At 42.4% G+C, this 72089-nt stretch overlaps 1 long non-coding RNA gene across 1 annotated transcript; it reads left to right on the top strand.

Annotated features, from left to right (window-relative positions):
* The first annotated feature begins 29474 nt into the window (after positions 1 to 29474).
* On the top strand, positions 29475 to 29924 carry LOC131246019 (uncharacterized). Its single transcript, XR_009171100.1, has 2 exons — positions 29475 to 29544; positions 29598 to 29924. It is a non-coding gene; the product is annotated as an uncharacterized LOC131246019 (long non-coding RNA).
* The last annotated feature ends 42165 nt before the right edge of the window (positions 29925 to 72089 follow it).

A 72089-nucleotide genomic window follows, 5' to 3' on the forward strand; every position in this document is an offset into this window, starting at 1 on the left:
CTGCCATAGAATCCGTGACGACAGAAGTTAAGAAACTAGATAATGGCTCTCATCTGGGCTCGGCGATGAACTAGAATACTGGCAAGCCTAGAATGTGAAACGTGACTGTCCTCATGGCACAGTCCAAGATGACACAATACTCCACAAGCCAGTCACAAAACGACGAGCCCTCATTGTCTCATCACTGGTGATATGAGGAGCAAATCTAGGCAAGGCCAAGAAATGGGCCTCATATTGAGACACCGATAAATCACCCTGAACTAGGGTCTCAAAATCAATCGCCCTCTGAATTTGAACATGCTCGGGGAAGAATTTATGGTCGAAACGGACCACAAATTCCTCCCAGGTCCAAACAAACTGAGGCCCAACCATCCTAGATACGGACGACCACTAATAACGGATCTCACCCTGAAGAAGGTAGGTCGCAAGGGAAACTCTCTGATCTGCAGGACACTGCACAGTGTCGAAAATCCTCGCGATCTCAGTGCACCATGCCTCAGCGGTAAAAGGGTCAGGGTCACCATTAAACCTTGGGGGATCATGTTGCCGGAACTCGAGATAACGCGCTCGCACGGGGTAAGTCAGACTGCCCAAGAACCTCGGCGGTAGGGCTGACGGGTTTGCAACGCGGTAGCGACAAGCTGCTGAAAATGCTCGGCACCTACTGGCATTATCGAGAAAACAGGAGCGGCACTCGCCTTGGGCCGAGGTACGGGTGCGGCTGGCAGAGCAGGAGCCTCTATAACCGGAACAACAGTTTGAGGACGGGGAATTGGCGGGGGAACTGGAGCAACTAAAGGAACGGGCGCTACAGGCTCAACCGGAGGAACAGGCTGAATCAGGACCTCGAGAATCAGATCCTCTATGACGAGAGAGGGATGCGCTCGAGTAGAACGGATATCTCGAGTGCCTCGTCTACGGGCACCATGACCACGGGCGCCACGACCACATGTGCCACGATCACGGGTGCCGCGTCTAGGCAACATCGTTTATAAAATAACGACGACGCAAGGAATCAAGATAATTATAGGCTCAATACGGAGCGAAAAGATAGATATCGGGACATTACTTGTCCTACGCTTTCAGCAGACATGTGATGTTATCCTGAGTTATTCCAGAATTACTAACTTGGCTCTGATACCAATTCCTGTCACGCCCCAGACTCAGTAACCGGACTCACAAGGAACCCGATAGTCGATTCTGGCTACAACAGCCTCCATAGCACCCCATTCGCGGCTCATGAGGCAGGTTCCGATCCTAGGATCTTACAAGGAGGATTTTCATAACAGTATAATCATTTTCAATGCGAGCATACCCAAGATCACAACAAGTATATCTGGGAATAACAAAGGTACACATAACAAAATCCATTATGAATTTGAGCTTTTACAAGTTTTCATAAGGTCCAAAAGGACATACATAAGATAATAGAAGAAGGAAAGAAAAGTCTGAAACACCAAGGTCCTCAAGCTCAGCTCTAATCCAAGCTCTGCCGCTATGACGCCTGCCTAGGGTCTCTTGCATGCATCAATCGTACATAATCTTATAGAAGCTTAGAGGGTGGTGAAAGTGTATGATAATAGTGCGCAGGAGAATAATAGGATGTACAAGAACGGAAACATGCTCAATGTCAATATCACCAGCCTTACCAAGGCTTGTCACGAATACGATGCAATGTGTATTGGGCGCCTTACCAAAGCGATGCATAAAGGGGCTTATACAGCCGATGTGAATGCGATGCAAAGTGATGCCAGTGCTCATATCCAATCGGCATATCAACTACATTTCAATCATAAGGAAATCATCGGGGTCCATTACACTGCTGGATGACTGCCGCTCTATAAACCCCGCACAATCAAATGAGCGTAAGAGACCTCACTACCCACCGTGGACAGCCAATCACTAGTAAGGCCTGACGGTAGCGGACCCATTTACGAGCTGGTCAGACTTAACCTAACAATGCCTCCTTACATTAGGCGAGTAAGGCCACACCCTTACCCAACAGACTACATGACAGTGGGAGTCACGACCTAACGGTATAAGGCCCTCGTGTGCTTATAGTTACCACTCGGTCATGACGTTGGGGTAGATCCTTGGTACCATGGAAGTTTTAGAAATTTTACCTATGGGCATCCTATGCACCCGGTATGCTTAAGTAAATTTTCAGTGTCCACTCATATGACCATCTACGAATGTCCTTTTGGATGCAAGGCCCTGGTGAAGCAAGGGCGGTGTCATCATGAAATGTGATGCCAATGCATGAATCACACATACAGATCATGCACAAGCTTCAAGCACCTAATGTGCACAAGGGGAGAAACTTCATCCCTCTATGACCACCACACAATGCAATCAATTCACACAGATGATGCATATGGGTCACAATGATGTAAGTGTGCTACCTATAGAATATATTCCTCCTTCGCAAGGAGGGACAAGGTATAGATACATAGACAGGTACTCTAAGTGAAGTCCTCTAGTTAGGGCCCAATGCTTTAAGCTTAAAGGGTTATAAACCCAAGGAAGAAGCAGTCCTAATCAAGGGCCCAAGGTGGGCCTTCAACCAGCTATAAGAAACTTATGGACCTACCTTAAGGGCACCAAGGAGGACATCTAACCTCAACTGGGTCCCAAAAGATAGCCCGCCACATACACGTACATCAGGCAAAGCCCAAGGCCTAAACAATCCATGGTCTGGTAAGCCATACACTAAGCCCAATAATTAGGCAACATGGTGGGCCCTTAAACAAGGTTTGGGCCTAACCATAAAGATCATGAGTCTACTCATTGTGGTGGGCCAAATGGGCTGCCCATTATTCCAACATATGGGTGATTCTTATATTTAAAGCAAGTAAGTTGGGCCTCACATCTCGGCCCAAGTATGGATTTATTTTAATGGGCAAGCAAGGGCCCAACTACTTGAATATTTTGGCCCATAAAACCCATCACAATGACAAGATAAATATAGGCCCTAGGGGTCTAATGGGCCTATCAAAAGTTTCAAGATAATGGGCCTAGGAAAACCCAACAAATAACTAAGAAGAATAGTCTAATAAAAACCCAATTGGAATGGGCCTTAAGTATGCACTAATTAAGACCAAAATTTAATAAAAAATAGGGCAAGATAATTGTAGCAATATCTCCAAATTTGGTGGACCATGCTGCCCCAAAACATCCATTTATGGGTAGCAACCATGGGCCTATTGCTGAAATTTCAGCCCTTCCATAGTCTGGCATTGCTGGAAATTCAAAAATTAATTAAATTATGTTTATTTTTGTTCCTGGTGACCCATACATGTCACAGGGGGGTTCACCAAATGAAGGGAGTTGATTTAACAAATAAATCAGATGGGCCATGCTGCTGGATTAGACGTCTAGCAGCAGCCCAATGGCTGGGCGTCCCATTTGTAGGCAGCTCTATGGGCCTGCATATCTAGCCCCAAAAACTCATCCAATGGGCCCTAATTGAATGCTACTGAAGGGGAAGATAATCAAGTCCCCTATGGACCCCACATGGATGAAGGGTGGGATATAAAATACATTAAGGTGGGCCCACAAAGTCGCCTGGACGGCTAGCCAAGGCTGGATGCCCCAGCCTGGGTGTCCCAGCCTAGTGGGCCACTCCAGGCCGCACCACAGTCGGTACAGGGGCCTAATGGCCTGAAAATTCACAGGGTGGTACTTCCATGGGTGAGCCAGATCTTCATAAAATTTTAAGATTTTTGGATAATAAAAAGTATTTTAATTAATTTAAAGAAAACAATCTGTCCAGAAAATCTATCTGACCAGGACGTCCCAACATGGTGGGCAGGTCCAGCCCTTGTCATGCTGTGCACAGGGGTCTGTTGGCCCTAAAACTTGGTAGGTGGGTCCTACCATGGGTGGGCCACCTCTCTATAACTTTTCATGATTTTTAGATACTCTATTTTAATTAAATTCGGAATTACAATCTATCTAGGGTGAAATGTTGCTGGATATAACTATCCCTATGTTTGGGACCACATGGAGTGGGCCTAGACCCACCCAAACCCTTAAAAATTTAGGGGAAAAGGTGGCCCTACATCTGGACAATAAGTGGGGTCTATTGGGGTGGCCCACTCTGTAAGACCCGTGTCCTAGTCCATACTGTTCCGTTAGTTTCCGCGGTCCTTTCGGTCGAATTCTGGCAACCTTCGCATCGTATCTGACATTTGTGCGCGATCCTAAGCCGGGTCCCACACACCGACGTCGGCTCGATCCAAAACTTGTATCATAGCGACCGCGTCGTTGCCGCGGTTCTAACGCCACGACTCGCACACCGAACCGATACCCAGGCCTGGAGATATAGGCCAGCATTTGTTTCGAAGAAACGCCGCATGTTACGAATATCGAGAAAATCTCCACGATATGTCCCATCAATCAATCAATCAATCAATGTCAAGTACAACCATACCCCAAGTACAACACCCATCCCTCCTTTTCCATAAGTCAACACTCTCTCTCCCCTCACCATTCCTCCTTTACCAATATTTCAACTCAACCCATACCTCTCCTTACAACCACCACATCACCCATCCCCTTTAATATATTTTTTTTTCTCTTTTTCCCTCATTCTATCTCTGCTCTTCCAAGCCCATACGTCCAACCTTCCCAAGCAATTCCAAGAGCAACAAGTGTGGCCCATTTTCCCACCCCCTCATCTCTCATCCCCACAATAGAAACTCCATCATCCACCGTTAAAAGTCAAGCATAGGAGCTTACAAGCCTAAGGGAGCAAGGAGGAGACCGATAGGTGGGTGATCTACCATTGTTTTCGATTTTAAGGGCCACTTGTTGTGGGACTCACATGATGTATGCATTATACAAGCGAAGGCCCATTAGTGGCGGGGTCCCTCCCCCTTCACGTCTCTCTCTCTCTAGCTATTATGATGGGAGTGGGCCCCACAAGTGTGTGTTATAGATGTCCATCAAACGGTGTGGCCTATCCTGTTACAGGTTGTGGTCCACACCATCTATTATTTGGGAATGTGGAGATCCCCACACTAGACTAAGGGTATATGTCATATTATATTATATATATATGTATATATATATGTATACATATAGGTGGGCCACGTCCAAGTGGGACCCACCACAATGCTTGTGCCACATGTAGACCGTCCAGCGTCTCTGGACGCTGGACGTGGTGTGGTAAACAGAGAAGTGTGAACTGACGCTGGTGCACAAGCCAGCTTTAAAAAAATAATAATAATAAAATAATATATTTTTTTGGGGCACTCATGTAGGCCCCACCTGGATGTATGTATAAAATCCAAGCCATCCATCCTCTTCCTCTGATCATTTTAGGCGTTGAATCGAAAAATGAGGTTGATCTGGTTTCCTGGCGGGCTATGGTATAGGAAACAGTGTTCCTACCTTTGATTTACTCCCTGATGCTCCTGTATATAAAAAACAGCCCAATATTGGACTTTATGGGATTGTATCGAGCTACAGGGACCAATGGCTGGGTCGGATCGGACTGATGTGGGCCCTACCATGGAAAATCTGCAGAAAAACTATTTTCTTTTTAAAAAAAACAAGACAAAGGAGGGGGCAGCGCTGACACTGTTGCTGCAGCTGCCTGCGGACGCTAACGGACAACGGTTGGGCTGGCCCTCACGACCCCAATTGTGGGCCCCACTGTGATGCATTTCGAACATCAACGCCGTGCATTGGGTGGGCCCTTAGAGCAGTGGCCCCCTACCAAAAATCAGCTGTATACGGAACTCAGGTGGGCCACGCCATTTAAAATCATGTGAAGACATGCCTAAACATACAAAAACACTTGGTGGGGCCTACCTGAAATCTGGATGCGGCTGAAACTTGGTCTGAACCCTCAGTTAAGTGGGACACACGTAATGGGTGGACTGGATTTGTGAGCCACAATACAGTGGGCCCCCAGGTCCACGTGACCTTATAAATAGGTTGAATGGTAAATAAATATTACGGTGGGCCCCCTCCCTGACCGTGGGCCCCATGGCAAATAAACATTACAGTGGGCCCCAGTCCCACCCCAGGTCCACGTGGCTGGAAAATAAACATCACCGTGGGCCCCCTGGTCCACATGACTATATGAATAATTTGGATAACATGAACATCACAGTGGGCCCTACCTTGGTCCACGTGACCTTATGAATAGATTGGATTGCAAATAAACATTCCAGTGGGCCCCAGTCCAGTGGGCCCTACCCTGGTCCACGTGGCCTTGTGAACAGATTGGATGTAAATAAACATTACAGTAGGGCCAAGTTGGGTGGAAAATAAACATTACAATGGGCCCAGGTTGGGTGGAAAATAAACATTACTGTGGGCCCCAGGTCTGAGTGACCTTGTTAATGGGATGGATGGAAAATAAACATTATGGTAGGCCCCACTTGGGACCCACTTAAGTATGCATTGTAATCCACACCCTCCATTAGTGTGGGCCCCACCATGATGCATGTGTGTCATCCAAATCGTCTAATTATTTTGGAAAATATTTTAAGGCCATGTGATAAGGCCCATCTTGGTATGTTTGTGGGCTGTCCGTTGAGGCCCACCTTGATACATACAAGGCCCACCTTGATTTGTATAAGGCCCATATTATGAGGCTCATTGTGATGTATGCAAGGCCCATGTGACTAGGCCCATGTTGATGCATTCGTGGCCCATCATTGAGGCCCACCTTGATGTATATATACGAGACCCATGTATGAGGCCCATTTGATATACTGGAGGCCCATGGGTCAAGGCTTAATAGGACGTACATAAGGCCCATTGTAGTATGGTTTCACCATGGTATATGTGTTGATAGCGGGCTACACCTTGGGAGCAATGATGGTTTGATGTCCACATTGTAAGGATGATGTTGGTTAAATGTCCGCATTGTCACTCTCTCCTTAGGGCCCATTAATAGGCCCATACCTGTAATATGTAGGTCGTCTGGGCCCATCTTCATTTTGATCAGAGCCCATCACCACGTAACATGTATAGTATAGATCCATGATTCATGATCATACGCATCATATGTATGCTTGATATGAGAAGTGACTGATCATAGCATATGCCTTCGGGCAGATCGTTTATGGGCTCCCTGACAGGTGGAGTTGCCCCACATGAGCGCTCGGTAGCGCGGGATTATTGCATGTCTGATAACATAATTCATGCACTTGCATTAGTGTGATTGTGATTTCTGTATGTCCTAGTGACATCAGGGCCATAGCTTCCACAGACACATCATGGGTGGCTGGATTGGATACCAAAAATATTGTTACTAAGCATCGGGGAGCCATAGATGTCCCTGGGTGAAAATTCTTAAACTCGATGGTATCAAAGGATGACTCCAACGTCGAGACCGAGTGGATTTATGAGCGCACGAGGGCCGAATACCAGGAGGTCGCATCTCCCACTGTGTTGTGGTCGGTTGGAAAGGGGTGTGGCCTTACTCGTCCGAGGGTAGGGGGCAATACTAGGTTGAGTTTGACCAGCTCGTGAATGGGTCCGCTATCGACGAGCCGAATAGGTATTTACAGACTATTAGCCAGGCGGATAGTGAGGTTTCTTACGCTCACTTGGACTGTGCGGCTAGGAGAGTGATAGTGCCATTTGGAGTGTATTGAACCCCGGTGATTATCCAGAATGAGAACTGTACTGATATATGATGAGGATTGGCATGCTTGAGTTGCATCCCGCATTGCATGGTCGTGTTATGGCCGATAGCATACATATCTTGCACTGCATAGCCTTGGTACGACTAATTGCATTCATGTACCCCTCACCATGATTCCGCATTACTCTGACCTTGCATTCTGAGCACGCTTATATTACGCACACACTTACACCATCCTCTAAGCTTTCTATAAGCTTATGCACGATTGATGTATGCAGGTGACGTCGGGACGCAGCCGTAGCTTAGTAGCAGAAGGAGCGTGCAAGCGAGCTTTTGGAGTTTCGGTCATCATCATTATCTTTTATTTCCTTTCAGATGCATTGTACTCAAAAGTTTTTGATCATAGTGGATTTTGTGATGGTGTTCTTATGGTTATTGTTCGTGGGTTATGCTTATGGTTATGCTCATTACAATTAAACTAATGATTTGAAATCCTCCTTATAGTATCCCAGGATTGGAACCTAGTGTATGGGTTCCGGGAGCCGAGAATGGGGTTCTACGGAGGTTGTTGATGCCAGATTCGGCGAACGGGAATTTTATGGGCCCAGTTTCTGAGTTTGGGGCGTGATAGAAGTTGGTATCAAAGCATAACTTGGGAATAACCGAGAACAACATCACATGTTAGCTATGAGTTTAAGGCGGTTAGGTTTCGAGTGCGAAACTTTCCGATTGAGTTCCCTAAGAACCCCATCCTAGCCTTCTAATAGGCGTAGTTGGACTCGTTAAAATACAATGGTCGTATGACAACACACTCCTCTTGGGTAGACATCATAAACTCATTGGATTAACTCAAGGCAGTTAAACCCTTCAAGAGCTACCTGCTCTAATACTAATTAAAATTGCGTAGAATAGGATACCACGACATGTGGAAGCTTGGTAGAGCTAAGGAATGAAGGCTATATCCTAGAGGGGAGGGGGTGATTAAGACCAAATAAAATTTGTCAATTAAAACTCAGTTGCTTAAACTAATAAGCCACTTTAAACTAAGTTAAGCAATTTAATACCAAGGCTTCCAAGTCAATAGTGAGTCTAATCACATGGACTATAAAGGATATGCCAATTACACAACTAGTCTAAATATCATACTGAGCTTGTGTGTGCATTACAAGTTGAGTGCTTAGCCTATAATCTAATTCAAGCATTTAAATAATTTAACTTAATCAAACACAAGCAAGAATAAAATGTACGCAATTCATAATCGCTAAGATAAGCATGTATAGTGGTTTGAATTCCCTACTCCACTCCCGATGGATACACTTTCCCCGAGTGTACTGGTATTCATTATTGGAGGTTTTAAATTAGGTTCATGTAACACCCTGTATTTTCCCGCACTCGAGTGTTACGATATAATCAAAGTTAGAATAAATGCAAGCCTAGCTTAAGCAAGCATTCATGTGCATTCTAGCCTAAATTCGACCGTTGAAAACAACTCCCATCCACATATCGAGCTATCCATCCATTATCATTCAAGATAGACCATCACATCATTAGTGGAACCTATTTTTAGCTTTCAAATGTCATGTATAGACAAATATAACCGACCACCTCAGATTTAGAACTCTAAATCACGAAATCCACCGTTCATTTAACGCCATCCCGTGGGAGGGTTTGACACTTAATCACAACACATGGCCACCTGAATATTGATCTACTTCATCCCTTGGGTAGGGACCCAACTTGAGATGGGGAACCTATTGGTCGAGGTGGATCAAATTTGGAAATCCATCTGAATGACGGACTATTGGGAATCACAAATTGATCACGAACTTAGTATGACTCATCTAAATTATGGGTCTACCTCATTGTAACGCCCTGAAATTCGGGGGTTGAGCATAACTCAGCTCCCGAGTTTCAAAACATCACTTATGCAACATATTGAATGATGGATGTATGTTGTCTGTATGAGTGCATAAAACATGGAATAGATTAAGCCAAACTGCAAACATGATTCAGGGATAAGTGAAGAACGCAAGCGGAAGACTTAAAGAAATAAATGTGTACATGTGTAAATCTCTGAAATACATATACATACCAGGTCATACTTACAAGTGTTACTATCAAAAGTACAAGACATTAAATTACATCATCTATTCCCAAAAAGAAATCCCAGAATCTCATGCATCAGAACAAGGCTCACTAGAACCCGCCTGAAAACTGCATGAAAGAAAATGCAGCCTCATCATCCTTGAACTCCGGCTCTGCCTCAGGGGTCGCATCAATATCTGCATCTAAGATAGAGTCTGGTGGGTGTTTAAACACCGTCCCAGAACGTGGGAGTGAGTGATCAACTTAGTGGAACAATAAAGCAAAGGTTAACATGTTATCAATTCAATCAAGCAGTAATGATAAAGCAGAACAATCAAACATGTCCTAAGTACTCTTGTTAGTGCAAGGATGTATGTAGAATGATGCGTGCCCTCGCACGTACACCCTCAGCGTCTTCATCTTACATTACGCATGATATCACCTCATAGTGCTCCACCTCTTCCAGGCACATGCAAATGCGGTGCATGAACATGATTACCAAGTTGTTATTAGTCCTTTTCATACAGCAGGATTGGGAAGCTAAGGTACCTTCCTCATATCACCATCCAAACAGTGATCCATTCTAGGGTTGTCAGTCCTAGACATCTCATACGATCATATGCTTTCAAGTAGTTACAAAGGGCTCGTCACCAATCAATGCACGCTTATCATACCTTCATTACTATAATAAGGCTCGTCACCTCAATACGGTATCCAAGTATGCTTGAGGTCACTACAAAGGGCTCGTTACCAATCAATGTAGGCCGACAGCACGAATATAGTGTCCCATACGACCATAATCGGCTCACGAGTTTGGTTGCTCACTGGTCACTACGGGGAGGCTCATCACCCCAGCGTAGGCCAACAGCTCGACCACAGTGTCCCATACCACCATGTCCGGCTCATGAGTCTTAGCGGATCAAGGTACCATGGTTAATAGGATTTCATCGGTAAGTTTGGTACCCTAGATTCAAACAATAGCGTCCATACATAGTGAACATACATCGGACAATCGGGTTACTTGACGAGCTCGAATAGCACGAGCGCACGTTGGGTTGCACGACATAGAGTGCGCAAACACTCTGTGTGGCCAAACCATTGCCGACAACTCTAATACGACTCGGGTTCGTCAAATCACGTCCTGTGGCGAAAGCAGCCTTAGCCACAATCTTAAGGCCGATTACCGATTTCCTGGACTAATTTATAGTCCCACACACATTCCACTACAACATAGAATAGTAATGGAACAACAACTCAAATCATGTGGTACGTAAGCATTTGAAGAATATCAACTTAACATGGATTTACACATAAGCAATGCTTGAAGTTAAACAACAAAGGATGTGACTTGCATGTAGGAAATCATACACATCAATAGGAGTGTTGAGAATCGCTTCTCAACGCCCACAATTAGGTTAACATATCACCCTTTAGACCATTTAGACATTTCTACAAACACTTAGAATACATAGCACAACATACACGACGTATGTTGGAATACACACATTTGGACAATTCCTTTTGCCAAGGAGTTGACACACGTACATCTTGCATAATTACACGACAAATAATCATGGCAAACACAGGTTCATATTGTATACGTATACGGTACTGTCTACATATACATAGAATACACAAATCTCAATATAACACATGCATATCAGGAACGCAAAATAAACATAACATTTAGCATGTGAAATCTCATCCATAACAAGAATAAACCATTCACTGGCATTGAAAGCCTTGAAAACCATAACCTATATGATCAAAGTCCGCACCTTAAGCCAGAAAAGAGCACCGAACTGATTCAGACGATATGTCTTCGTCAACGGGGACTGGATAACCTAAGGCAAGAATAGAAATGAGCTACAACAACACATAAACTATTCTAAGCTCTAAAACAAATTAGGGTTAGGTTAACTTACCCAAGGATGAACTTAGAATCGCTGGAATAACGATTCAAAAGTGGAGGTTTAAGGATGTAGAGTAACAGGAAAGAATCCAAGGATGATTCACCAACTTCTCTCTCACTTTCTCTCTCTTTTCCCCTCTCTTCCTTAGCTAGGGTTAGGAAATTCGTATGGAAAAGAGAGTTAGGGTTTTAAGGTCTATATATAGGCCTAACATTGATGAAAATAATCCCAGGGCCAAGGTATACTTAGGTTATAACCAAAACAGGCCTTTCTCGATCCAACGGAGCACTTTCGGTGGGCCTTTTTCCACGAGAGGTCGGACTTAAGCTCACTGACCATGGATCTAGGTCAGACTGAGTTTTTGTACCGATCGGATCTTCAGATCAGCCGTGGCGGACCGCACTCGATTCAACGGTCACCGAAACTCGATCAGGACTAGGGGTGCACACGGGTCGGTTTGGTCCGGTTCTGGGGTAAAACCGGAACCGAATCGTTCCTAACGGTTCTGAGATTTTTGGAACCGGAACCGAACCATTAGCACACTAGAACCGAACCAGAACGGGACCGTGAAAACCGGTTCGGTTCCGGATCGGTTCCACGGTTCTGGCTTTTTAAAAAATTTAACAAAAGAAGAAAAAAAGGTGAAAAAAAAATCCCCTACAGTCCCTTTGCAATTTTCTCAGTGTGGCCCACTCCACATTCAAATCGTCGATCTGTACTGTCCATTGTGTACAGAAAGGAGATTTAACCCTTGACAATGTGGCATTCTGAAACCATGCAGGCTGTTGTAGAATTATGACCGTTGAACATGAAATGGACAGCGGAGTAGATAAGCTCATGGGCCATGCTGATTTTGCTCCAAAAGCACTCTATTCCTGATGGTTTTTCGTCCTCAATCTCATGAACGGAGTAGATTTTCCAAAAGACTTCAGTAAGTGGGCCACCAAATTTCACAGAGTCGACGTACGTCAACTCTGTTGAAAACAGAGCTTCCATCCTTTTGTTGTGGGCCACCATCATACAGGGAGAGATGGATCTGAACCGTTCATCAGGTAGAGGGGGTAGAATCCATTAAAACCATGTTGAGCTTTCTTAGCCGTGTACATCCTCGTGATCTCTACAACGATCGAAAGAAGGCCGTCTGACTGCTTTTAAGGCTTGATTATTCAGGTGGGCCATATCATCATATGATTAAAGCTCACCATTCACGGTCTAAATTCCAAGAGGAAGACAATGGACGGTGTGGATCTGAGCCACGGTTCAACGGATCGGGTCCACGGTTCGGTTAACGGTTTGGTTCGGTTTTGCGTGCCCTTGAACCGAAACCGAACCGTATCCAACGGTTATGGAAATTTTGGAACCGGAACCGGAACCGGTGCTGTCTAGAACCGGACCGATCCAACGGTTCCGGTCCGGTTCCACGGTTCTACCGGTTAAATGTGCACCCCTAATCAGGACCACAAGCACTATGACCTGCCTGGGCCATCTTCCCTGATCAGAGGGTGAAATTGGGTCAGAATCCAACGGTCAGATTGTTTAAAATCATCGCACAAGCGACACGACTCAGATTTCATAAAAGCATATTTAATTTCTCATCGTTCTCACACTCTTCACTCCGGACTCAATCAAATCGACCCAGAACATCATATGGACTTGATTTTTGAGGTGATGGTCAAGTCCAACATGGTGACCACAATTGCCTTAGATCATCGCTATCGGACTTTCGATGCACGGTCCAGGTCCGATCCAAAACTTCTAAAAATTTCCAAGAGCAACTGGATTTAGGGATGAATCCCAGATTTCAGAGTAACATAGCGCTAGCTATTCTACAGGTTTTGAGTCATGCAGATCAAATTTAAAGTGATTGATGCAAATTTCACAAGCAATCGAGTTTAGCACTAAGTAACCCACAAATAACTTCTAAGGAAAATAAAGGTAGTACTCGGGTCTTGGCACAAAATTTTTCAGGTCATTACACTCATCTATTACTTGGACAGTCAATGCCAGCGATCAGTGCAGATCCCACAAATTGAATCTATGGACCCCACTCTAGGACCATAATACATCTTCATTGATCAGGTTGAAGATCTGATCCATCCATTAGGCCCATAACATATCATTAGACGATATTCACTAAGTGATTGGGAGCATTGATGGTAAAAAATTGAAAGAATCTAGTCGTTAGAATTCCGACCACTTGATCATCACACCTAAGTTATCAGGCCACTAACTCAACAGTTGAATCTCATTTAAGTAGGCCCTAGGACCCTTATAACCGTGGATGATCAGATTGAATACAATCTGACCATCATATTAGAGGAAATAAACACTTACAGACCGCAACTCCCTTGATATGGCCCACTCGAGCCTTGGATCTACTTCATCCTTTGTTAGATGCCCATTTTGGACCAGAGGAACCTGATGGATGGAGTGGATTTCACCTGAACACCACCGTGAACCCCACCTTAACTGAACGTGCACAAAGTGCACGTGCACCCGTAGTGCACGTGCACCCGCAGTGCACTGGGCCGCTAGCACGGTCAATCCGAGTGTTGACCCGATGAATCTCCAAAACAGAGATTTTTCTCTTTCCCGCCCGACCACGTTTGAACAAGCAACCCATCCTCATTGATCTTGGCCCACCTCTAACCACTGTCTTAGTGATCCAAGGCATCCATCTTGACTGGACGACGATCCGACTGGACCCACATCGATCGGGAAAATCCATGTAGACACGCATGCACTTAGGAAGAGGCCAGACGATAGCGTGTGTCGATCTCCCTCCAATGAAGAAGGATCAGATGACTGCCACGTCAGCGATCCGAGACGTTGACTCATTTTAATGTCAACCGACCAAGGGGAGTCTCTCTCGACACTTCCTGCAACGCCAAAAAACGGTGGACAACCAGCTAAGAGGCGGAAAAGGCGTGGAAAACCTTTCCACTTCGGGCAATCACATTGGCATGATCTGAACCTCTCCCTGAGTGTCGTGGACTCATCTCGGCCGTCCCTGTTAGGGCGACAATGACTTTATTCGATTGAGACTCTTTATCTGCGAGAATAAGGTTGCAACCAAATTTCTCGTGAGATGTTATCAGATCGTGGTTGCTAATGGAATAAGTGGGGCCCGCAGTGATCAGGGGCCCCATTTGATCCATCCAAACATACTGGAGGCTTCGTCATTGGAGGCTTCATCTTCTTCTCCGTTGAGCCGACAAACCCACCACAATGGAATGGGTTCTTAGCTCGATCAAAAATGCTTTTCCAAAGGGTCCCACTGTCAGGAATCCATCCCTCGTGATGGATGGACCTCATGCATCCAGAAAACTAAGGTGGACACATGAATGCAACCACCGATCTTAGCCGTTGGATGGACCATACAAGTACTCCTCTCAGCTATAAAAGGGATAGCGTGTGTCTCGGGATTCACACCCAGGGCAGAGAGAGGAGAGGAAAGGAAAGGAATGGGTGTAGGTAGAGAGAGAGAGAGAGAGAGAGAGAGAGAGAGAGAGAGAGCTAGCTTGTGTGAGACTCGATGTTGCACTACACTGAGTTGGCCCGGTTTGCTTGAATCGGACTGAGTCAGGCAACCCAGAGGCTCTATGAGAGACAATGAGAGAAGAGAAAGGAGAGTTAGAAAGAGAGAGAGGGAGTGGGTGAGCGCCATTCCGCACCAGCTCGCCCGCTCCGCTGGTGTGACTACTCGGGTTGCTGAGTCGAGCTTTGGGGTCGGGGCCATGGTCAGTTCAGACCTAGTGCTGGTTTAATCAGTGTGAGCTTTGTGGAGGCCCATAGAGAGGAGGAGGTGACGAAGGAGAGAGGAAAGCATGTGTCGTTCGCTGCACTAACCCCACTGGAACCGAGTCGAGGACTTGCTCGAACCCAGTCGAAAGGGGGTTTAAGCTGGTTGGACTCGTCGGGAATGAAGAGAAAGAAGGAAGAGAACAGAGGAGAAGAAATGAGAGAAAGGAAGAGTGGACTCGGGTGCTTCCACAGCTGTTGCAACAGCTAGTGCGGTCTTCAGCCCGAGTTAACTCTGCCGGCCATCGAGTTATGACTGAACTGCATTTCTCAGCAACACCAATGAGCAACAGATCTGACCCGGTGTCATTTGGCTCTCTGGCAGTTCTACAACTGAATGCAATGCGTGGGCCATTAGCTCCCCAGATCTGAAATTTGGACATAATGAATGGGGCCCCATCTAGCCAGCTGCTCCCATTTGAGTTGACTCATCAGGACACTCGATAGTTGGAGATGCCAGAGATTCACAAACCTCAATTCAGCAACACCCCAAAGATTGTTAGAATCTAGTGCAACTTAGCTTAATGCCAAGTTAGGTCAAGTCTCGCAGAGTAAGGTATGTCCAACTAACTAGGTGAGCTTTCATAAATCTGTTAAATGAAGAAATAGAGCTATAGGATTGTTATCACAATCATGGTGGTAGGATCCCATTTCAAATGTGCCTAGATGCCTAGGGTAATGCAAATTGACTTAGTGAGTCACCAAAATTTTAATTAATGTAAGGCCTGAGTCATGTGTTATATCGTTACCTCAGTTGTAAATTTATAGGGCCATCACATTGCCAAACCAAGCCCATTGGGTTGAAACAAACCGAATAAAGCTGGAGTGACCCTAATAGTATGCAATCTGGCAGTAATGAATAAGGGACTGAGTCGACTCAGTTCGAACTCAAAACGAGTTTCGTTCAAGTCATGAGGTGAAGTTCACCTCAAGCCACATTAAATTTCATAGAGTGGAGCGGCCAAACCGACTAATGTAAGTCAACTCTTCTCCCTAAAATAGATTGTTTTGAGTCATTGCTATTATTAGTATTACAATGATAATTGCGATTATTTAAGTAGGATTAACCATTAGTAGATTATCCATGCTAATAGTAGTTATTACAAATAAAATTACTGTTAGTAAATATTAGTAATTTATTTATCATCCTTAGGTACAATCATTAATAGTAGATCATATCATTTACCACATTGCAATGATTATTAATGTCGCATAGCTAATCTTAATCATATATAATTGTACTTCAACTAACATTCAAATATTAAAATCTAAGCCTAGAATTAAATCTTAGGACAAAATCCTAAATCTAAGTTATCCAAACCCTAAGTTATGATCCTAACAATAGGAAGCATATAAACTCGAATTTGACCATTCAAGTTGGTTCACTTCTTTCATCGGGTTGGGTTCTATTGTTGATGGGTTTATTGATAGGTTCCTTTTACGGTTGATATTACTATTGTGAGTCACTATTAGTATTATTATTCATTGTGAGTTGCTAGTAAATAATGTAATTTAATATTAGCCACTGTAATATTCTTAAAATTAATAACTAATGCATTTTATTAAATTTATTCATCCATAATTCCCATTAACAATATCATTAATGGCCACGCAAATTAGAGTCCAAATTCCATAATCAAAACCTAGAATCTAAATATAAGACTAAACTCTAGGATAAAACCCTAAGTTCTACGTCAGAACCCTAAAAACAAGTAATCCAACCCTACGTTATATTAATCTTGACCATAAACACTTTGTAGAAACCTTATTTCACGTACAACTTCACAATTTATGGTAAGATTTAATTCTAAGGGTGCACGCACTTCTTAATGACATCAGTTGGCGATTCAAAGTATAAGGTGATGATTTCTTCCCCTTGAGCTTTCTATTTTTCCATTAGCTTAAGTAATAGTTTTTATTTTAATTTCGATTGATAATCGATATCTTTATTTTGTAATCACATGTGTTAATTGTTGAAATTGAATTGCTAGATTACATGCTTAATATTCATCTTGCATATTTTCTTGTGCTTGCGGATTACTTGTGGATTGCTTATGGAACTTAAACTGGTATATCAGTGGGAAACTTTCACTTATAAATGTACACCCATAGTTAGGATGTAACTCGATTGATTGTGATTGTAATGGACCTTCGACCTAGTGGTTATTGAATGGTGGTTTAAATTGAATATTGATGTGGGCCTGTCATCCATGGGTTGTTGCATCTAAGTGGTTTTTTTTTTCTTTTAAAGATGATCTTTTATTGCATAGTTTTATATATATATATATATATATATATATATATATATATATATATATATATATATATTTGCCCTATGTGGCTTAGTTTTGATATTTGCCCTATGTGACTTTGTTTTGGTATTTTTTCTATTTGGTTCGATGTTTTATTTTGTACAACCATACGATGGCAAGTCCCATATGTTGAATATGATTGACCACTAGTCGATGGGTTCCATTAAATATCCTAAGTTGGGAAAACCACATGAGCCGGGGATGGTGGTCACGGGACATTATGCCTTAGTTGTCGGCCTATGCTGGGTGATGAACCCCCTATAGTGACATTTGAGTTTGCTTAAATTAGCTGGTTGTAATTGGAATAATAATAGTTTAGCTAATCATGCATTCATAACATATTGGCGTTGACGAGTGACTAATTCTGGATGCTTTAGCATGTGCCCTTAGGCTTAGTGAGGTATCGTTTCCCTAGCTCCCAGACCATTGACTATCGACCTACTATTGACGATGATGGGTGGCTAATTTTGTATGTTATAACACGTGCCCTTAGGCTTAGTGAGGTATTGTTTCGTTCGCTCTCAGACCATCGACTATCGACCTATTTTGATGACTTGACACCATGCTGTACGAGATATGCTACGCTGGTGACCAGTCTAATGCATGAGTGACGAGCCCAAGTCCGACTGAATGAGCATCCCCAAGTCAATGTGTATTCACACATCCATGCATTTAAAAAGATTGTCTCATGTATTGTTTTGATTGCGTTATTGTTTTTAAATATGCTTAACTAATGCGGCGATGTGTAATCTTGAGGGGACTTCACACTAAGCTAGTCACTCATTCATCGAATATATAACCGTACAGGTAGAGCAGGTGGCCTAGATGATATTCGTGTTCATATTGATGAGGAGCAGGGTACCATTGTCGAAGATGCATGATTATATTGCCAAGAGTTGCTATGTGATTTTACAGCTCGAGATTTGTTATCGTTTACTTATTTCACATGCGACGTTATTTCATTTTGTAATTGTAAACATTAGGACATTGGTTTGTATAAGTCATTATAGGCAACCTCATGTATATTCTAAATGTAAATGAGAATTTTCTTTTATGTTGATTTGTCCATCATACGCTAAAATACTAACTCTGAAAGATAGATAAAATTATATATATATATATATATATATATATATATATATATAAAGAGAGAGAGAGAGAGAGAGAGAGAGAGAGAGAGAGAGAGAGAGAGAGAGAATTTGGCTCTCTATAGGTTAATACTTGGATTTTTGGGAAACGAGTCATATACTCGGGTCCTGAAAACACGGGGCGTTACAGTTCACCTCTAATCTTTATAGCCCTACAGAAGGACCTAACGTACACTCTTGCCAGAGGCACCTGTAAGAGTCTTTAGTTGGCTTTCTATAGGCTAACTAACAACCTCGTTCCTAGTCTAATGACCTACGTTTACTTTTGTCGGAGGCTCCCATAGAGACTAACATCTACACACCCATGTCTAGTGAATTAGACCCTACATAAGAGCCTAGGTCCTACATAAAAACTTATCGAGTTTGCATTACAAACTCTTACCCTTAATCCTATACAAGGAAAGAGAGTATGGACTCGTTAATTGATACTTATCGCATTGAGCCGCTTTTATGTGCCATCTCAGATTGCTTGATTGCTACTCTCCTGTGCTTCAATCGGCTCTCCTTTTGCTCAACCGATCGTTGATGTTGATGCTTTACTAATGCTTCAGCTCCAAGATCAATCATCTTGCATGCAATTGCTCCATTGATGTGACAAAGGTGATGAGGCATTGGTAGAATCTCCTACACTTAATGGGATAGTTGAAATCCTAAGGGATTCACTTAGAAGGGTCTTTTAGAGAATTTAGACAGATAATATACCAAGAAGATTGTGTCTAATATGTAGAAAATAGTAGAGTTCTAGTTCATCTTCTCATAGGAGGTTGAAATCCTCGTTAGAGTTTTAAAGCTCATGAAGATGACTTGAAACTCATGGGATTAGAGGTCTACGATATTAATGTGGAATAGCCTAACATTTTATTACACTAAAAACCCCTTTCTTTGCCCAAGAACCGAATGCCATTTTATAAGAATCTGATTTGTAACGGCTATAAAATGGCTAGTTAATGGGTCTGTCGATAGGATCAAAAGGCCCTTTGATGGGATCGAACAGTTCATCAATCCCATCGAGAAAATTTGGAATTATATTTTTTGGGTTGTTGGACTCATTCTTCAATCGAATCGAGTGATCATTCGATTCCATTGAGTCCCTTCGACAGCCTGTCTATGGGATCAAGGACCACTTGAAAACTCCAGTTTTGGACATATGATTTCATAGTAGATTAACACATCTTCTGGCCTTTCTTATCATATTCCAATTAGTCTCCTAAGGCTAAGGGATGATTAAACAAGTTTTACCTAATAAGCTATGATCAATTAGAGGTTCAATGGTTATTTCAATAATCCTCTTATATCTTCAGTCTTTAGCTTCTAAGGGTTCAACCAAACTACATGACACATGGACTCATGTAATTGACAAACAAGGTGCACACATAAGTGCACTAACAGTCTAGTGTGCTGTAACACCCCAAAACCTGGCATCCGAGTACGAAGGCTCAAATCTCAAGTCCTTGGGTATTAAAACTAAAATGAAAATCAGCTTGATTTTTATTTTAAAATTGCACCATCACTTGGATCGACGATAAGGGTCAGTCGGACTGACGAGCAACTGTTGGTTGGACTAACAGGAACCGACCCAAACCGACAATCTAATATGGTCCATCTCTGTTTCGTTTCGAATGCGTAGGCTGAAGGCACATAGTTAAGGTTTTCCATCTAAGGGGTGGTATAGGTGACACAATTGCGGGTTGTTCGGGGTGGTAAGGTTGTGTCTCATGGATAACTAGGTAGTAGGACTACGTTTCTAGTATACAACTGGGTGGAAACCCGGTTACTTATGATCCCAGGCACAGCTTCCAAATCTAGTTCGGTACCTTAGAATTTTTCTGAGGGTGGATGTACAAAATTTTCTATTTGAGGAGTTCAAGCCAACATAGAAGGGCTGTTTTTGAATCTGATACACCAACTTCTTATTTGGTCGAGCAATCAGTACATTGGTATCAGTTCTTAATCCTAGTAAATTCTGATTTGCTGCTTGATCAGAGCAGTAAGTGTATCGGCAATCGCCAGAATTTTAAACTCAATTCAAACCATATACATTTTGTACATCTGTGGTCCCGACCTTTCCAAACCTCAAGAAATATCATATGGTTCTCTCTCTCTCTCTCTCTCTCTCTCTCTCTCTCTCTCTCTTTCTCTCTCTCGTTTTCACGACACGATGCCCTAAGTCTCATAATTCAACCTAAAGGATGAATATTCCTCAAGGGGTAATGGCTCCTCCTCTATGTGTTTCTACCTTTTAAACTAAGAGGGATTGGTGTATTTGACCTATGAAAGGTCCTACGGTGGTTCAACAAGAGGTTCCTCATCCAGGAGGATGACATGACACATCTAAACAGAAATTGTTTAAGCCGAAGGGTTAGGCTTCACAGGTATCGCGGTGGACACCTTCCTACTCTCAACCTAAGGATAGAGTTCGGACTCACTAACTGCCCTAACGAATGCTCAAGGGAGCATTCAGATTTAGTCTAACCCTAGCCTGACTGGCAATGATTTTTCATAGAGCCTAAGTTTCCTTCTTACATTCAAAGGGTCATCCTAAAACCTCTAATGGGAACCTTAGGGTTGAATTCCTACAATTTTAAAAATTTCCCAATCCTAGGGTTTCCCTATTCGGGGTGAATCCCTTCATTTTCTACATCCCAACATTTGGTTTTGGGTTTGGATAAGCCTCATTCCTAAGGCCCTAGTTATCTCAATAGTCCACTCCGATACCAAGTTGTAATGCCCCAAAACCCGGCATCCAAGTACAAAGTCTTAGATCTGGAGTCCTAAGGTGTTAATACTAAAATGGTCGAATGCATTGGCATTGATACTAACAATGTCCCAGTTTCCTCCACTTGAGAACAATGCTCTAGCTATGAAAACCCGAGTTTCTCTTGGGAATGCCGCATGTAGGAAAAATCTCCCATGTACTTAGTCGAATTAACATTCATCCCATATACAAAAATAAATCAAAGTAGCGTGCAATGAATATAGGAATCAAAGATAACTGAAGATAACTGTAACTATAACAATAAAGTCAACATCCCGAGAAGATATAAAAGTATATCATCTAAAATGGGTCCCATAGCTAGGGACTGGAACATCCACAATAATGAAATGTATGAATACAAAAATACAAAATGGCAATACAAAATAAATTTATTGGCGGACATTGAAGCTCAACTGCTATAGTAAAACTCAGCTATCTCCCCAAAACTCTTATCAGGACATCATTGGCTAAATCTCGCCACAAACAACCATGCTCAACCTGTACGGTTGGGTACAATTTTACAAATAAATGATGAGTGGTTGACTCTGTAATAAGTCTCATTAAGATTACACAATTGAAATATTAATCGAGTATAGTTTCAAGAAAACATATAAATAATTATAGTTTATAATGCGTCTTATTTTAATGCATGGATGCATGAAAATGTTCATTGCACTAGGGATACACATCCAGGCTGACCAAATACAAGTGAATGAATCTTTCAAACAGTCAACCCATTCACACATTAACAAGAAATTGGGTCTTTCAAATAGTCGACCCAACTTTCAACAAGATACCGGGTCTTTCAGACAGTCAACTTGTTCCCTTAGTAACAAGATGCTCGATCTTTCAAACAGTCGACCCAACCCCCATTTAAGGGGTTGTTCGAAACAAGGTACATCGCGTCCATAACATCTAGATTTACCACTCGATAATACTCGTGTGCCATGAGTGCATGATTAACCCAACCTTTATTAATCAAATTTGCAAACATCCATTTAATAAGCCTATGCAACTAGTGGCCAACCTCAATTCAACAAGTAGGCTTTACCATCCCATATATATAAATCTAACAATGGGTTCCTCCCAGCAAAAGCCAGCAATGCAAGCCAATAAGGTACAAACGGGATTCCACCCAAATGAAGCCAACAAGGGTATACTAATTCACAAGGACGGTAAGCTTACAACCAATTTAATCCATTCCTAAATGGCCAATAGTTCAAGGTACAACCATATATGCGTTCAATTCATACAATCCACATTTCTCATCATTCCCACTAGGGGATTTCATTAAAGCATATTATGATATATGTTCATGAAGTTCATACTAAGTGAGCGAATATTCAAGTGATTTGGAGCATGTTAAAGAGTGCGCGTGTGAATCAATCTACACGAGTGCTAAGCATATCACATGAGTATATACATGATTCTAAACATGTTATGGATCCTAGCAAATTATCCCTAATTCAATACATGTGAATAGATTACATGGATTATCATATAATTCAAGGTAATTTGACATGTTCATTTAATGGTTGAGACTATCAGTAGATTACAAATGTCAAAGGAAAGCTTGAAGGGCATATCATCACCCTTAGGGTTAGGATTTCTTAGCTCCACCACTTTCACTTTGGGTGCGACTAATATGAAACGGTTCCTAGGGCTCAAAAATTAGGGAAAACTCAAGATATAACATCAATTACGGGTATACACACACACACACACACACACACACACACACACACACACTAATTTCTCCCAAATTAGGGTTTAAATCGGGGATTTTGAAAGTGTTTACTCACCTTGAGGTTTAATGATCGCTAGGGCGGTGGGATTCAACACGAATCCAAGGCTCTAGCGATGTTATGCTTTGCACACGACTTCTGCTTGAAGCCAGGCATTGCTACTCAACGGGTAGGGCTCCAAGATCTAAGTTACGACAAGAAACTACCAGCCAAGGGTGATCTAAGAGAGCCAACGCGATCCGAAGTGACGAGATCCGGCTCCGATCTCCCACTCACACTCAATCTCTACGGATTTCAAACATGAGCACGTGCACATGCAGACGTGTGCGGTTATACACTTATTTGAAAAATCTCCAAGTAACACCCGAGGACATCCAATACCCGAGTATAGAGGGTTGTTATATGTGCATTCTGACCGGAGTCCTCTGATTTTATCTTCTACTGAGCTCGCTGCCTCATTACTTATTGATCTATGCTTCTAGTTCTTGGCCTCCTCCCTTCCTTGCGAGCCTTTAGGCTTTTTGGTATATATATTTTTTTGCCCTAGTGTGGAGTTATTTACTTTTTCTTTCTTAGCACGGGGTGTTGGTTCTTACTCTAGTCATTGGCCTAGTGTGTAGGCTCTTTCTTTTTCCTTGATCCTGGGGTGCTTTTATCTTTTTCTTTATTTATTTTTTTTCTTTTTTCGTCCATGCTGGGGTGTGTTTTTTCTTCTCCCGCCCTTGGTCTCTTATAAATTTTATGCCACTAGCCCTTTGGGATTAATAAAATCTGCTTATCTTCTAAAACAAACCCATTGAATCCAAGGTTATGATAGTTTATTGGAATCCCAGGGAGACCACGTACACAGTGTCCAGATCGAAGGTCATAGTGCAGTGTAGACGTGTCCGGATCCACGCAATTGGATTCTCTACTACTATTACTTCCCCAAACATAGCATCATGCATCACATCTTTCCTGCCAAAGTTGTCCCCGATATATATATATATATATATATATATATATATATATATATATATATATATATATATATATATCGTTTGTCGTCTCAATTTAAATAGGCCCATGGATAAACATTCCCATCATTTCCTATCTCACTGTAACTCGGATCATCAATTGAACCCAGCTGTGTTCCTACATTTCACCACGCCCCACAACAATGGAGTCAAAATGGACGTAGATTTTTCTTGAGCCAACTACATTCCATTATTATTATTATTTTTTTCAAAATGGTACCTTATTAATGGATATAATTATCATCTAATACCTTCTGCAATGGTGTGCAAGCAAATTGGTTGGTGGCTTGGGTGGGCTCCACCATAATCTTTATGTAAAATCCACCCCAAATGTGTCACCTCTAATTATGCCATGGTCCAGAGGCCCAAAAATCAGCTCCATTTGTGATTTAAGTGGACTACATGATTGGAAAGTGTATAGGGCAACGCTTGCCTTCCAAATTGTTTCCATTAGTGTGGCCCACTTGAATCAGGGATGGATATGATTTTGGGTCACCGGTTTAATTATTCGTGTGGAATTTAATGGTGGGAGTGGATTTCATATAAATATCACAGCGGGCTATGTAAAAAATGTAAAAATTAAGGGTGGACATCTCTATAAATTGTTTCCTTTGGTGTGTCCCACCAGAATCATGTAAGCTTACTTTTCATCTCTGGGCCTAATTTGAGATTAGTATAATGGTCAAAGTGGGTTTTACATAAACATCACGGTGGCCCTGTCAAAATCAAGTGGTGTGTACAAAAGATCTACCTAATTAATATAGAAATTACATTTTGGTAACTTTTTCAAAACGGTTTTTAAAAAGCTATTTAATGATATAATTATCATTCCACCGCCTACTACCTAATTAATATAGAAATTTACATTTCAATATCCAAAAAGGGGTTAAAAAGATACCTTATTAATCGATATAATTATCATTCCATTGCCTTCAGATCCGTGCAAGCAAATGAGTGGCATCTTGGGTGGGGCCCACCATGATGTTTATGTAAAATCCACCCTAACCACTAGCTAGGTACCCATGTTAGGCCAAGGGCCCAAAAATCAGCTCAATCTGTGGTTTAGGTGGACCACATGATTAGAAGCAGTGCACTGGGCAATGCTCTCCCTCCAAACTGTTTTCATTAGTGTGGCTCATGGTCCAAGTGAATTAACGATGCGGATGGTATTTGGGTCACATGCCTAAATTTTTGTAGGGAATCTAATGGCCGGAGGCCAATAAAAATAAGCGTGAACGCCTTTCTCTCAACTATTTGCCTTTTGTTCTAGTGTGGTCCACCAGAATCACAAGTTAGCCTAATTTTTTTTTCTCCAGCCTTAATATGGGACTAAATATCTAATGCCAAGAGGATCTTACGTAAACATCATGGTGGGCCATCAAAATCAAGAGGGCCATTCCTACATTTCTTTTTTATTTTATTTTCTAAATAATCTCTCTGTAAAGTTGGAGAGGGCCCACTCTAATGTGTACATGAAATCCACTTAGGGCATTAAATGCATAATCCTAGTTTAGACCTGGAGCTAAAAAATCAGGTTGGCTCGTGATTCAAGTGGGTCACACTAAAGAAAACTGTTGGAAGAGAGATGTGTACTCTTGATTTTATAGGGCCCATTGTAATGATTATATAAAATCCACTCCATGTATTAAATGCCACATCATAATTTAGGTCTTGGGCCTAAACCTTAGGCCCATCGGTGATTCAAGGGGGGCATACCAAGGGAAACAATTAGAGGGCGATCTTGCCTTGTACACTATTTTCAATCATGTGGTTCACTTGAATCACAGATGTGGGTGATTCCTTTGATGGTTGAGGTGGATTCTACCTAAACATCACAATGCGATCTGCCCAAGCAGCCACCTCATTTGCTTCCACACCCTCACAACCAACCGTTAGGATGGCTATATTGATTAATGAGGTAGCTTCGAGGAAAATGTATAAGAATATAAATTTTATATTAATTAGTTTTTTTTTTTAGTAAAATTTACTTTTCTAAATAATCTCTTTGTTATCCCAGAGGAGGCTTGGGGACTTGATTTTTGGTGGGGCCCTCCATGATTTGTATGCTAAATTCAGTCTAACCATTAGATGTAAAATCCAATCTAGGTTCAAAGCTAGAAAATCAGGTTAACTTGTGATTTAGGTGGGCCACACTTAAGAAAACAGTTGGGAGATAGACGTCCACCCTAGAGTTTAACAAAGCCCACCATAATGATTATATGAAATCCACTCCGCCGCCCACTAGATGCTGCACCAAAATTTAGGCATGGGTCCTAAAAATCAGGCCCATCCATGATTCAGGTGGGCCATACCAAGGGAAACATTTTGGAAGGTAGTTGTTGCCTTGTACATTGTTTCCAATCACATGGTCCACCTGAATCACATTATTACATTGTTTCCAATCGAATGATTGGAAACAATGTACAAGGCAATAATGGAAGGTAATTGTTTCCAATTGAATGAATGGAAGGTAATTGTTGCCTTGTACATTGTTTCCAATCAAATGAGTATTTTTGAGCCCTCGGGCTAACATGGTGAATTTTAAATATAATTAGAATGTAAAATCTATATTAATCTAGTGTTTTTTTTTTTTTTTTTTTTAATCCTTTTCTTTTTTGTAAAATTCCCTTTCTTTCTTTTACAATGATCTAGTCCTGGTAACCCTACTTGGATCTGGGTTCATCCTTCAATGATCCAAATGGTTTATATGATGGGCTTTAGCTTTGGATGGAGGTTGGACCACTCTTAGATATATGGTAGATATATGGATGGTGCCCTTATGCTTTGAATAGTGGAAAGGGTGAAAACTTTCAATCTGACAGCCTTTATTATTATTATTTGTTTAATGTTATCGGCAATAACTGTTGTGAGGCCCATCATGTAAACGGTTTGGATCATTGAAAAGGACACCGAGCCAACAGCTAAAGCCCCTACGTATAAACAGGGTGGGTTAAGTTTTTTTGTGGACACCTTCATTCCCCTAATCTCCAACGCACACTGGTGCTATGAAAATGGTTAGAACAAACATGTGGTGTGGCCCTGCAAATTCACTTTTATTGATTGATCAGGACCTTCCCAGCGATGGGTTTATCATTGCACAGTCCTTGTAACCAGGAATCCCTCTTTTGAAAGAGGTATTCTGTTAGTGGGCCCCAGGGCTCATTGATCGAAACCAAAGGTGTTATGGGCTCATTTGACCCGCCTGTTGTAATTTCTCTCATAACCGTCTATTCGTTGACCAAGTATTAACGGTTAGGATTCTTTGAATCTGGGGTTATTTTGTCATGTAGAATCATCTGAGTCACTGAGTCAAGTCGATCGAGTTTTTAGGTTTTTCAACAATTGTCTATCAGATAATTGCATATCTCAGCATATTACCCTGGATACCACCGCGTATCCTACCGTCTCCTTGTCGGACATCCTTTGCCCCTGACCATAGAAGATCCATGGTGGGGCACACCAAAAATACATTTCTGATCATAGTTTATCTGAGACCCATTTCCAATTGTAGAATACCAGCATTTCCCTAGCTAGCTACCATTATATACAAGTATTGTTTCACATTTGTAGCTAACCATCACTATTAATTTTAATTTAAAAACGAAATGAAATGCTATGCTAGACCGTCCAAGCATTCGTTTCTCATGCTACCAAACCATGCTTCTGATTTCTACTTGCCACACCCAAGTTTGTAGATGAACAACGAGTTGGCCTGACCGTCCAGATGACCAGATTACCCGTTCACACCCAAGTTTATAGAACTCAAAGAGGGCATTGTTTGGATGCACGGATGAACAAAATTCATTCAATTCAGTATAGTCTGTATAGACTACAGGGAGCATGCCATTTAAGTGGCGAAGACATTTTAATTGAAAATGACAACCACAACCAGCTGCCATTCCATGTGTTTCAAGTTGGAATCGAATTTATGGTAATCACAATTTGGGAACTAGCTCTTTGTCATGAATGTAATTATACCATCCAGAGTAATGCATTCAATGAATAAACAGCAATGCTAACCGGTTCAGTCATTCGTTGTTTTTTTTTTTTTCACAGGGACACTTGGGGTCGTTTGGCACCATGGATTTGAGGGGATTTCAAATGCCCTGGTTGTTTGGCACCATAAAGTAACCGGGGGTTTCAAATCCTCTCACAGAGGGGGTTAGAAATCTACTGTGAGAGCTTGGATTACATCTAAAATCCTTTCAAGAGTTTGCATGTGTAATATGTGTCACTAGACGATTAAACTATTGGGCACATGGCCCACTAGCATCACCATAATTACTTTAATATGATGATCAGCACCGTCCAAACATTGTCCATTTAAATCAACGGTTAAAAATCGTTGGTTAGCCACTTGGACTTGATCTTGTGCTTGTGGTCCATCCAAGACTTGGAATTTCATCGTCTTTGGACAAAGTGTATATTTCAGCGGGCTTATTACAACCATTGTGTCAAACACTACATACGTTCACTAATTAGAGATATCAAAGTTGATTTATTAATTAAATTCAAACCCCTATAAATATACCATGCATATCTACTTTTGAATTGAAGTTGATTCTCAATCCAGGGTGATTTCAAATCCAGGAAGTTCTGAATCCACGCTGACCCAAATTCCAACCTGAATTCCTCTATACTTGACCCAACCTCAAGCAAATAATCTCTTGCAACCCTGCCTAACCTGACTCAAATTTGCTCAACCCGAACCCCTTCGCAAGGATCTTGACAACCCGACCTGAACTCGGGTTGGGTCAATCGGGTTCCAATCGACGTGAACCCAAGTCCCAGCCCTAGTGGGATCTCGTGAGGGTGTAGTCTCATCAATTTGAGGGCCGGCCAACAAACTTCTAAATGCCAAATAAAGGTTTTTTTTTTTCTCCGTCTTTCAAAAACTTCTTTCTATTCATAAAACAGAATCACCTCTTAAGATGCAATTAGCCCAGAAAATATCACCACATCCATGAAATGATATTCTCTGCATTTCATTTCCTGTTATAAGAACAGGAACATCCCTCTGTACGCAATTACCCTTGAACATATATTACCATATCAAAACAATTTGGTTTGCTCAACTCCAAACACATGCATATCCCAGCCCTTCGCAACCAAACATGAGTGTATACATTTCTCTCAGATTCACAAATCCGAGCCATCCATCAGGTGGGTCCCACTGTGATGCCCTGACCCAAAAACCAATCCAGTCCGCTCATCAGGTGGGTCCCACTGTGATGCCCTGACCCAAAAACCAATCCAGTCCGCTCATCAGGCGAGCCACAAAATAGGGGACACATGGACAGCTAAAAAAAACCCACCCGAGTTTTTCTAGACATCAATTTGTTTCAAACACCATTCCCCACCAGATGATTGAACCAGGCTGATTTTTGGAATCACGGTGAGGCCACCCTGACCGACGCCTTAAGATCCAAACATGCGTGCAATGTTGGCAGTAGTAGTGGAATGTAGAGGGGCTGGGCTGGGATATTCATGGGAGCATTAGCATTCTCTCCATGCAAAAAGATTAGAAAGAAAAAAAAAACAAAGTCATAGAAAAAGGGTATGCTGTGATGCAAACCAATTCCTAACAGATTTCTCAGATCAATATCATAAAAAGATGAAATATAGATTGTAATCAATGTATTGCGCACTTTTATAAGGAAAAAAGAAAAAAAGAAAAAAATCATTCGTATCGTGGAAAAAGGAAACAGACGTTGCAGCTGTATTATGCATACGACGACGCAATATCTCGGACATCAGATGGCATGAAAGCCAAAATCAAGAGCACAACAAGAATACCTATAGGAACCAGTAATAACATGAAAGGTGGGGGAGGCAAAGGCGGCAATATAAGGGGAAGAAGCAGCAACGAAGCTGTGAGACAGAAAAGTACCAGGAAGGATTCTACACTGAAATAGTTGGAAGGAAAGGATTTCCAGCTGTTTGCTCGGGTCAGAGGCTTATAATCTCTCCTCCGTCCATCCGCTAAAGGATTCCTCCTCAATCCACCCTCCATCACACCGACCCAACGAGCCTTTAGTTCAAATAGAGCTTGCGATGATCTCAAGTCCGTGTCCAATGATTCAAAATTCATTTGAACTTCCCTCTCTAGGCTATGTTGAAGCGAAATAACGCGCTTTGAATTCTGAATTCCAAATTGCAAGCCCAACTGCAGATCGGGTATATCTATGAATCGAAAATACCCACAAGCTAAAACTCCCTTCTGAGTACTTCTTGTCACAAATCCAAGTGCTGATAAAATTAAGGAAACGATATGGATCCTCTAGCTGAAAAGTCGATGCCCAGATCTGCGAATAGAGGTTTCAATTTCCCGAAAATGGGCACCAGGCTGCAACTGGAGTGCTGATTGAGCACCTGTGATTTGGGAAGACCCACAATCTTAAAATCCTTCTGGTCGGTACTTCTCACAACATATTAAATCACCGATCGTCTTGCCAATCTTAGGAGCTGATGATGGACCCGACGAGCCTAAAAACAGAGCCGAAACAAGCTGAAACAAGACTCAAGCTTCAGTTTCCAGCAATGGGCACTAGATCCAAACATGAAATCGCAGGAAAAGCTTCGAGCAACATCGGCCATCCAAAGCTGTTAATTGATCAAAATCACCTCTCAAGCAAATGGAATCGGGAGCGCCATGAACCGAAATATGCCGAAACTCAATCAAACTTCACCCTACGCGAAATGTAACATCATTTCAGTCAATTCATTTGAAGTTCCAACAGCGACACAAAACAGAAAGGATAATTAAAGAGAAGAAAACTGATAGCTATGCTCCTCCCAAACCAATTCCAGCCCTGAAGATTTAACAAATTACGACCCAATACTTATAACAAGCACACAAAATCCAGCCAAAAAACCTCTACTTTTAACAAAAAATGAATATCAAAATTCCAGTTTTTCAGCTGATGGTGATTTGGGCATTCCCCACCAGATAATATGGCAATTGCACAATTGCCCAAACAGAAAATCACAAAAAGAGAGGACAAAGAAGGCCTGACCTACCACTCTCCATTCCATTTCCCATCAAATCCCGTCACAGATAAATGAAAATTTCCAAACCCAAATCAGAAAAGAACATATAAGAAAACCCCAAATGATTTCTTCATAGAAACGCGAACTAACCCCAAAAATCAAACTTAAATCATGTCAATTTCCATGTTCTTGTCTTCCAAACCGCACCCAAAAAAAAAAAAGACAAAAAAAGAAAAAAGATAGAAAAAGATATAAAGAAACAGACTATCCAAAAAACCCATTTGCATTCCAACAATCTTGAATCATCCCTTGAAACCAAAATAAAAAATCATATATTTTCAACATACAAAAAAGAAAAGAAAAGAGAAGAAGATGGTGAAAAGGCTCTACATGAGATATTGGTACTGAAGCAGATGCCGTTTAGAGAAACATGTTTCCAAATCAGGAAACAAGAAGCAAAAGATTTCCTGATAACACCATAACAAGAATTTCTCACCTCTTGAATCAAAGATAGAGAGAGAGGTTTTTCTTCCATCCTTTCTTTTATGAATGCTGAAGAGATGGAAAGCAATACCTGTGATGTTGATGTTTTTGGTTCGTTTGCTGTTGTTGGGTGAGGGAAAGCAATACATCTCAGCTACTTTCCACAAAAGTAGAGAGAGAAAACAAGGAGGAGGTGGTTTTGAAGGAAACAGCTGTGCAGATACATTGCACTCAGCCCCCGACACAAACCTGGTGGGGTAGTTTTCTGGGGTGTAAGAAGCGGTCCGCTTCCATTACAAGGTTCTTCGCCCCTTGTACTCTTTCCTGCCTTCACTTTTTTTTTTTTTTTCTGACATTTGCGAGTCTACTTTAGTCGCTGCATTACTTTTCGCACGTGACTATATGGTGCCCGTGTGAAACGCATCTGCCGTTTAATAATGTGGACGTGGTCTTGATAATGATCTGAGAGGAAATTGGGTTCCTCCTCTCATCAGGATGGGTGATCGCGTACGAAAAAAAGAATGGACGGTTTTGAAAAGCTTGTGGATGGTCCAATGATCCAAATTAGACGTATGGGTTCGGTACTCTTTTATGTGTTGATTGAATTCATTTCTACTCCAGGTAATCTGAACCGATGGGACCACCTTTTTCACGGATAAGATGAAACACATGAGTACACGTGTGACGCGTGTGTAAACAAGCGTGGATAGCGTGCGTTTGGTCGAGGAAACCTCTTTTCCCGATCTTGCCGTGCCCCCCCTATGTCTCACACACGCGCACACGTAAGATAATAGTACGGAGATTCGCGCGAGGAGGAACAGAGGAAACTATCTACGGTACGTGTGCATACGTGGCATTCTTATAAGAGATCGGATCCATTAATCAGGCGAGTACCATTATTAAATGCTGAAAAAAAAAAGTCATTCCTTCATAAGCATTACGTCTAAGAAAAAATTTGGATGATCAGAAAAAAGAGATCAACCGTCTACAATCAACTACCACGATGGTCCACCTTTCCGGTAGAAATTATTAATCGTGACATTGTCCAAAAATCATGCTTTTCCAGCTGTTATTTGCGGTGGCCTCTATCTGATGAGTAGCCATGATCCGTCACACGCGCGTAAATTTTGCACGTATGTTGCATGTCGCCGCACTTGTAAATTGTGCCCAGACGGACCGGATGTTACATTTTGGGAGGCCGTTGTGCCGTTGTAACGGAACCTGCCGCAACGCCGTTTTTTAACGACGAGTTGAGCTTTTACTGTACCTGCCCATGGTTCACTGCGTCAGTGATCCAAACCGTTCATATGATCGACGTCGCCATCTATGTCCCATGCACAAAAAATCCCATGAAATAGAAGATCATAACCCTTCAATAGGTGGCCAACAAATAGACGGTTAAAAACACAAAAAATAAAAAATAAAAAATGGCAACCGTTGTTCATCATCAACGTCACCATCATGGCCGTGTCCCGGCTACTTGGGGGTCATACATGTAATTCAAATGCAACGGTTTGTGAAGAAGGGATTGATATCCAAGCCGACAATGATGTTTCTAATTAAAGCTTGCATTCCCTGCCAAATAGCATGAATCACCACCGTTGAACCATTCTTTTATGAAGGCTTGGGTCGTCTCGGCCCTCTATTGCCGTTCTAAGAATGCATACCTCAGTAAACTCTATGTTGCCCACCCTGATATATGTAATTTTATCCACCTCCTTCATTTGTTTTTTCATATCTCTCTAGACCATAGTTGAAATATTACTGAAGCTTTGGATATGAGCTTAAAAAAACATAATAATAAATTAAATTAATACACACAACTACACTATTCAGTGTTGAAAGGTAAGTCTTTCTATCACCACGGAATGGGACGATATGTTTCAATTTTAGGCCCGTGCCTTACATCAGTGTGGCCCCTGTATATTTTACTCAATATGCTATTAGAGAGCGGGTTAGGTGCAGCCCCAACCTTACTCCCCATCCTCACCCAACACAGTGCTGTCTTGGCCATAGGCCCACCTTAATGTATGTATTACATATCTATGCCATATATCTAATTTTCCAACTAATTTAATGTATGAGCTAAAAAAATGAATTAGATCCAAATCTCAAGTGTATTATACCATAAAAAATAATTGTATTTTTTTTTTAAATTTTATTACAGCCTGGCACACCCATGCAAGCACTCACACTAAAGTGTGATTTCACCGTAATGGGTTTTTTTTTTTTTGGATTGGCTTGTTAGTAAACCCCACTGTCAATTCACACTTCATTGTTAGCCACCCCCATTAGGGATCGATACTAAGACCTCAGTGTGGAAGTTATGTATCTTTTACTCAGTCTACCACCTGCGACTATGGATCAGAGTGTACTAAGACCTCAGTGTGGAAGTGATGTATCTTTCACTCAGTCTACCACCTTCGACTATGGATCAGAGTGTACCACAATGGTTTCAGAAGCCATAATCTCATGTTGAAGCTCCAGTGAGTCTACCACCAATGCATGAGTAAGGAAATAGTAGAATTAGATGTTAAATTGCCACAAAAGTTTTACATCAAAATGATATTTGTTTTGTTTTTATGTTTTTCCTTCATCCTAGGTTTGTATGACCTTGTCAATAAGTTGGATGATAAATAAATAGTATGGTAGGTCTTAAGAAGTTTTTACCGGTGAATGTTCAATCATTAATGTTTCCTATGATATGGTCCACTTAAAGCTTGGATATGCTTCGGTTTCAAACTCGGGTACTAAAATAAGCTGGCAAAGCATATGGACAATACATACATTAATACATTGAGGTGGGCCCCATGGTTAGTGTCGCACCTAATTTGCTTCTGCTATTGTTGGAAGTATTGCCCGTGCACCAGCTCATCTTTCTCGTACAAGATGGGTGGATGCATGTACAAGCAAATTAAGACAAGGATATCATCGTCCAAGGACATCGCTGCTCTGACAACACCATTCGTGCCGCCTCATCTCTCTCGAGGCTCATTTGGATGCATGAACAACTCACCTACCACTGAGAATATGTTTATCCGCCGAACATGCCTTCTTTTAGATGTAGCATTCACAGAGAATGTAAATGCATTGGGTCCACCTCACTCCATGGGTCTATGTACTTAACCTCACAATTAGTGAGATTAGGTCCAAAATTTTGAACCATGGTGTGGGTTTCAGTGGAAAAGTTAAACCTACTTTATGGGTGGGGTCTAAATCGTCGCAAAATCAATATGACCTGACTACTCAAACCTAATTTTTAAGTGGAGACACTTTGGGTCCTCTATTGCAATGGACCATCTTGGACTCAATGCAAACACAAGAAAAATGGTAAATTAAGCATTTGTATTTTTTCTTCTGAGCTAGACTACAATAATAGTTTACTACCCTTTTTATTTTTTCCTTCTTTTTTCTTTTTGTCAAAATGTAGTTATCTATCCACTACTTGTTACAATCCGAATCACTCAAATCATGCCATTATCAATGGAGAATACACAACAAATTACACCAATTGAGCTACCCTAACGGCTTGTTTGGCTTCCAATTACAACAATAAATGACTGAAAATGGTAAATGATTATTTACTCTTATACATGTGGTGGCATCACATACATTTGATTATAATGATAGTTTTGCTACATTGTTTGTTTCGGGTAGAAATCATTATAGAAATGACAGTTTTATAATGTTGAAATATACTAATTATAGTTGACTTTTGATGCAGGGATGAACGTGATGAGGATAACTACTCCGAATCCACGGAGCTTCTCTGGACTCTTCACAGAGACTTCTCGAATCCACGAGGAAAGAAAGAAGAAAATAGAAATAAATTTTAATAAATTCAAAATTGATTAATTGATCCATAAAAACGAGCTCACAACCCTTTAAATCGGGGTACCAAGCAATGAGAAAGAAATCAAAATTAAACTACAACTCAAACTCCTAGAATCCGCGACTTACTATAAATAATAAACTTACTATTTATAGACGGTCGTGATGTCTACTAGTGCGCAAGGTTTTTGGCCAAAAATAGTAAGTGTCCTATTTGGCTTCACCAAACCGTTCTCCTAATTATTCTTATAATCAAACTAAAACTTACTATTTATAGTAAAAACGAAATTAAAACAGGGAAACGACCATCGATCCAGGGGTTTTTCGCAATTCCGGGCTGTGCAACCCAGCGTATCGGGGTTGGTTGGCTAAAGTAGCTCGTTCTACCCCAAAATCATATATTTTACGTCAGATAACTCATTCCGGATTGCGAGATACGCCCGATCTAAGGTCCGACGGTCCGGATCACTTTTGTCGTCGACCGGGCCTTTTCTGATCCATCTTGGCCATGAAACTGTCCGCGACCCACTCTACATCAACTTTACTTACATAACAAGTGTATTTGACCTTTGATTTATGAGTCATAATTCTCAATTAAACAAATATTTGGAAATAATAATGATGACCTATTTACTTTGTATTTCATAAGAAATAAATCTTAGACATTAGATTTTAGGCATTGATTTTATTTCATTTTTTAATATCGAAATTGATAGCAACTGCCAATTAAATGATTCAAACATTATTTACATCAAAACTCAATTGTAATTCTTATTTTCACATGGGTTGTGTTTGGGTTGGGTCGGTCCCGACTTGAATTTTAATGGATTGGATCTAGGTCTGACCTGACCGATTTATAAATCCTTATCATTCACCTAAGTCACGGTTATCCCAAAAAAAAGTAATCCAATATCATGCTGTCCAAGAAAATGCAACTCTCCAGTACAACAGTTTCTGAAAAAAATTTCCCCTCCATTCTACATCTCTAGTTGCAATTCAGCCTTACATGCACCGAACTTAATTTGAGAGGACGCTCATATTTATAGCCGACCCATCAAAAGGTCCTGAATCCCATGCACGTGTGTGCAGACGGACTTGTGCCACATATCATCACTTAAATATACTCTTGGTCGGCATTTCACATTTCAAGAAGAGGTTGTACACAAGATGTCATCCAAACACAAAACACCAATATCCATGGACTTAGCCAAACGCAAAGACATGAAATGAAAGTCTTGGTCTCAGGAGAGTCCTCCGCGAATCCAAACAACCCATTAAAGAAATGGATATCTATAGCTGGAAATCCCAAGTGCACTCATGCAAGTTGCAGTCGTGGGATTCGAAATCTCATGACTTGAATCTTATATTATATTTCAAGTGCAAATAGTATATTGTCCTTATACTATTGCAAATTTCTTTCTCATTCTGCACCGTACGCTGTCCAAATTGCACAATCTATCTGTCCCTATACACAAAGATCCAAATGTAATCCTTCTTTATTGAGGTGGGTACTACTTACTCTCAGCTTTTTTGGACACATATCCCTGTTTTTTGCCTACATTGGCTAAGACTGAAAACGGGTCCACTTCGGGCTGAGTCCTAGCATACCCCAGTTAATCTGTCGGGTCTTGATGGGTCCGGGTTCTTCAAGTCTTATATTCTTTTTAGAACCCGGACTCGGAGATAATTGGTTTGGGGAATTTGTCGGGTCTCAATTGTCCATGGGGTCGTTGAACCTAGGTTTTGAGTTGGGATTTCCGGTTAATGAGAGAATCGACATGGTTGGTATCTCCTGATGGATGAGTTAGATGGCATACACATGTTACACTTTGAGGCAAGTGGTGTCCAAACTAACCCAATTTTAGTGTCGACCTGAGCACAAGCTGATCTGACCTAATTTAAAAAATTGGGTCCAATCCATTTAGACACAGTTGGGTAATGGTAGCAAGCCAGGATGGGTAGTGATACGAGGGAATTTGATTGGCCCACAAGCTACTGTTAAATATGGGTCATGTTCGAATACATTCTCAATTGTATAATTACATGGGTCCTAACACAAGTCTGTCAACCAATCAAATCCTGCCACATCGCATATCGTCTCTGCTGGATAATCCAAGTCCATCCAATGCTTATGGGTATGATACTTGTTAATCACTACACCAAAATTATAAATTTGGAACGGCTACATCCTTAGTTTATGAACAGCTGAAGGTCGTTCCAAATTTGAAACAGTTTAAAACCGTTTCAACTATTTAAAAGAAGAAGACAGCCCTAAAGCTTAGTACGATATGACTGTACTGAGTAACTCAGTATGCAGTCTGAATTCTCCAAAATCCATGAGTCTCTCTCTCTCTCTCTCTCTCTCTCTCTCTCTCTCTCTCTCTCTAACCCTCCCCTCACGAACCCTCAAATCCTCCCTTCAACGCCCCCTTTATGCATCCTATTTGCAGAAGAAACCCTAGAAATCTAGCTTTTTACCACCATTCCCTTCCATGTGCATTGGATTCGGGGCATTCTCTTCCTCCTTCAATCAACTAGATCAAACCCTAGAATCAATCCTTAAAGAAATAAGCAACACAAAACTGGAGAAAACCATGCGCACTAATAAGATCGTCCCGTACATTATAAAGTTGACATAGTATCATGGTAGGCACGAAGAATCCGAGCTTGGGCATCGGTCATTGACAATGTTGAAACCATGTGAACAGTATATCTCCCACAAAATGTTCAGTTTCAATGTCCTTTTTATGAATGGGTGTGTGTGTGTGTGTGTGCGCGTGCGCGTGTAAGGTGTGAGAATTTGGCAAATGCCCATAAGCTATTCGATAGTATGCCTGACAGGAACATTATCTCTTGGATTGCATTTTTTAATTTTTAGTTTTAAATATAATCTTCCTACCTGTGATTAGGTTTTTAAGATGTCATAGTTTGGATATTTGCGGTATTAAGGTTATTAATTTTTCTTTTTTCCATGGAAAATTGGAGATGATTGGAGTGCCCTGATTTCCTTGTCACAGGAAAAGTTTTTGACTGACACATTGCAATAGATCAATATCACACGTACAAGGTGGAAAAGCAACCTAGTTGAATACTTGGAGCAACTTGCACTTGCTTACACATTTGATGTGAAGTTTCCTCCATGGTAATATCACCCTGAAACAACAACTTGATTCATCATTACAAAAGAATTTTGTTTTGCCTCAGTTATAGATTTAAGAATCCTTAGAGGAGCTTGCACCTGTTGGCACATTAGATGTGATTTGGTCCTTCTAAATGCATATTAGGTGGAATTTAAAGCTTCAAATTGGTCCTGTACTACTGTTAGTTGCATTGGGATCTAGACGTTGTTGTAAAATGAAAAACAATAGAACAAGAAAAAGAAAGAAGCATAGATGTTATGAAGCAGCATCTTTTATCAATAGAATCAATGCAAATAAGAAAATATCACAGGAAAACCAAAAACCACACACATTAATGTTAGTGCACTAATTTTTATATCCTATTTGTCAATCACGTAAGTCCATGTGTCAAGTAGTTGCTTAAGCCCTTAGAAGCTGGAGACCGAAGACACAAGTGAAGATGGAACATCAAGGAGCAATGAACAGGTAAACGAGGTGCCTTGGTGACCCTAACCATAGACCCAAAACAACCTACCTCTAGATGATCTTAAAAACCTAATTAGTAAAATCTTTAATGATCATACCTTAAGGTATAGGATCCTAAACCTGTCACTCTTACCTTTAGAGTTCCCAAGTTGGTGAAATAATTGCATAAATTCAGCAATCTTCGGTCCTACCGAAATTGGCCATAATAAGACATCGAGCTCATACTTGAAATCTAGGCTAATTCGGCTCTTGCTAAACAAGCCTTCATCTGGACTTGGTGCGACCGAAGGTCGATATTGGTCCGATCGAAGTAACTAAAAAAACTTTCCAATAGCTTTCCAGTCTTAATTCGATTCAATTGAACTACAATTTGGTGCAACCGAAAATACTTCGGTGCGACCGAAGATTTATTCGGTATAACCGAAGACTAACCATTATAGATCCGTAGAAGTTATATATATATATATATATATATATATATATATATATAAATCTAACATCCAAATCTTAGTAAAAGTATAAATTTTGACATTTTAGAGACCTTAGTGCATCTCAAGCTCTACCAAACATCCTATACTCTATCCTAATGAGATTCATGCTCTTTTCTTAGTGATTCTTCACTCTAATAAGTATTCTAAGCTCTTTTTCAAGAAGATCGTGATCTCAAGCCTTCTCTAGAGTATAGACACCATGCTTATTGATAAATTCAAGTATCTATCAACTTCTAAAGTGTCCATTCAGGTGAATCCCCTAGGCATTTCAGCTTCACATTAGTTGTAGGAGATTAAACCATACCTCCCATCACCTTGGTCACCATAGTCACATCATGTAAGGTGTTTGATCTTGGAGTTGAAGCCTTAGCAAAGCGGCGACATCATGATCGGGGGAGTAACAGGGAGTTGATTGAAGCACGGGAGAGTGACGATCAAGCAACCCAAGACGGAGCTGCAAAATGGATTTAATTCAACAAGTTGTCAAGTGTAAGAGTCTATTTACTATATTTCCTTGTGTGGGATTGATGGTAAGAGTTTGTGACCCAAACTCGACTTAGGTTCTTGTGTAAGACGTTGGCTCTTGTGTAGGACCTAAATCCTAAGTTCTTGTGTGGGACCTCGACTCTTGTGTAGGACATAAATCAAATCCTTGTGTAAACCACCACTGGTACGAGTGTTTGCGTGCTAGTCTTCATGGGAGTCTCCGGCAGGAGTAAACGTAGGGCCTTGTGTAAGACTACGGTTGTTGGTTATCCTAAGGAAAACCAACTAAAGTCTCTTGCAGGAGCCTTAGGCGGGAGTGTATGTACCGGGTTCTTGTGGAGGACCTTAGGTCTTATATATGGCCTAAATCACAGGTTCTTATATAGGATCTTGGCTCTTGTATAGGGGATAAATCTCAGAGTCTTTGTGTAAGGCTATAAAGGTTAGAGGTTAACTTGATTTAAAACCTCTGATAGTGAAATCCGACACACTCATGGGTTGAGTGCGTCCACTGGGAGTGGAGTAGGCAAGTGGTTGAACCACTATACATGATTGTATTTGGGATTATTATTGGCACGGTTATTTAATTATGTTTGTATGTTGAATGATTAATTATATGAATGTATGATTAGATGAATGCTAGGTAATGATAGGTATCACATCCCACACACACATGCACACTATCATGTTATAGACTAGTTGCTTATTGGTATATCTTTTGTAGTTTATATGATTGGACCATCTAATGGCTTGGAAGCCTTAGAGTTAAATTGCCTTAGTTTAATTGTTAATTAGTTTAAGTTTTTAAAATGTATAATTTTAAATTGGTCCTAATTAGCCCCTTCAGGACTTATCCTTCATTCTTTAGCTCCGCCAAGCTTCCACACGCGCAAACATGGTAATCTCATTATGCCATATGCGAACTTTCAATTACTATTTTTTTAAAGTGTACTTAAAATTAGTTAGGGTTTAAAACCGTTCCAAAAGAATGAAAAAAACCATTCCTAAAATACTTTTCCCATAATTAGGAATGGTCTAGAACCATTCCTAAAACAGTCCTTGGAACGATTTCAAATCGTTCCTAATTTTTAGCGATACCATTTTTAAGGTGGTGATAAACCGTTCCTAAATTATTCTAGAACGGTTTTTAACCTTTCCTAATCAATGATTTTGTTGTAGTGGACAACCTTAATATTTGGTTGAGGCCACTCTATTACAATTGTTGTGGAATTGTAGAATAAGTTGATTCCACCCTCCATCCACAAGGAGAACAAAGTTGTGGAATAAGTTCATTCTAGAAACATTATAGAGGAGCCCACCTCTATTTTTTTAAGGAAAGATAAGCAAAATTTTTTTAATCCCAAAGAGCTAGAAGCCTAAAAATTATAAGAGGCCAAGAGGTGGAGGACAAACCCACATCCCCAAGCTAAGGGCTAGCTTGGATGCCTATAAATTTTGTAAGTCATAAGTGTTTTGTAGGTGTAAATCATTTACAACATGTCCTACTTAGCTTTAAGTTGTAATATACTTATAAGTAAATAGTCATATATGTTTATATAGCTTGTAAATTGTCTAGAAGAGTTTTATTTACAACTAAAAGTTCAAAATTATAACTGTTTAGCTGTATAAGATTTGCAAGTAAATGAAACCACAACTTTTTAAAAGGATTCTATTTGCAGTTAAAAGCCGTAAATGACTTGCAACCTGTAAATCTTTAAAGGCATTTTTAGCATCTAAACACTACCTATAAATAATATTGTCAAAATTGTTATTGTATCGCCAATCGTATTAAGGGTTGAATTGTATCGAATCACAAATTGTATCATAAATTGTAAGATTTTTCTATGATTTTTTATTAGAACAAACCCCAAGTACATGGTTGTGATGTAGTAATGACTCAGTGAGACCGAGGTCATACCCATAGGGACTTATGATTATGCATTTTCTGGAATACTTTAGAAATAGAACTATAATTAAAACTAATTTATGGATTTTGATTTAAGAAGTAATGATGTAATTGAGAAGGAAATCAATAAAGATAAAGCACTCAAGCGCCAAGAATCCACTTATAGTCATTTTTAATATTTAATTCTCTTGATGCAATAATATAACTTAGATTGAATCGAAGTCTTATCCTATCTAGCTGGATAATAGAGCAGTTAAATCATCATTCATATACTAACATAGACTTGAACTTCAATTAATTTGGTTCCCACATAAAATATCCAAGTATTGATCATAGGGAATTCAAAGCATCTATCGTGCCCTTAGTCTATAATAGATTAATGGATTTTACAGATAAATCCCTTGAAAATAAATAAGTAATCATTCTTAGCTTTCCTAATGTAGACCCCGAAAATTGGTGTCCACATTGATTTAAATGTTTCTAGTGCTTGAAAGGTGAGAATTAGTAGGTTGATTTGTTAATGTTGGAGTCACCACTAGCCAATTAATCTCAGAATCTCGCAGTCGGCTAGAAACCTCGGAATATGTAAGGTTGGAGAAATCCAAGGACTCTCCTACCTTAGAGTGACTCCTGATCTGCGATTCGGGATTCTAGGTAAGGGACCTCGGTTACAAAGAGGGAAGGTGTTAGGTACCCTCTGCCCGTACAAATGTACGGTCTTTACTTAGTATGGTAAGAAATCTCAAGGGATGGATGATATGTTCGGATTAGGACTAGGCACACACGGATTTCTAATGTGGCAAGATCCAAGATTCCGGTAAGCCACAGAGCATTTGTCCAATGATGTGTCTAGAGGGTGAATGTGATGATGCTTATGTGAAAAGGTAAAGAAAAGTGGACTAGATCACTAGGAATGTCACGCCCCAAACTCGAAAAACAGGCTCACAAAATTCTTGATTGCTGAATCCGGCGCCGACAACCTCCAAAGTGCCCTAGTCTTGGACCCCGGCACTCACATTCTAGATTTCGATCTTGGGATCCTACAAGGAGGATTTTCAGTATGATTTTTTTTAATGGAGCATAACCACAAGCATAACCAAGTCACAAAACAACATCACCACATATCCACTATATAAAAAACTTTAAGTATAATACGGAAAGGGAAATACAGGGTGATTAAAAACTCCAAAATAATCAGATGTGCGGTCCTGCCTCAGCGCTGCTGTGATTCAATGCCACCTGCACGCAATGGTCGTGCATAAGCTTATAAAAGCTTAGAGGGCGGTGTAAGTGTCTGCGCAAGGCAAGCGCCAAGTGTACAATATCAGAGTAATGCGAAAATATGCGGTAAGTCCATGAATGCTATCAGCTGTACCAAAGCTATATGATGCAAGGCATGAATGCTATCGGCCGTACCAAGGCCATGCGATGCGAGGCTTATGTAGCCAAATGTCATATGCAAGATGCAAAGCAAGCATGTCAGTCCTAATCAAGTACACATATCAGTACAGTTCCTCTTGGATATCACCGGGGTCTAATACACTTCACACTGACTGCCTTCTCCCTAGCTGCACAGCCAAGCAAGTGGAAGAGACCACACTATCCGCTTGACTAGTAGTCTGCCAATACCTACCCGGCTCATCAATAGCGGACTCATTTGCGAGCTGGTCAAACTCAGCCTAGCTTATAGCCCCCTCACTCAGGTGGATAAGGCCACACCCCCTTCCAATCGACCACAACACAGTGGGAGACGTAACCTACTGGTATTCGGTACTCGGGCGCTCACGAATCCACTCGATTTAGACGTTGGAGCATCTCCTGGTACCAAAAAGGTTCTTGAATTTTCACCCAAGGACATCCTAAGTGCCCACAATGCTAGAGCTAATATTTTTGGTATCCGATATGACCATCCACGATGTGTCTGTGGAGGCCACGACCCTGATGTCACTAGGGCTTGCAGTGATCACGACACGCAATATGAAATGCATGAGTCACACCGTTAGTCATGCAACAATCCTGCGCGTACCGTGCGATCATGTGGGGCACTTCGTCTTATAGGGAGTCCCGTAAATGTCTCAGCCTAACGGCTTATGCTATGATCAAACATTCTCATATCAAGCATACATATGATGCGCATGGGCATGAATCATAGAGTTATACTAAGCATGTTATAAAGTGATGAATTATCAACAAGTATGGGCCTATCAATGGGTCCTAAGGAGAGTTACAATGCGGACATTTAACCAATATTGTACTTACAATGTGGACGTCAAACCATCATTGCTCCCAAGGCATAGCCCGCCATAAAGGTCAACACATAAACCACGGTGGAATCACATTCAATGGACCTTATGTACATCCCATTGGGCCTTGACCCACGAGCCTCCAATACATCAAACGGGCCTCATAACTTAGGCCTCATATATATCAAGGTGGGCCTCAACAACGGGCCACAAATACATCAAGATGGGCCTAATCACATGGGCCTCATATATATGTCAAAATGGGCCTCAATGGATGGCCACAAGTACATCAATATGTATATAATATATATATATATATATATAAATGAATCATATCAAAAGACCAACAGGACTGCACTCTAAATAACAGTGGTGAGAATGATTTTTACCATTTAAAACTTTCGAGGCCCATTATAACATTTATTTTCTACCCAATCTGATCATAAGGTCACACAGACCTGAATTAAGAGGAAAAACAATTTTCCTAATGATCCAAAACCTATGTGACAACAAGGTTTCAATGGTAGACACTCAATCCCTACTGCTTTTGCTGTGTGGTCCACTTGATATAGGATCTGTCTCATTTTTGAACTCAAGCTTTAAAATGATCTTTCAAATGGTTGGACGGCTTGGATGCAACACATGCATCATGGTGGGTCCCACAGACCTACTAATGTCAACAGCAGTGGGACCCACTGTCCCTGTAGAATGAGTGGACGGCATGTATAAAACACATATCCCATGGTGGGTTCCACCATCCGTGGACAGTGGGAATAAAACACATACATCATTGTGGGTCTCACGTGGGGCCCACCATAGCGTTTGTTTTCCATCCAATCCGTTGATAAGGTCACACGGACCTGGAGGCAGGGGAAAAACAAATTTCATATTGACCTATAGCTTCTGTAATACCCGAAAGGGTTTAATGGTAGCCGTTCAATTACCACTACTTCCTATGATGTGGGCCACCTGAGCCATGTACATGGCTGATTTTTGGAGGGGGCCCACTTCAGGAAGGGGCCCATCGAATACACGGAGTGGATGTTGAACACCCATCATGGTGGGGCCCACGGCTGGACCGTGGGTCCTGCTATCCGTTCACCCAACACCGCAGGCATTGCCTGTGCGCCTCTGGCAGCAGCAGTGTCTGCTGCATATATTATTATTATTATTTTTTAAAATCACGTATTTTTGTGGTTTTTCATGCATGGGGCCTGCATCGGAAGAATCCACCCCGCCCACTGGTTTCCATAGCTCAGGACAAGCCAAACAAGCTCAATATCTGATATATTTTGGTGTATGGAAATCACAGGGGGTATTTCAATGGTAAGCATGTTGTTTGCTATGCTATGGCCCGCCCGAAAGTCGGATTGGCCCCATTTTTCGGCTCAACGCCTAAAATGGTCTGGGGAAAGGAATGGACGGTGTGGATTGGGTTAAAACATCAAGGTGGGGCCTACCCAAGTGGTCTACCCAAATAGCCTTGAACCCAGGGCAAATATTTATGTCTTCCATTAATGTCCAGCGTCCATGGACGCTGGACGGTTTGGCCATTTCATGCCTAGAAGATGGGCCTGCTTAGGTGGGCCACCAAATGATGGATGGTGTATATACAACACTTATAAAGAGGGCCCCACCTACAAATGGCTTGGATCAAATACATACTTCATGGTGGGGTCTATCTAGGTGGGCCACACAACCACATCATCATACACAAAACCAATGAAAAAGAGAGAGAGAGAAAGAAAGAGGGGCACGTGTGATGGAGGGACCTCGACACTATGGGCCCTCCTTTGCGATCAATCATACATCAAGTGGGTCCCATTACATGTGGGCCCATCAAATCGAAAATCAATGGTGAAGATCCTTTCTCCACCAAGATGTAAGGTCTAGATGACCCTATTCATGAAAGGAGAATAAACATCATGATGGGGTCCATGGAGAATGGCCCCATCGTGGAATGATCACGAGGATCAAGGTGGGCCATCGGCCACACCTAGGGTCTAAAGTGAGATCCATACCATCAATCGGTAGGCCTCACTTGGCCCATCATCAAAACATGAAAAATCTAGCCTAATAAGCACCCACTGTTCGATCATCTTGGTCCGTTGGAAAGTCGATCTCCTTGTGCTTCACTTTGATGGAAGGTGATGAAAGGTGAATGGCTAGGAAGAAGGATTTTGGGGTGGGAAGTGGGCGACTCTTTCTCTTTTTCTTTCCTTAGAAAAACTTGGACGTGTGCACCTCTTGGTTGCTTGGAATTTGTGTTGAGAAAGAGAGAGAGAGAGGGTTGTAAGGAGTGATGGATGTGAGGTGAGTAATGGGTGAGGTGAGTGATGTACTTGACATGTATAGGTGTGTAATAGAGAGGGTGAGAGAGAGTTAACTTGGTGGTTGCTTGACTTGTGGAGAAAGAAAGCATGGGTGTGTGTACTTGACAGGAGGTGATTGATTGATTGATTGAGTGATTGATTGATGAGATATGTTGTAGAGATTCTCTTGGGATTGCAAACGTGCAGTGTTTTCTTCGAAATAAACGTCGGCCCACATCTTCGGACCTAGTTATCGGATCAGTGCGTGAGTCACGGCGTTGGAACCACGGCGACGGTGCGGTAGCAATGGTACAAGTCTCGGATTAAGTTGACTCAAATTTATAGGATATGACTTAAGGTCACTCATAAACATCGATTATAGGTCGCGGATTGTCGGACTTCAACGGAAGGGATCGTGGAAGTCGACGGAATAGTATGGACTAGGATACGAGTCTTATAGCTCCCCCCACTTAATAAAAATTTTATCCTCGAAATTTATACTACCATCGCAACTAACCATAACTCATAAGGGAATAGCAAACATAACATCATATATAATCAAAACACAATACATCATACAATCAAACATCGAAAAGATGGGGATAACGCTCTCGAATCTCCGCCTCGCGCTCCCAAGATGCCTCATCCATACTATGATGGCCCCACTGTACCTTCGCTAAGGGAATGACCTTGGTCTGCAGGACCCGCTCCTTCCGATCGAGGATACGAACTGGCTGCTTAATGTAAGAAGCGTCCTCACGAACCTCCAATAGATACCAGTCAATAACAGGCACGATGTCTAACCCACACTTCCTGAATATAGAGACGTGAAAAATGTTGTGAACATCAGACAACTGAGATGGCAAGGCAAGCCGATAGGCCACGACACCAACGCGCCCGGTGATCTCGAAAGGTCCTATAAATCTCGGGACAAGCTTGCTCTTTGCTCCAAAATGAACCACACGCTTCATGGGTGAGATCTTAAGATACACATGGTCCTCAATGACAAACTCCAAGGGATGAAATTGACGGTCAGTAAAACTCTTCTGTCAGATCTAAGCTGTGTGCATCCTCTGCCTGATGATATCGATAACATCTGATGTCTACAGCACAAGCTCGGGACCTAGGAGACACCGCTCTCCAACTTCGGTCCAACAACTTGGAGATCTGCATGGTCTGTCATATAATGCCTAAAAAGGAGCCATGTCAATGGTCGCCCGAAGCATTATTGTATGCGAACTCAGCCAATCACAGGTGCTCGTCCTAACTACCCGAGAAATCAATCGCGCAGGCCCGAAGTATATCCGCAAGGATCTGGTTGACCCTCTCGGTCTAGCCATTGGTCTGCGGATGATACGCGGTGCTGAGTTACAAATCAGTCCCTATCACTCTCTTGAAGCTCCTCCAAAACTGAGACATGAACCTCATGTCTCGGTCTGGAACGATTGAGACAGGAACACCATGTAGTCTTACGATCTCATCAACAAACAGCTTAGCGAGCCGGTCCGCATGCCAGGTCTCACGCATTGTAAAAAAATGTGCTGACTTCGTCAGACAGTCTACAACAACCTAGATGGTGTCATGACCGCGCTGAGTCCTCGGCAAACGTATGACAAAATTGGTAGATATGTGCTCCCACTTCCACATCGGTACGCTTAACGGCTGCAATAGACCAGGAGGTCTCTGATGATCGGCCTTGACACACTAGCATGTGTCACACTCGACCATAAAATTGGCTATCTAACACTTCATCCCCCCAAAAATACTGACGCCTCATATCGTGATACATCTTCGTTGAGCCAGGGTGGATAGAGAACCGCGATCAATGTGCCTCGGTAATAAGATATCTACGCAACTCATGAATATCTGGGACACATAATCGGCCTCCGAAATGAAGTCGATCATCAGAACTAATCTGCCAATTTGTCTGACTCTCAGATGCTGCTTCTGCTCAGTAATGTAACACCCTGACTTTTCAGGACCTGAGTACACAACTCGTTTTCCAAAAACCCGAGTGTTAACCTTAAAGGATGGTCAAATATATTTTTTCTTTTATCAAAGTAAGTAGATAAGCGTAGAATAGACAAGTAAGCATAAAGGAAAATTTTATTATCATTTAGAATATACAAGAGAGTGCCCATAATGACTTATACAAACCAATGTCTCCATTCTTACCAATACAAAATGAAATAACATTACATATGAAACAAAGTAAATTTGCAACAATCTTGAGCTATAAAATCCTGTAGCAACCCTTAGCAAATATAATCATACACCCTTGTCAACCATAGCCTGCTCCTCACCAATATGAATATGAACATCATCAGGGCCACCCGTGCTACCTATACGGTTATATATTTGATGAATGAGTGGCCAACTAAGTGTGAACTCCCTTCAAGATTACACACCGCCGCATTAGGTAAGAAATAGTATAAAACATATAGACAACCAAAACAGAGTAAATGCAGTCTTATTAGATGCATGGATGTATGAATGCCATCGTCAGCCCAAGTAAAACATCCAGACGGCCTATGTCCCGAGTAAAACATCCGGACGGACATTGGGGTCATCACCCATATAATCATTGAACCTGGAAAACATCCTCCAGTCGGGTCACCATGGATAAGATTGGTCATTAGCGCAACATTCAACGTAATCGTAGGGCAATATGATCCAAGTCATCATCATAAATCAAATGGCTGGTCATTAGCACAACATTCAGCGTAATCGCGGGGCATAATGATCCAAGTCATTGTAATATGTCATGTATGCATGATTAGCCAAGTCATTATTAGTCCATTTACAACTAACCAATTTAAATAAGCTCAAAGGTCACTATGGGGAGCACATAGCCCAGCGTAAGCCGACGACTCGGGCATAGTGTCCCATTACCACCATCCCCGACCGATGAGGCTACCACCTTAGGATGTTTAATGGAAACCTATCGACTAGTGACCAATCATATTACAGCATATGGGGCTTACCATCGTATGGTTGCACGGTATAAAACATCGAACCCATATAGGGAAAACATCAAAGCAAAACTATAAAGGGCGGGTATCAAAATATGCCACATAGGGCGAATATCAAAACTATACAATAAAGACCATCCTTAAAATCCATTGGGCACAACAACCCTGGATGGTAGGCCCACATCAATGATCCATCTAGACCACCACTCAATAACCACAAAGTCGAAGGTCCATCACGATCACAACTAGTTAAGTTACATCCCAAGTATGGGTGTACATTCATATGTGGGAATTTTCCATTAATGTACCAGTTTAAGTTCCATAAGCAATCCACAAAGGAAATCCACAAGCATGAACAATTATACAGGATAATCATAAAGCATGTAATACAACAATTCAATTTTCACTAGCTAATACAAGTGATTATAAGGGGAGATATCAATTATGAATTTAAATGAAAACTACAACTTAAGCTAATGAGAAGATGGAAAGCTTAAGAGGAAGAATCATCACCTTATACTTTGAATCACCTTCTAGTGCCGCTAAGTGCTTGTGCCCTTAGAATTGTATCCTACCACAAATCATGAACTTGTACAATTAGGTCCAAGTTCTAATCACTACCTAGGGTTTGGATTTCTTTTAGGGTTTTAATATGGAATTAGGGCTTCATCCTAGGGTTTTAGTTCTAGGAGTTGAACTAGGGTGTAGGTGTAGCTTAAACATGATGTAATGATATGGTTAGTTACAGTTTTAATGTTAATGATATGACTAATATTTGTGACCATGGTAATACTAAGTATTACAATGTAACTGTGTAATTTATTTTTAATGATAATATTCTTAGGCGATGGATACTACACTAACATCGTTAATGGTAACTTACTTGTAATGACTAGCATTAGCGCAAATAATGTGTTGATGTAGAGCTAGGTTTCCATCCTAGAGTTTAGCCTTAGACTTAGGTTCTAGTATCTACATTGTAGTTGGTGTACAATAAATTACAATGTTAATTTAATGAATAGAAAAATGATTATTAACCTTAATGTTATAATTAATGTTAGCTAACATGGTGATAATAATTATTATGATAATAATAAATACTATGATCTATTATTAAGGCAACAACTATTATAGTACTAAATCAATCGATTTACTTTAGGAGAGAAGGATGACTTATATCTTAGTTGAGATTAGGAAATCTATTAACCAACTAAACTACAAACTGGAATTTCAATGAGAGGTAGAAGAACGCACCTAGTCGACTCGGTTGAGTCGACTCGACTCGCCATTGCTCGCCTCTCTCTTCTTCTTTTTACACCCTTTCCTTTTATGAATGACAAGTCTATCAGCCAAGCACTCGCCCTGGTCTTGGGTCATCAACTGGGTTAACTCAGCTAAGTATTACAGCGCCTCAGTGAGTCGAGCACACTCCACTCGGCAGCGAGTGCAACTTGCACTCGCCCACTCACCCTCTCTCTCACAAATCTCCTTCTCCTTCTTTCCTTCCTTCTTCTCTCCTTTCTTCCTCTACTCCCTGCTCTCTTTCTCACTCACGTCCATTATCTGGACTCAGCGGGACTCAACTCAGTCCATGACTCGCTCGAGTCATGCTACTATAGCAAACAGCAGCCAGACGCACTGCCTTCCTTCTTTTTCTTCTCATCTTCCTTTCTTTTCTTCTCTTTTCTTTCTTTCTTCCTTCCTTCATCAGATCTGTCCAACAAGTCTATTGGACCAGACAATGTCTGGACTCGACCAGACCGCACCCAACTCGGTCTAGACTCGGTCCAGATTCATCGGCCGTCAGGCCCAGCTCGGTGCAGCAGCACGGTCACACCTCCCCTTTCTTTTCTCTCTCATCTTTCTCTCTTTTCTTTCCTTCCATTTCCCAGCGTCTAGCAAAGCCAGAGCAGACTCAGCTCGACAGTGAGTCGAATTAGCACTGACAGCGGGTGTGGTGTAGTACAGCCCGAGTCGAGCTCACCCCCCGCTCTTCGCTTCTCTCTCTCTCTATCCTTCCATTTGTTTCTTTCTTCTTTCTTCTTCTTCTTCCTTTCTGACATGTCTAACAAGCTCAGGACTCAGTCTAACTAAGTCCGAGCGAGCCAGCAACTTGGTGAAGACAATCATGGTCGTTAACGGTGGATTTAGACACAATGCTTTTACCTCTAATCTGACTCCTTTAGATGATTCGTATGGGTCCTAGAAAGCTCCCAGACAAGCCTTTTTGAAGCTTGAGGAAGGTTTGTTTAGTGGTTTTGAAGGAATGAAGAAAACGACCATTTTCGAGTTGAGGCAAGGGAGTGGGAGAGAGACCCATTGCAACTCCCATCTCTTGGACTTAAATCAGGCCCTGAACTCCCTCGGGGCTGTCGGATGAGACTGGAAGGCCGGGATTGAATCCCGCTATCCGATTTTCTGGAAAACAGTTGGTGGAAGGGAGGTTTTGGGCACCGATTTCCCACAGAGAACCCTAACTCACGTGAATGGTAAATGGGTGGTTGAGATTGCCCCATTTGGGACGGTCGAGATGAGCCCTTGCTAGTTCACGTGGATCGCCAAGCTGGCGCATGGAAAGCAGTTTCTGTTTTTGGAAACAAGTGTTAGTAGGGGCTGTTTGTGTCAAGAACCATGCGCACGCACATGTGTCTCCGCATGTGGGAGAGGTTGGGTTTTGGTCAGGACCTTGATGTGCACAAGATGGACGGTTCGGATCATGGAATCGGGTCCACCCTCATGGACCATGATCATAGACACAGACGGTTGTCCGTCCGTTGTTGAAAATCGGAGGGAGAGAGAGACTTTCTATTTTAAGAGAAAGCTCAGTTAAAGGAGCTTTGAATACTCCTGCTAGTACGGTGCACAGCGAGTGCATCCCCTGTGGTGCACATGCGATGCAGGTGTTGGGTCCACCGTGATGTTTGTGGAAAATCTACTCTCTCCATTCCATTTGGAAGTCCCCAAGCAGGGCCCGAGATCAAAGACGAGGCCGATGAATGTCCAGGTGGGGCCCATAACTTGATTTGGGTCTCGTTTATGGATTTCCCGTTGATCAGTTGGTCAGATCAGTTTGAAATTGAACGTCAACGGTTAAAGGGGTTCAAGGGTCTATTTAAGGCTTTCATCATGTATTATTAACCAATGCTAATATTAATATGAATTTACTTGTAATTAAAATAATTTAAAACTCATACATATATATAAATATAATTTCTAATATTAACATGCTACTATATACATGCTACTAGTCATATATTTATTAATATAAAATTCCTAATATAAAATATCATATCACACATATGTATGGATTGAAAATTGTACAATATCTCTTTTAAAATCACATTGTTAAATGATATACTATCTTATTAAGATATCTAATAATTTTTGCGTACATGTTTAATACTACGCTAACATTTATAATTCAATTATATATTGTAAAATTATTATCCACTATGTTTAGTTAATGTAATATTATTTTCATAATATTTTATATACATGCATATCACTCTATTACAATGCATTTTCATACTTTATTTTTTTGATAAATAAATTATCAAAATACATCCATAATCTTTTGATCCATGTTTGTGTAAAATTTATAATATAATAAATAGATAAGATAATATACTTAGTATATTTAATTTGACCATTGGATGGTTTGATATGTGGATAGGGATCACCTTCGACGGTCAGATTTAAACTAGGTTGCACGTGAATGTTCACTAGGCTAGGTTTGCATTTATCCTAAATCTTGGTTATACGGTAACACCCGAGTACTGAAAAGTATGGGGTGTTACAGGTAATCCTGCAACGACTCATCTATTTGCTGAGCCTCGATCACCCTTGCGATAAGAGAGGGTTGAATCAATAAGTTGATAGCTGAATGATAAATGACTGCAAACCAAACTTGAAGTCATACTCTGCTATATCCTCAAGCATCCTCCACTCCTGAATCATCATGTGCGCCATCAGGCCTTGTGGCTGATGGCTGAGGGCATCTGCCACCACATTCGCCTTGTCTGGGTGGTACTGAAGATCAAAATCATAGTCCTTCAGGAGCTTCATCCAACGCCTCTGCCTCATGTTCAGCTCGGACTGAGAGAACAGATACTTCAAGCTCTTGTGATCGAAGAAGAGCTCAAACCTCACCCCATAAAGATAGTGCCTCCACACCTTCAGTGCGAAGACAACTGCTGCCAGCTCCAAATCATGCGTGGGGTAGTTCAGCTTATGGACCTTCAGCTGGCAAGATGCATAAGTCACCGACTTCCCGTGCTGCATCAAGACAGCACCCAAGCCAACTCGTGAGGCATCGATAAATACAACAAATCCATCACTCCCAGAGGGAAGAGTGAGGACAGGAGTGAACATGAGGCGGTCCTTCAGCTCCATAAATGTCTTCTCACAAACGTTACTCCACATGAACTCGGCACCCTTCCTAGTCAACCTGGTCAACGGGGCTGTAATGCGAGAGAATCCCTCAATAAAACGTCAGTGGTAGCCCACCAAACTAAGAAAACTGTGGATCTCGGATGCGTTTGTGGGCTGGCCCCACTGATACATGGCATTAATCTTCGAGGGGTCCACTATGACACCCTGTCTCGTCACCACATGACCGAGGAACTTCACCTCCTCCTGCCAGAACTCGCATTTCTCCAGCTTCGCGTAAAGCTGGTGTGCACGGAGGGTCTGCAAGGAAATCTTCAGATGCCGCTCATGCTCCTCATGGGTCCTTGAATATATTAAATGTTATCAATGAATACCACAACAAATGGGTCGAGATATGGATGAAAGACCTCATTCATCAACTATATGAATACTGCAGGCGCATTGGTCAGTCCGAAAGACATGACCTGGAACTCAAAATGACCGTAGCGTATCCTGAAGGCTGTCTTCGAGATATCCTCATCTCAGACCCGAACCTAATGATAACCGGACCGCAAGTCTATCTTCAAAAAGAATTGTGCCTCCTACAGCTGATCAAACAAATCATCGATCCTTAGGAGTGGGTATTTGTTCTTGATCGTGACCTTGTTGAGCTCACGGTAGTCTACGCAAAGCCTCAACGAGCCATCCTTCTTTTTCACGAAGAGTACCGGTGCTCCCCACGACAAACTGCTTGAATGGATAAAGCCTAGCTCATGCAACTCGTCTAACTACTTCTGCAGTTCCCGTAACTCCAACGGTTCCATACGATATGAGGCATTCAAAATAGGCACGATACTAGGCACGAGATCAATCTGGAACTCAGTGGGCCGAAGAGGTGGTAACCCTAGAATCTCCTGAAATACATTGGGAAAACCACAAATGACCGGTAGCTGGTTGATACTCAAAGCAGATGACTCCTCAATGGCACACGATAATAGGCAAGAAAGTTACTCTCCTTTGGGCTCGGTAACAAACTGAAACTCTGGCACGCCGGGTATACAGAACGTGACTGTCCTCGCGGAGCAGTCTAATATGGCATGGTACTCGGTGAGCCAATCCTTGCCCAGGATGACATCAAACTCAGACATCGGTAATACGAACAAATCAATAGGTAAAAAGATACCCCCAATCAGAATGGGGCAAGATGCACAAAATCAGCCCAACACTATAGTCTTCCCTAAGGGCGTTGATACTAACAAACCCTCACGGGCAGACTCCATCGGTAAACTGGATGATTGGCAGAAATCATCGGCCATAAAGGAATGCGATGCACCAAAATCAAATAATACATGTGCAATGCATGCAGAAACAAGGAGAGTACCCTCGACGACCCCTCCTGATGACTGAGGGTTCTGCTGGGTGGCATAAAATCTACCCTGGGCCTGCTAGTGCTGCTGATGCGGCCTGATCTGCTAGAATCGACCAGCTGAGGTCTCTACTGATGCTGCTGCCGCTGTGGCGGCCTGATCTGCTAGAATCTCAGAACTCCGCAGTCGGCTAGAAACCTCAAAATATGTAAGGTTGAAGAAATCCAAGGACTCTCCTACCTTAGAGTGACTCTTGATCTGTGATTCGAGATTCTGGGTAAGGGACCTCGGTTACAAAGAGGGAAGGTGTTAGGCACCCCTCTACCCGTACAAATGTATGATCTTTACTAAGTGTGGTAAGAAATCTCAAGGGATGGATGATATGTTTAGATTAGGACTAGGCACACATGGATTTTTGATGTGACAAGATTTGAGATTCCAGTAAGCCACAACGCATACATCTAATGATGTGTCTAGAGGGTGAATGTGATGATGCTTATCCGAAAAGGTAAAGAAAAGTGGACAAAATCACTAGAAATTTTTGATGTGATAGGATCTGATGTATGGTAAGTCACAGATCATACATTCACTAGAGATTTAGAGAAGCAGGGGGGTTGAGAAGGGAATAGATGTCATGATGAATTCTTGTATGTGAAATGAAAAGATCTTTGGCTCGAACTTGAGTAGGCTAAGATATGGGTTACACCATGATCAATCCGAGCTAGACTAGGGATTAAAAAGGCTAAGAGGTAGGGATAGGGGGTGGCTAAAAGATCAGGACTTGAAAGTTTGGGAGCTCCTTCCCTTTCCTTCCCTCTCTTCCTCTCTCTCTCTCTCTCTCTCTCTCCCCCTCTCTCCCTCTTGGAGGTAGATGTGTTGTTGTTGGGTGTTTTGAAATGAGAAGAGGAGAGGACTATTTATAGCCCTCTCCAATGGCTCTATGGTAAATAGGGGGTAGGTAGATGTTAAAATGATGTAATGAAGGCTTGTGATTGGCTAGGGAGAGAGTAGCGGCACGTGGCACGCTCCCATGGGCTCTTGAGGCTAGTAAAATGGTAAATAGTAAAATTTAGGGGGTAAATTTAGGAGAAAGTTGACTTTCAGACGCTGAGACAGCTATCTCTAGAAGATCACATGCGGGCTGCGAGTGGTGGTACTCTGAGTGCCGCCGGCGGTAGTCAAACTACCGCCAGCGGTAGTTGGACTATCGTCCGGTCCAGGATCGGGCCGAGCTCAATTGTGTGGGCTCATTTGATGTGCTGGTTTGTCCGATAGTCCCCTTTTTTGGGCTTCAAATAGGTGGGTTTGTGGTTCGGGTAATGGCTCAAGTCAGGATTTAAGGTGTAGGTTGGGGCTATTTATGGATTGAACGGTTAGGATTAGGGCTTTGGGTTGTGGATTGGGGGTTTTGGGTCAGGGTTTTGGGTGTAGATATAGTCATGGTTACTGAACTGTCTTAGCCTCTTCAAGTTGTCAGCCTGGGTGGGGTGTTTATAGATGCCCCTCTTTGGTTGAGGTTGCGAGCAATCGAATGCCAAAGCAAGTGGACACCCCACCCATCCGATCAAAAAAGATAGCAACTTGAATCTGTTATCTACCATTGTATCATTGTCAGTTGACGGTATGGAAAAGAGATGACTTGCACATATCATGACGGTTGAGGAAAACGTTGTGATTGTCCCTTGTACATTCGTCGTGGCTTTATGGGTCACCAATCACAACCCTTTCATGTCAGATTGTTGATAGCATCGGAGAGTAAGTCTGAAAAGTAAGGGCCTCTGCACATTCATTGCGGCTTTATGAGGATTTTCATACTGTTTGGTCTGTCGTTTCCTTTGTTATGTAATCACCCTAGGAATATTTGGTCTGTTTAATCGTCAAAGTGGTTAGCTATCCTGCGCGTTGGTGCAGCCTTATGGGGAACTTACTGCGCCGACTTGGACTCGATCAAATTTTCTGAACATCCTGGACTAGGTATGTGCAGGTAATATTTTGCCATGTAGTTTGTTAATTCTGATACTTTGGTTACAACGGATTGCTGTTACTTTGAATTTGATTATTCTTTCCAGAGATAGATCCAATCATTTTTTCTACCATCTGTACGACTGTCCAGATATAGAAATCAGGCCAATCGTACATGTATCAGGATTCGATCATCCTCTGGGGAAACCGGAAGGGATCGAATCTTATTTAGCTGTTTGCACTGACCACAACTGGAGAATATGAAAGGTTTCTCAATGTACTGCGCACCACGTGCATTTTTTTGGAAAATTTTGTTTGAAAACTATCCTCTTTGGAGCTAGACTCCTTAGGGATTTTATTTGAAAATATTTTTAGATTTTTTGAAAAATATCCGTTCGATCTCACGGGTGGGCGTAGTTGTTCGATTTTATTTGTAATAAATTGACAGATGGCCTCCACTAATAAATTAATGGGGCTAATGGCTTGAAATATTTTGGATTTTTGAAAAATCCGTCCGATCGCATGGATGGTCGTGATCGTCCGATTTTTATTGTGCGGTTCAGATCAAATAGTTAGATGGCCTCCACTAATAAATAATGGGGCATCCAATCATGATTTATTGGATTATTTAGGATTTTTCCTGTATTTTTTGGAAATTTATGGTCCCACTTTATTAAGATTCCCAATATCTCGCGATATTTTGAATTTCTCGTGAGATTTTGAGATAGACTTTTTGGGAAGATTCTTTTTTCAAAATTTGGACTTTACCCAATGGTTGCAGCAGTAGTCCGGTCGTCTCATCCACTCAAGGGGGACAGGCCCGCTGTCGTAAGAGAATCTAGGCAGGGGTGGCAGTCGGACTGCCGTTGGCGGCGGCAGTAGTCCGATTACCGCCGGTCGCCCGGTTTATCCGCTGGTTCGAATGATGGCACCTCCTTTCCTATATCTTCTTCTTCCAAATCCGTTCCAGGGACACCATTGTAGCTCCCTAGAAGGTTTTGCGTGGTGATCTTGCTTCCTTTGCGGTCCCTTCTTTGCTTCATTTTTTTCTCCATTTTCCAGGTACTTGGATGGGTGTTTATGCTTGCTGGAATTTTGTTAAATCACACATATGGGGTGCTAGGAGGAACTATCTGTCCCCTGGACCTTCCTTTTGGCCTTAGGAGAACCATGATCGGGACCCTTGATCATTTTGGCCGAATTTCAACCGTTGGATCTTACTGGATTTGTTTTGTTTTGGGCTAAGGAGTTGGCTGGATTTTTTTTGTTTTCCTATTTTTTATTTTGTTAGAGTGGGGTGTGATAAGAAAGGGGCCCCACCTTTTTATTTGGAATTTTGTATCTTTTTTGGTATATATATATTGTGAGATATCTGGACCGTTGGATGGGTGATTTGGGGCCCACTTGAGTGCTTTGATAGCGTAGACCTTGATGGTTGGTCATCTTATGAATGATATAGGGATGGAATTTTTCAAGTAGGCCCCACGCCATGATCGTGATGTGGCCAGATGTGTTTGAATTTGGATATGTGATCCTAGAGATGGACTTGTGAAAGTTGGCTTGAATTATGGACATGTGGGCCAGGAGGATGGGCTCTTGAATATGGGCCTTGATCACTTGGGCTTTTGATGGGCCTTATGGAATGGACCTTTGAACTTAGGCCTTTTGGAAAGTGGGCCTTTGGAATGGGCCTTGAGAATGGGCTTTGAAAATGGACCTTGGAAAATGGGCCTTGGGAATGGGCTTTGAAACAGGCCTTGAAAATGGGCCTTGGTCTTTGAGAATGGGCCTTGGAAAGTGGGCCTTAGAAATGGGCATTAGGAATGGGCTCTGAAGTGGGCCTTGGAAAATGGGCCTTGGGCCTTTGATTGTTGACTGTTTGACTTGGGTTATGAGTAGCGCTTTGACTTTAGGCTTTGATAGTATGGAGGTGCTTACCTGTGGGTTTTGCCCGTGCAGCATGCCTCGTCATGGTAGGAGTGATGCTGGCTCTTCCCGTCAGTCAGCCGACCCTTGTTTTGTGTCTCCTAAGGGTCGCCATTTATTTGATGTGGCTCGGGAGGGTGGCGCACCTGTGATCCTGAGGGGACATGGGGTTAGGACACATTGGTGGGATTGGTTTCATGATCCGCAGCCCTTGTTTTTCGATGTGCTGGAGTGCACTCCGTTTGCCAATTTGTTCCAAATTCTTCTGAGCAAGACGAACATGTCCCTTCTGTTGGCTTTGGCGGAGCGATGACACACTGGGACTCATACCTTTCATTTTCCCTTCAGAGAGTGGGGGATCACTCCATATGATATCTATATGCAGCCGGGCCTTAAATATGATGGGGGATCTGTCCCTTTTGAGGATGATCTCCTGGTACCTTCTAAGGATGACTGGATGAGTCTACTAGGGATGATGTCAGATGCTTCGGATTTTTTTGGCCATCGGTTCAGGTTGCTTTGGCTGTTGTCGAACTTTGCTCGTCGTATTCCTGAGACCGAGGCCATAACCATTGTAAAGACCCGCGCCTTGATACTGTACACTATGGGGGTGATGATCTTCTGCCATGGGAACGAGCTGGTGAGTTTCGTCTGTTGACGTTGGTGGCAGATATCACCTTCCCCACACCATTCAATTGGAATGCGGCTCTCCTCGCCCATCTTTATGAAGGACTAGACAAGGCCAGCCGCTGCGTAGCAGGTCTCTGACTAGCTTTTATCCAGTTGTTGAGGTATCCTTTGGATCTGTCCCTTCACATTTTTTAGCTTTTGGGATGATTGGAGTCAGCTTCTGACTGTGATCGCATGCAGGTGTACCGCAACCGCATGCGCATGTTTTCTGATCTCGCTTGGAGGTCGAATATAGATGCCCTGGTTCCTGATGATGTAAGTAACTGCCTTGTCCCGTGTTACCCTGTGTTGTTTTGCCCTTTATTGTTTGATTTATGTGCGCTTTCTGTTTTTACAGTTTCATTCTCGGCCGTACTGTCGATCGAATGCAGCCCTTACTCCTGCTACCCAGGAGACTTTCCAGGCCTCGAAGAGGCATCGTATCCTGGAGGACCCTCGAGTGACGAAGTGGTACCTCGCCGAGAGGCTCTTGTGGCAGTTGGACGGGAGTCTGCTTGTTCCGTGCAGCCCACCATCTGGTCCATCTGATTGGAGAGCGGTGCTTGAGCGAGAGCTGACTACTACTTTGGAGGGCTTTGATACTAGCGCCTTCATTAACCTAGCGAGGGAGTATAGCTCTTGGTGCGAGCAGTATGGTATCCGTCCCATACTGCAGCCTGCTTATGCTCCCAATGATGGTGCGTGCTTCACCAGTGGAGGTCTCCTAGGTCTGCATGTCCGCCGAAAGGGTAAAGAGGAATATATACCTGATGAGGATGACTAGTTTCTATTGTATCATGTGATCTTGTATGCTTGTTTTGTACAATCCTTTCTCAGATATAAAAAAAAAACTTTCTCGCCTATCTCTTCTGCCCTCGGTCTCTGAAATATTGTTGTTGATGGCCCAAATAGTTATCTGGAGATGAATTGGGCTCCAAGATCCCAGAATTAGACCCCACCATTGATTTCGTGTGAAGGTGGGCCAAGGCGGTAGTTGGACTACTGCCGGCGGTAGTCCGACTACCACCTGCTAACTTTTACCCGTTCTCCTGTTTTGCAGGTGCAGCAGTGATTCAATGGTCTCAGTACCTACAACGGTACTCCGAGTACCGCTAGCGGTAATTCGATTACCGCCTCCATCCATCTTTTCTTCCAGCAAGTCCTCTTCTTCTCTGTCCGTTTCTCAGTCTCTTTCTAGACATTCCCTTCTCGCCCTGATCCCCTGATCATTCTCTTTATCTCTTCCTTCTTCTCTTTTGTTTCTTCTTTCTTGTCTTCTTCCTCTTTTATCCCTTTCTCTCCCCTTTTCGAATTTATTATGGCAAGCCATGATGAGAGGATTGGTGGGTCCATAAATGGCGGAGAGGTTGGTGGGTCATCCTTTATTTCTGGTGGTGAGGATCCATTTATGTATGGATTGATGGCTGCTGGTGGTGGGATGATGGGTTCCTTGGAGGAGGTTAATGCCATTTATGGCATGGCTCTTACCTCCATTGATGGTGGTCATAGGCATGGATTAGTCGGATTGGATGGGTTTGGTGGATCTACGCCAGATGGGCCACCAGGGTTCATGGATGTCAGTGTGATGAGGATGGATGGGTTTGATGGTGTGGATGATACGATGATGGTGATGGATGATCCAATCGATGGGCTCATGGGAGTGATGGGTGTGGGTGGCGTAGATGATGGGACGGTGATGGCCGATTTTGTAGGGCCGCATCTTGATGACCTGGATTTAGTGGGTGGAGGACCTTCTGTAGCTGGCTTAAGTCAGATTTTTAGTGTGGATTTCGAGGCGGTGATGGGACAGGCAGCCGTTGTCAGGGATCAGGATATCGATACAGTCGACTACTGGGATACTTTAGGCGTTGCAGCTCTTAGGGCATGTGCATTCCAGATTGCACCTAATGTGGCGATCATTGGCTGCTCGGGCCCACCTGTTGCAGCTTTTCAGGGCACTCTGCGGGACGCGCTAGGTGAGTCTGGTTTCTTTCGTCACCATGAGATAGATCTGTTGGACGAGGGGATGCCCATCTTTGATGATTCTCTTGTTGACCCAGGGATCCAGATTGTAGAGGGTGTGCCTGTTTGGACTTGCCGATTGTAGCCACACGACACCTATTCTGAGCGGTTGCATATCTACATCGAGAGTTTGACTAAGTCTAAGATCTTCGAGCTGGGCTTTTTGGGCTTCCGAGAGGTTCTTCACTTCCACCGGGTTTGCCTAGATTGGTGATTATTGAGTGCGACTTCGTATAATTGGGTTCCAACGTTGAACCTATTTTCCTTCAATGATCTGGAGCTGGGCCCATCGTTGGAGGAGTTTACATGTTTGTCTGGTCTTCCTCTTACCCGGGAACCTTATGTTTCTTCGTCTGAGCTGGTTCGTCCTACTGATCTGATCTCCTGGTTTAGATTTCCATATGCTTTTCTTACTGCAGAGGGTAGGGCCGGTGAGCTTTCACTTGAGCTTTTATACGATCGCTGTTTTACCGCCCGAGGAGGCCTTGGGTTAGATAGTTAGCTTCAGTGTTTGAATGCAATGATATTCTGTGTCTTGGCTGAGCTGCTTTTCTTAGGCTGGTAATAGTCATCGCTGGCGGTTTTACTGGATGTATTCCGTCGTGTTCTGTTCAGTAGGGGTATCGTTTCCGAGGTGATGACAGAGCTCTTTTTGGGCTTGATCGAGTGCTCGCTCGGTCGGACTCGTATCCTCAGAGGTTGTTGCACATTCCTCTAGGTACTCTTTGCTCTTGTTCTCTTTCCTTTCTTCTGCTTTGTTATATATTTGTTGTCACGCCCCAAACCTAGAAATCGGGCTCACAAAATTTCCGATTGCCAAATCCGGTGCCGACAGCCTCCATAGTACCCCATTCTCGGCTCCTAACTCCCATACGCCAGATTCCGATCTTGGGATCTTACAAGGAGGATTTTCCAACGTACATTTGTCTCGTAAGAAGCATAACCACAAGTATACCCAAATCACAAAGGCAACATCATCATCACATATCCACTAATATAAACATTTGAATATATTGATGAAAGGGAAATACATATGTTAAAGTCAAAACTCTAGAAGTCAGCTACATGCTCCAAGCTCTACTCTACTACAACCTAACATCACCTACACGCATCTATCGTGTATAAGCTTATTTGCTTAGAGGGTGGTGTAAGTGTGTGCACAAAGTAAGTGCCAAGTATTCAATACAATGCCATAATCATATAATATCGGAAAACTGGTAAGATCATGAATCATACGATATCAGAGGAAACGAAAATATTGATAAGTCCATAAATACCATCGGCCTTATCCAAGCTATTTGATGCAAAAATATAATAAGTCAATATCATATATAGAGGAAGTAATGTAGATCAGCTATGCAATACGGAGACATAGTAAGCCAAATATTAGATATCGAGTCCACAAATACCGTCAACCTTAATCAGATTATGCAATACAGAAGCATAGTAAACCAAATGCTATGTGCTGAGGATGCAATGCGATATGCGATGCAAATGAAATGATTAAGCTGGAGTGTGAAGTCGAGATACTAGTACGTAGTATCGCAAGCTATGAGGTCCACCATAAGGGACTTCTATCTAAACCAGTCCCATACCTAAATTTGGATAGTCAGACTTAATGTGGTAAACACTTGATTTCAGGTTAGTCACGCGCACCAACCGAAATCCTGGCCATTACGAATATACACGTAACAAATAGTTGCGCACCACCAGCCCGGGTAGATAGTGAATGTGAATGATTGAGTATACAAATCCTGCTCCACAAATCAGTACTGTACATCTATAGGATCATCACCGGGGTCTAGTACACTCTACACCAGCTTACCACCCCATCAAGTGCACAACTGGGTAAGTGCAAGAGACCTCATTATCTGCCTAGCTAGTAGTCAGTCAATATTTACCCAGCACATCGATAGCAGACCCATTCACGAGCTGGTCAAACTCAGCCTAGCTATACCTACTCCCTCAGGTGGATAAGGTCACACCCCCACCCAACCGACCACGACACAGTGGGAGATGCAGCCTGCAGGTATACGACCCTCATGCGCTCATATATATCCATTCGGTCTCGACGTTGGGGCGTCCTTTGGTACCAAGAGGGTTTAGGGATTTTCACCCAGGGCCATCTATGCCAGCCCAATGCTCGAACTAAACATTTTCAGTGTCCCATCTAGCCATCCACGATATACCTATGGAGGCCATGACCCTGATGTTGCTAGGGCGTATAGAAATCACAACACAATGCAAGATACATGAGTCATATAATCCAAACATGCATCAATCCTGTGCATACCGTGCGCTCATGTGAGATAACCTCCGCCTATTAGGGAGTCTCATAACAACCTGCCCAATGACATATGCAATGGTCAACCACATCTCATAACAAACATGCAGTTGATGCGTATGGGCATCTATCATGATGCTATGCTGTCATATACTCATAATCGGTATCAACAATCAACATCAACAATCGGCCTCAACAATGTGGACATTTAACCAACATTGCCCCAGGGAATGATCCACATAGAGCCTAACGTATAGTGGACACATGGCTTCGCACAAGGGCTTAATATACAACACCATGGGCCTTACTTAAAAGCTCAATACACATCATGATGGGCCTCTCACATGGGTCTAAGATACATCATAATGGGCTCCATCGCCTAGCCCTCAAATGCACCACAATGGGCCTTATCACATAGGCCTAATATACATCACATTGGGCCTAAAAAATGGGCTGAATACACATCACAATGGGCCTCAAATACGGACCGCATATACATCACATTAGGCTTCGACAATCGGAATCGACCTCGATAATCGGCTAATACAATCGGCCTCGACAATCGGAATCAGCCTCGACAAATGGAATCGACTATCGGAATCGACCTTGACAATCAGCCTCGACAATCGGAATCGGCCTCGTTAATTGAACTCAGCCTCGACAATCGGAATCGGCCTCGACATACAGAATCGACCTCGTCAATCGAACTCAGCCTCGACAATCGGAATCGATGATAGGAATCGACGATCAGAATCGACAATCAGAATCGGCCTCGATGATCGATGAGCATGAGCCTAACAAAGCCTAAGGGAAGGTCACAATGTAGACATTCAACCATCATTGCCCATCAATGTGGACATTTAACCAACATTACTCCCAAGGAGCGGCACACACAGAGCCAAACGTATAGTGGGCCCATGACCCCACACAAGGGCCTGATATACTTCACTATGGGCCTTACTCAAGGGTCTCATACATCAAATGGGCTGCATCACACGGACCGAAAATACATCTCAATGGGCCCCATCATATGGGCTATAAATACATCACATCAGGCCTTGCCCATGGGCCTCGAATACATCACAATGGGCCACAACCTATGGGCTTCAAATACAAATAGGTGGGCCCTACATATGGGCCTCATACACATCGAGTGGGCTGCATCAATGGGCCGCACTAATGGGCCTCATAGATGGGCTACAATATATCAAGGTAGGCCTCACAGATGAGCCACAAGTATATCAAAGTGGGCCTCTTGAATGGGCCACAAAATACATCAAAGTGGGCCTGATGGATGGGCCACACGTGTGGCCCCCCTTGATGCTCTGGACGGTGCTGATCCAACGTACAAGATCATGGTGGGTCCACACGTGTGGCCCACCTCTCGTACACATATACTGTATAATATATTATATTAATACATATTATACTATCTCTCTCTCTCTCTGTTTTTTTTTAAAATTTAGTTGGTTAGTACACTCCAGCGTCAAATCACACTACACTGTTAGCCACACCCCACTGCCTCCACTGATGGTATGGATTCAACACAGACATCATGGTGGGTCCCACATGGGTGTGGCCCCCCTGTTGGATTGATCTGATATTTGTATTTTTCCTTTCCGTCCAAGCCCGGTAACGGACTGAACGGTGTAAATCTAACACATCCATTAGGTGGGTCCCACAAAGGTGGATGGCATGGATAAGATACATACTTCATGGTGGGCCACACACACACACACCATCCATAAGAGAGAGAGAGAGAGAGAGAGAGAGAGAGAGAGAGAGAGAAAGAGAGAGAAACAGTGAGATAGAGGGACCCCGCCACTATGGGCCCTCCCTATACAATGCATACATCAAGATGGGTCCCACCATAAGTGGGCCCTTAAATCACAAAATTAACACATAAAATCACCCACCTCAAGATCTCTTATTCATTCTTCCATCAACACGTTCTATAGCTCCAAAGAATGTGATCCAATGGTTGAGATGAGGTTTGGAGGGTAGGATTGGGAGATAGGAAGGTAGGCCACACTAGCTTCTCCATGGAAGCTTGAGAAACTTGGATGTTGGGGCTTGGATTGCTTGGGAGAGTGAGATAGAGAATGAGAGAGAGAGAGAGGTGATGGGAGAGAGGGATGGTGAGTGATGGAAGGGTGTACTTTGTTGTAAGAGAAGTTGACTTTTAGGGAGGGTGGTTGTACTTGGGGATGGGTGTAAGTGATGGGAGTGATGTATACTTGATTAATGTGATGTGTCGTAGAGATTCACTCAGTATTTGCAACGCACTGCATTTTTCTCGAACTGAATGCGGGCCCACATCTCCTGGCTTGGGTATCGCCTCGGCGCATGAGACGCGGCGTCAGAACCGCGGCGACGGCGCGGTCGCAAGGGTACAAGTCTCTGGTCGAGCCGACTCTGAAATACGGGACATAACTCAAGGCTACGTGTAAATGCTGATTATAGGTCGTGGGTTGCCGAAATTCAATCGAGAGAACCGTGGAAGCCTACAGAATAGTATGGGCTAGGATATGGGTTTCACAACTCTCCCCTCCTAATAAAAATTTCATCATCAAAATTTAAAGAACAGACAAAGGAAGTGGAAACATCATCAATTATATGTGTCAAGGCTCCAATTTATAAAAGGATGAAGATAACACTCTCTAATCTTAGTCTCGTGCCCTCATGATGTCTCATCAACGCTATGATGGCCTCACTGATCCTCGGATCCCTAATAAGAAATAATCGAAACTGGAATACTTTATAGCCTCACAATCTTAATGGTAGGGAGCTATATCAGAAAATATCTAAGTTATTTGAACATGGGAATTTAACCATTCTAACTTCTTAACAATCATAGAGTTTAGGGTAGCTATCAGTAGATATGTGTTGTTATCCTTAGGTTTCCCAAGTTATGCTCTGATACCATCTTCTTTCATGCCCTAAACCTGAAAATCGGACTCACAAAATTTCTGATTGCCGAATCCTGTGCCGACAGCCTCCGTAGTACCCCATTCTCGACTCCCAGCGCCTATACACCAAATTCTGAGCTTGGGATCGTACAAGGAGGATTTTCCAATGTACCTTTGTCTTGTAAGAAGCATAACCACAAGTATACCCAAATCACAAAGGTAACATCATCATCACATATCCACTAATATAAACATTTGAATACAATGCTGAAAGGGAAATACATATGTCAAAGTCAAAGCTCTAGAAGTTAGCTACATGCTCCAAGCTCCACGCTGCTGCAACCTAACATCACCTGCACACATCTATCATGCATAAGCTTATAGAAAGCTTATAGGGTGGTGTAAGTGTGTGCACAAAGTAAGTGCCAAGTATTTAATACAATGCCATAATCATACAATATCGAAAAACTGGTGAGATCATGAATCATACGATATAAGAGGAAATGGAAATACTGATAAGTCCATAAATTCCATCGACCTTATCCAAGCCATGTGATGCAAAAATAAGTCAATATCATATATAGAGGAAGCAATGTAGATCAGCTATGCAATACGGAGACATAGTAAGCCAAATATTAAATATCGAGTCCATAAATACCGTCAACCTTAATTAGATTATGCAATACAGAAGCACAGTAAACCAAATGCTATATGCTGAGGATGCAATGAGATATGTGATGCAAATAAAATAACCAAGCTAAAGTGTGAAGTCGGGATGCTAGTACGTAGTATCGCAAGTTACAGGGTTCACCACAAGGGACTTTATCTAAACTAGTCCCATACCTAAATTTGGATAGTCAGACTCAATGTGGTAAACTCCTGATCTCAAGTTAGTTGTGCGCCCCAACTGAAATCCTGGTCATTGTGAAGGTACACGTAACAAATAGTTGTACACCACCAGCCCGAGTGGATAGTGAATGAATGAATGATTGAGTATACAACTCCTACTCCACAAATCAGTATTGTACATCTCTGGGATCATCACCGGGGTTTAGTACACTCTACACCAGCTTGCAGCCCTATCAAGCACACAACTGGGTAAGTGGAAGAGACCCACTATCCGCCTGGCCAGTAGTGAGCCAATATTTACTCAGCACATCGATAGCGGACCCATTCACGAGCTGGTCAAACTCAGCTTAGCTATGCCTACTCCCTCAGGCGGGTAAGGCTGCACCCCCTCCCAACCGACCACAACACAATGGGAGACGCAACCTACAGGTATACATCCTCATGCGCTCATATATATCCACTCGGTCTCGACGTTGGGGCGTCCTCTGATACCAAGAGTGTTTAGGGATTTTCACCCAGGGCCATCTGTGGCAGCCCGATGCTTGAACCAAACATTTCTGGTATCCCATCTAACCATCCTCGATATGCGTGTGGAGGCCACGACCCTGATGTCGCTAGGGCGTATAGAAATCACAACACACAATGTAAGATGCATGAGTCATATAATCCAGTCATGCATCAATCCTGCGCATACCGTGTGCTTATGTGAGAAAACCTCTGCCTATCAGGGAGTCTCACAACAACCTGCCTAATGAAATATGCAATGGTCAACCATATCTCATAACAAACATTCAGATGATGCGTATGGGCATGTATCATGATACTATGCTGTTATATACTCATAATCGGTATCAATAATCAACATCAACAATTAGCTTCGACAATGTGGACATTTAACAAACATTACCCCAAGGAATGACCCACATAGAGCCTAACATATAGTGGACCCATGGCTTCGCACAAGGGCCTAATATACAACACCATGGGCTTTACTCAAGAGCTCAATACATATTATGATGGGCCTCTCACATGGGTCTAAGATACATCACAATGGGCTCCATCACCTGGCCCTCAAATGCACCATAATGGGCCTCATCACATAGGCCTAATATACATCACATTGGGCCTCAAACACGAGCTGAATACACATCACAATGGGCCTCAAATATAGATTGCACATATATCACATTAGGCTTCGACAATCGGAATTGACCTTGATAATCGGCCTATACAATCGGCCTCGACAATCGGAATTGGCTTCGACAAATAGAATCGACAATCTGAATCAGCCTTGACAATCGGCCTCTACAAATGAAATCGACCTCATTAATCGGACTAAACCTCGACAATCAGAATCAGCCTCGACAATCGAAATCGGCCTCGACAATTGGACTAAGCCTCGATAATCGGAATCGGCCTCGACATACGGAATCGACCTCGTCAATTGGACTCAGCCTCGACAATCGAAATCGACAATTGAAATCAACGATCGGAATAGATAATCGGAATCGGCCTCGATGATCGATAAGAATGGGCCTAACAAAGCCTAAGGGAAGGTCACAATGTGGACATTCAACCATCATTGCCCATCAATGTGGACATTTAACCAACATTACTCCCAAGGAGTGGCCCACATAGAGCCAAACGTATAGTGGGCCCATGACCCCCCACAAGGGCCTGATATACTTCACTATGAGCCTCACTCAAGGGTCTCATACATCAAATAAGCTGCATCACAAGGGCTGAAAGTACATCTCAATGGGCTATAAACACATCACATCAGGCCTTACCCATGAGCCTCGAATACATCACAATGGGGCACAACCCATGGGCTTCAAATACACAATAGGTGGGCCCTACATATGGGCCTTATACACATCATGTGGGCTACATCAATGGGCCGCACTAATGGGCCTCATACACATCGAGTGGGCTGCATCTATGGGCCGCACTAATGGGCCTCATACATGGGTTACAAATATATCAAGGTAGGCCTCACAAATGGGCCACAAGTATATCAAAGTGGGCCTCTCGAATGGGCCACAAAATGCATCAAAGTGGGCCTGACGGATGGGCCACGAACACATTAAAGGTGGGCCTCATGGATGGTCCATAAACACATCAAAGGTGGGTTTCCACCGTCCAGTTCACAGGGAAGGTGCAGATACAACACATCTTCAAGGTAGGGCCCATCATAACGTTATTTTCTATCCAACCTATTCTACGGTCATAAAGACCTGAATCTAGAGGAAAAACAAATACTATATTGTTCCAGAACTTCTGTACTCTTAAAAGAATTTCAACTGTGTATGTTCAATCTCTACTGTTTCTGCAATGTGGTCCACTTGATAACTAGATCTGTCTGATTTTTAGTCTCAAGCCTAAAGATAGACTCACCAAATGGATAGACGGTTGGGATACATCGCATGCCTCATGGTGGGGCCAGTCGTCAATGGATGGATGGTAGGGATACAACACATGCTTCATGGTGGGACCGTGCATGGCTTACATCACGGTGGACTCCACCCTTAAAATGGATGGATAGCATAGATGTCAGGCTTGCTGCACCATCTAGCAACTGGATGGTGCAAATATATACATCATGGTGCGGTCCACCTAGTGGCCCACCAATATGGTCTTAATAATATAAATATATTATATAATATAATATTATTTATTATGTATATGTGTGCAGGTGGCAGCACTGCTCATACTCACTATCCAGATTCATCTGGACAGTGCAGATCCTATGTTTAAAGGTGGGTCCCACATAGGAGTGTCCCACCCATTTTAATATTATCAATACATATTATATATTATATATTATATATATGATTCGGTGGTAGGAGGCTGCCATATCCACCGTCTAGATCCATCTGGATGGTGTGGATGACAAGAAAAAGGTGGGTCCCACGTAGCAGTGTCCCACCACAACATATATTACATAATATAATATAATATAATATCATTTATTATAATATAACATGATGTATAAAAAAAGCCATTGTCCAGAGACTCCTGGATGCTCTAGACGGTGTTGATCCAATGTACAAGATCATGGTGGGTCTACACGTGTGGCCCACCTCTCGTACACATATACTGTATAATATATTATATTAATACATAATATACAATCTCTCTCTCTCTCTCTGTTTTTTTTAATTTAGTTGGTTAGTACACTCCAGTGTCAGATCACACTACATTGTTAGCCACACCCCACTGCCTCCACTGATGGTATGGATTCAACACAAGCATCATGGTGGGTCCCACATGGACGTGGCCCACCTGTTGGATTGATCTGATATTTGTATTTTTCCTTTTCATCCAGGCCTGGTAACAGGTTGAACAGTGTAGAACTAACACATCCATCAGGTGGGTCCCACAAAGGTGGATGGCATGGATAAGATACATGCTTCATGGTAGGCCACACACACACACACCATCCATACAAGAGAGAGAGAGAGAGAAAGAGAGAGAAATGGTGAGATAGAGGGACCCCGCTACTATGGGCCCTCCCTATACAATGCATACATCATGATAGGTGCCATTATAAGTGGGCCCTTAAATCATAAAATCAACACATAAAATCACCCACCTCAAGATTTCTTATTCATTTTTCCATCAACACGTTCTATAGCTTTAAAGAATGTGATCCAACGGTTGAGATGAGGCTTGGACAGTGAGATTGGGAGATAAGAACGTGGGCCACACTAGCTTCTCCTTGGAAGCTTGAGAAGCTTGGACGTTGGGGCTTAGATTACTTAGGAGAGTGAGAGAGAGAATGAGAGAGAGAGAGAGGTGATGGGAGAGAGGGATGGTGAGTGATGAAAGGGTGTACTTCGTTGTAAGAGAAGTTGACTTTTGGGGAGGGTGGTTATACTTGGGGATGGGTGTGAGTGATGGGTGTGATGTGTAGTTGATTGATGTCATGTGTCATAGAGATTCCCTTGGTATTTACAACATATGGCATTTTCCTCGAACTGAACGCGGGCCTACATCTCCTAGCCTGGGTATCGCCTTAGCGCGCTAGACG

Source organism: Magnolia sinica, chromosome 5 (assembly GCF_029962835.1).
Source record: "Magnolia sinica isolate HGM2019 chromosome 5, MsV1, whole genome shotgun sequence".
NCBI lineage: Eukaryota > Viridiplantae > Streptophyta > Magnoliopsida > Magnoliales > Magnoliaceae > Magnolia > Magnolia sinica.